This window comes from Micropterus salmoides, unplaced genomic scaffold (genome assembly GCF_014851395.1).
Source record: "Micropterus salmoides isolate LMB-PRFRI ecotype aquatic unplaced genomic scaffold, ASM1485139v1 Ms_hic_scaffold_9, whole genome shotgun sequence".
Taxonomy (NCBI): domain Eukaryota; kingdom Metazoa; phylum Chordata; class Actinopteri; order Centrarchiformes; family Centrarchidae; genus Micropterus; species Micropterus salmoides.
This window is the reverse complement of record NW_024044681.1, coordinates 29,668,241-29,730,688: the sequence shown is the minus strand read 5'-3', so window position 1 is coordinate 29,730,688 and position 62,448 is coordinate 29,668,241. Positions and strand designations below refer to the sequence as shown.

The following is a 62,448-nucleotide window of genomic DNA, read 5'->3' as shown; positions in this document are numbered from 1 at the left end:
AAGATAATCCATCCACCTCACAGGTGTGGCATATCAAGATGCTGATCAGACAGCATGGTTAATGCACAGGTGTGCCTTAGGCTGGCCACAATAAAAGGTCCCTCGAAAATGTGCAGTCCATCCCACAGCACAATGCCACAGATGTCGCAAGTTTTGAGGGAGCGTGCAATTGCAGGAATGTCCACCAGAGCTGTTGCCTGTGAATTGAATGTTCATTTCTCTACCATAAACCGTCTCAAAAGGCATTTCAGAGAATTTGGCAGTAGATCCAACCAGCCTCACAACCGCAGACCACGTGTAACCACACCAGCCCAGGACCTCCACATCCAGCATCTTCACCTCCAAGATCGTCTGAGACCAGCCATCCGGACAGCTGCTGCAACAATCTGTTTGCATAACCAAAGAATTTCTGCACAAACTGTCAGGAACCGTTTCAGGGAAGCTCATCTGCATGCTCGTCAACCTGACTGCAACTTGCACAGCCATTGAAGAGGAGTGGACCAACGTTCCACAGGCCACCATCAACAACCTGATCAACTCTATGCGAAGGAGATGTGTTGCACTGGCAAATGGTGGTCACACCAGATACTGACTGGTTTCCGGATCCCCCCGGATCCACCCGGCAGTGAGTGACATTTTATTGTGGCCAGCCTGAGGCACACCTGTGCAATACCCATGCTGTCTGATCAGCAGCTTGATATGCCACACCTGTGAGGTGGATGAAATAGGCCTTTTGTGGACAAAGAGAAAGTCTTAGATCTTTGAGTTTATCTCATGATGAATGGGGGCAAAAACAAAAGTGTTTACAATTTTGTTCAGTGTATATGGAAAATGGTGGAATAGTTTTGAAGAAAAATTTCCTTTGACTTTAAGAATGGCTTCAACTTATCTGTTAAGTATACACTAAGAATATTAAGACAGTAGCTTATAAACTGACATAGAAATATTGTAGGTGCATAACTTAAATTGAGCTACTATTTAAAATATAAATCATGTATTACATTCATGTGAAAACACAAGCAATGAAAACATTTTCACTGAATAGTTTTTCTTATATTATTTTACCTAATCAGGTATTTGTTGATATGTAGGACTGTGGTTGACTATTCTGTTGGTTTTGGTACACATGCAACATTTCAACTTAACCATATATTTATTTGCATGCAGACTTTAATCTGAACATGTATCTGTCGGACTTCAAACCTGAGCAGAGGTGTAATCAGCCGGAACAGCTGAAAACACCTGTGTGGGTGTGCAGAGCCTTTAATACATTAGAACGACTGAATATCTGAGAAGCTCCTGGTACACTGTTACACCTCTAATCGATCTGCCAAGGAATCCACTTTACCCTTTAATCTAATCCCTCACTGTCCTGAAAAGCTTTTAAATCGTGAGAGGAAGTCAAGGTAACAAAGGAGGGTGTAAAGTAAGAAACAGTGAGAGAAAAATATTCCAGGCTGGAAGGTGTGTGAATGTTCTGGGAAGAGGAGTGCAGATATCTGTCCACTACATGCCTCCATTTCAAAACCAGCAATGGATGTTTCCGCAGATTGATGTATGGCAGTACAGTCACATTTGGGAGTGCTTTAATCATTAGGCCAATAAATCTGCCCGACTGATATATCGGCCAACTTGATCTTATTGCAGATTTATCAGAAGTGCTTTATACGTCTGCTGTCAGCCTCAACTACACAGATTATACAGAAATACTAAAGAAACACTGTCTCCATTACATAGTTTGCCTAACAGAAAACACTGCTTGGTTTATTTTTTGACTACAAAATATCCTGCACTGTAAATATCTTTTGGATGGACACAATTTGAAAAAGAAAATTCCTGTTCTTAACGTCTCTCTTGTAGGATCATGTTGATCAAAGGGGCAATAATTCAAAATAAGTCCCCATTCAAGATTTGCAGGTATTTAAATACGTTCCTATCAATTCATAATGAATAAGACTGCAACAACCAGAAATGTGGTAATCATTTTGGTTATGTTATTTTACATGTAAACCCCTACACAGACTGTATTTTCTTTATATTAATATTCTTAAGTGTAGGATGGTTTCAAAACAAAACATGTTCATACCTTTCACATGAACACCTGAGAACAATTACCTTCTCGAAAATATGCTTTCCAGACTTAAAAGGCTTAACCATTTACAAATAGCTCAATAAAAAAAAAGAAACTAAATGTATTTTTGTTAAGTTTATTGATAACAGCAAGCTGAGTAGGAGCCTTTTACACTGACACATTGAAATATACTTTAGTACATTACAGCCGTTCTCTTTACATCTACACAAAGTCCTCAAATACCAATGCCTTTGCATAAACATGGAATTTCGAATTATTTTCCTTCAGTTATTATGAAGAAAACATGTCTTCAAACTCAGACTGCTTCTTGTTGATTTATCCGTCTTGAGGTTGATTTAAAAAGCAATGTGTTGGTTCCAACAATCGTCATGAAAATGTTATTACAAACTTAACATCTGAGATGCATTCATGTTTTAAAAGTGTTTTAAAATTGTTCAATACAAAAGTTCACCATCATACAGATCATAGGATGGTTTTTCCATCTCTTTACAAAGCCTGAAAATAATCTTGTTGCGACGTCCTTTAATATGAAGGCTTCAAATCTGTTCATTTATTGCTCTTTAAATAAATGTAAAAAAACAACAACAACAAAAAAAAAAAAACTTAAATCAAAAGTAACGTGGTGAACTGATATTAAGATTAATAAGCCTGTGGAATGGAATAGAGAATGATAGATGTATTTGCACCAGGTTTTAAAAATTAACACCCTAATAAATATAGAAAACATTACGTGGAATGCATAAATGATATCTAAGGAGTCTTTTAAATGGGATGCACAAGTATCAACTAAGCTTGCTGGTGAAGTATTTCCTTTAGGACATAGTTTGCATTTAAATTCCTCTTGTAATCCCATCAAAACCTTAAATTATTATCTGAGCTGTTGTTGAGGAGGACTACAGGTCCGCAGACGGATCAAAACAGTTTGATCATGCTCTCTCTGGACTTGCCGACTCCAACCCACTTCACTGAAATAAGAGAGAAAAAAAGAAAAGACAGACAAGATGTGACTGACACATTTGGCAAAGCGAAGAAGAGTTTGGCTGCAATCTCTCCATTAATATAATGTGGCTCTTTACAAACCTGGCACTTGCAGGAACTCCTCGATGAAGTGAATGTAATTTTGTGCCTGCGACGGCAGGTCCTCGAAGGTCCGGGCTTCCTCTGTGCTGCAGCACCAGCCGGGTAACGTCTCATACTCCACTGACACCCGCGTCAAAACGTCCATGTTCGCTACAACACAAGCACGACAACACTGAGTTACAATTTTGGATTTATTCCCGCACTCTCTTTCCATGTTTGGGCTCCGCCCATCGAAGCATTGAATCTTCGACTATTCGAGGTCAGCCCTAAAAACTGTATTACAGTCATCGGAAAAGGCAGCCGGGGTTTTGATTAAAGAGCAGCGGACCTTGAGACGATCCACCTGCCGGATCAACCAGACCAGGCACAAGGGCGGGTGCTCCAGGAAAGAGAGCATGGGATAGGAGTCATGCCGGCCCAGCTGTACCTGGCTAAGGTCCGGTCTGGACAAAATGTTTTTATGTAACAATGAAAACATATCGTCACTATCTATCACAGCTGTTGACATTCTGCTTGGTGTGTATGTGTATAAATTACTGTATAGATTGTTTTATTTTATATGCTACCCTATTCTAATATAATATTCTCATGTTCTATGTGTGTAGCATGAAAGGACTAAAATCTTACATTTCATTGTACGACCTTGTGTTGCACAACAATAAAAAAATGACCCTGACATGTTGAAATCAGTGTTGACATGCTGGCAGAGAGCAGCTGCAGCGTCATGAGGCAGAAAGAGAAAACTTGTTTTATCATCACCTGGTTCATTAGCTTAACAATTCAATTTTCTCCATTTGGCGGTACAAACAAAGAGAGAGAGAGAGAGAGAGAGAGAGAGAGAGAGAGAGAGAGAGAGAGAGAGAGAGAGAGAGAGAGAGAGAGAGAGAGAGAGAGAGAATATGCTGCAAAATAGATTTTCAAAAACCCAAGATGTTGCATTTCCTGATAGCAAAAGCTGACCCATGTAAAATAAGACATTAGCAAGCATTAAAGCAATGTTCATTCACCAGCAACCAAATTTTAGTTTGTAGCTTTGAGAATAAGCTCCTCTCCTGGGTTTATGGTAATTATGTTTGTGGCACTGAAACATGTGTGGACAGATGGATCCTCTTAAACATGAATGTTTTAAATAATAGATTAGGACATCAAGGTCAAATGTGACCAAACATTTACACGGCACTCATCTAGTACTGACAGATTCACAACAATATCATCCAAGTCTTTTATTCAGGTAAAATTGTTTTACTGGTTAACTGGTTCCAGCTTCTCAAATGTGTGAGGACTTGCTGTTTTACATCACTAAAAGGTGTCTCTCTAGGTTTTGGTAGGTGCAAGTCAGACACAAAAAGCAATTTGAAGATGTTACGCTGACTTTCCAGAAGGCTTGAGCAGATCTCTAAAACTTGTAAGTGGGAAAGACCTACCTGGGAAACTTGGTAGAGGTTGTCCATCAACCTTATAGGCCACGCCCACTTTAATCTCCTTCAGTGTGTCCAAAATGTCCAGCTTCGTCAGGGCAATTCTGCAAGAGAAGAAGTCACTCTGCTCAACTCTGATGACAGTGGACAGTCGAGTGCGTGATGAAGCTCATGTCTAAACTGAGTATTTACATCAGCAGGTAAGGATAATATTCTGAAAAGGTGTGATGGTTCCTTACGCAGAGAAGCCATTGACCATGTGAGCGTATCTGACCAAAATCAGGTCCAGCCATCCACAACGCCTCTTTCTGCCCGTCGTCACACCAAACTCTTTCCCTTTGGACTGTAACAGGTCCCCAGTCTCCTAAAATACAACAAACAGGAAACTGTCAACTGTGGAAGACAAAAAGGATTTAAAAGGGATATCGTGTTGATTTTGCCTGTTTTGACACTTTCATGTAGGGACAAACAGCTGAGCACCTGCCCCCTTTCCATTATTATCCTGATCAGATTCATACACTCACGCAGAGAAGCAGCACACTCCTCTTAAGTTAACCACTGAGCAGTCACAAAGTAAACTATCTAGCGCACATTGCTGGCAGACTTTGGTAACCTTTCACCTTTGAGTTAAAAGTGTCACCAATTCATTGTGTCTTTACTCACATTAACTTGCTCTGTTGGGAAAGCACCAACGCCCACCCGGGTGGTGTACGCTTTAACGACACCGTATACACGGCCAACATATGACGGAGGCACGCCGAGACCAGTGCAGACTCCTCCCACAGTGCAGTTGGAAGAAGTCACGAAAGGATAGGTCCCTGAACGGAGAAACATCTGTTAATCTGAGGCGGCATAACATCCATCCGTAATTCATAAGGCATTCCGTAAACTCTGTGTCGCTCACCAAAGTCGATATCCAGGAGAGCAGCATTGGCTCCCTCCACAAGGATTTTCTTACTGGGTCCAGTAAGGGCTTTGTGCATGAAGTACACCCCATCAGTCACTAGAGGACGCAGTCTCTCTGCATATGCCTGAAAAACAGTGACACCAACTCATTCTTAGTCCATCTCTAGATGTGCTGTTTGAAATCTTCAACTTGTGTATGAAAAAAGAAAACAGTGAACACTGTTCAGCAAAACATGCAACTCCAGCAGCCCTCAATTCAGGGCGTTTGAGAGGCAATAGACACCCGAATCATATGAAACTAGTAAATAAACGCTAATCTCGATTACGGGAATGATGTCAGATTTAACAACAACATTGTACATGGTCTGTTGTCAACATATCAATGCTGAGTCAAAACTATTGTGATATGTGATTCTGTCTGTATTTCCTGGCTCTAAAAGATAGCCTGTCCTCACCTTCAGCTGCTCCAGTTCACTGTCAATGTCGATGTTAAGGTTTGGATACATCGTCAGGAAATGTTCTGCCAACATACGAAACCTGAGAGAAGGACGGAGTCTGCTTACACATGTTCAGTAAGCGTCTGCATGCAAATATATCTCCACAACGTAATTCCACACATGATATGGAGGACAGACAGGCTATAATAATGCTTCCATGAAAGAAGAGTGCCAGCAGTTTCCACATGTGTAGCACGGCCAGGTGTTGCCACCTGGTGGCAAGAGAAGATACAGACGCTACAATTATTGAGGCAATGCTTTATGACACCTGCAGAATATAAATCTGCCCCTTGTGATGAACTACGGACGCCCTAATGTCTATAAAGTCCTCTTACAAATGCAGAAGATTGCTTTGTCAAAATACAATTCAAATGCTTTCAAAATGTATCCTGAACTCACACTTTTTTCTTGAGAAGTTAATTTATTACATTTTGGGATGGAAACAGAGCTGCCCCCTTATAAAAGAGTTGCTCGTCACAGTATTGCAAAACAAAAAAATGACATTAAATTCTCTGCACACTTTGAAAAGATTCACCATCCTGATCACTGCTTAATTCAAAATCTCTTCAATGTTGGAAATATTGAACCTGGCATGGTCACCTCAAAAGCTGATCTGAGGTTCCCAACAGCAGTCTTTGACACTTTATCTAATTTAAGATCACTTACCATATCGTAACAAAGAAAATAAGAAAATTTAAGAAATGAGACCGGGGGGGGGACAAACAAAACAACTCACTTGTCTTCAAAAACCTTGAAGTCTGATACAAGGTCACAGACTCGCAGACCGTTGCGAGCTGCTTTGGATGAATAGGCAGGGCCGATACCCTTCTTAGTGGTTCCCAAACTGGAGAACAAATAACAACACAGCATTAATAACTCGGACTGCACTAAATATAAAAAACCTTTTTACATTCAAAGCTTGTATTGGAGATTTTCGAATAAAGCTTCAAATATCCGTTGTCATATTTTATGACATCATCCCAAAAAAAGTAAATATCCTTGAACAAAATCCTCAATTCAAACAAAATGACTCAGATTAAATGAGTGAAGACTTTTTTATTAAATCATTAATTAATATAACTCAACATAACACATGAAGGCAGCAGGCTAATCGCAAAATCTGAATAGTGCAGTGCAGGCAACAATGTCACAAACTGCTAGAGCCGAAAACAGATTTTTGTTATTGTGGTTATATAAATGTAATTTATGGTGCCGTCAGACCGCACTGTTAATACATGTACATGTGAATTTTAGATGATTACATTTATCTTTTTTCAATAAAAAAAGACTTTTGGAATAACCAATGCTCTGGAGTTACTGGAAATGTTTGGATCTCCCTGGGATCTAAGTCTACAAATCTGTAATACTCATATTTATCTGCAGCTGTGCAGAAATACAGGCTTTTAACAGAATTAATAGACATGGAGAGAAAAAAAAAGAAAGAAAGGTTGATTTAAATTTGAATGTCTATGTTATGAATGAAGCTTCAAGCTATTTGGTACAGCCCTATTAATAACCATAATGAACTAGACTTACTTTTTCCCTTCTTGTTGCTGCCGCTGCTGCTCCTGGATCCCATCAACCGCTTGATGGAAGTTGAACACTAGAGGCAGATAAAAGTGACGAGTAAGAGGACATTTCTAATTCAAACGCTTGAAAGAGAAAAGGCTTACTCACCAATGTGAGCACGATCGGATATCTTTAATCTCTCCTCCCATCCCTGTAATCCTGCACACAACAAATCCCACATTACATTTGCACTACATCAAACATCTGTATATAGCAAAAAAAAAAATTTAAAAAAGTGTCAGCAGGACAATATATCATTTTCACAACAGTAGTGAAAGCACTTGTCTTACAAATAAGTGAGCCATGACAGTAAGCCACTAATCACATGACCCTGAAAGTGAAGCAGCTAGATGGAATTCAGCCATCATTCATTTTATTATAATTTAAGCCTGTTATTTTCCTACTGACGTGTCAAAATATCTTCCGTGAAAAAGGTCCATTTATGAATACCGACGCTGGTTTCTAAGGAAGACAATGTGCATATATCACTGCATCCTTCCTCTTTTGAAAACTTTACCTTTGCCTTTCTGCAGGTTCTTTTCTGCCTCCTCAAACAGACCTGGAAGGTGTATCACCACCCCGTTACCTGTAATGTAAAATGAAACCTCAAATGAAACAATCCTCATGAGAATTGACCTCACGCACTATTTCACAAGTCATTTCTGGTGACTAACAACCTGCTAATGTTTTACAAGGGGTTTTATTTATATAACATGATATTTTTACCAATCACTTGAACAAGTGTTCCTTTAATGTTTCCTCTTTTCTCATTTCATGGTTTCATAATACTGGGGGGAACAAAATAGCTACCAAAAAGAGGAAACGCAAAATCAAGAACACACGTCTGTAGGAACACTGGGTATATTTACATTACCAGTGGACAGACTTCAGTGTAATTTAACCTATAGTTGCCCTTTGTGTTACTTTGTCACTTAATAGTCCCTGTAGGTCTTCTGTGTGTGTTGACTGTTGTATCCGTGCATACTCTCAGTTTATTACCTACACCTCACTAAAACAACAGCACTGCAATAAATTAGAGCTTGACCGATTTATCGTTTTGTAGATATTATTGGCCGATATAAGCTACTCGCAGATAAATCGGCATCGGCGTTAACAACAGGCGATTTATGACTATTAAAAAGGAAAAGTAGCTCCTGGTCGCTCTCGCACTCAGTGTTCAGGTCAGGGACTCAGCGAGGTCCCTTTTGAAACTGAAGGGATTTTTTTTCTTCCTTCTGCAAAGTAACCTCAAGTTTGGGGGCCTAAACATGCTCGAAAACTCACCAAACGTTGCACATAATTCAGACACATGGAAAAATTGTATTGGTTTCCCGGGGGGGGGGGGGGGGGGGGGGGGGCAAAATGGCTCGCTTGCGCCCCCTACAGAGCAGCCCCCGGACAAAGTTTCACCCACGTGCATGAAATTTCTGTGGTATGTGTATCATGTCCAGACGCACAAAAAAAACTCTTGGAACCATTGCCAAAACCTAACAGGAAGTCGGCCATTTTACATTTAATGGTCATTTTTGCCGATTTACACAGTTTGTACTTTAACAAACTCCTCCTAGGGAATTAGTCCGATAAACTTCAAATTTTTGCTGTGCGATCTAAACCCATGGACGATTACAAGTTGTACTAACGGTTATTATCAGTCGATCAGTTTGCCCGTGGCGTGCTATCAAAAATCGATGATTCGCCATGAAACAGGAAGTTCTTGTATCTTCAGTCTACATGCTCACATCTGCACCAGATTTTACACATATAATAAGAGTCGCGCCCTGAACACATCCACGAGCCAATATTCACTCAAAGTCAAAGCGCCACCTGCTGGCAACAGGAAGTGTCACATTTTTTACGATGTAATGTACTACTCCTAGCAGGTTAGGAACTTCAAAACTGTCCCAGAAAACCCATAACGCACTGATGAAGCCATGTTGAAAAACTCGTGACTTTGCAGTTAATGGTGTGGCGGCAAAGTTAAACTCTTCGCCATGACGCAGGAAGTTGTTGTAACTTGACTGTACATACTCACATCTGTACCAGATTTTACACGTTTGAAAAGAGTCCTGCCCTAAACACATGTACAAGACAACATTCACCCATAGTCATAGCGCCACCTACTGGCAACAGGAAGAGATCTTCAACGAAGCAGCCCCCGCGGCACGTTTTACCCACATGTATGAAATTTTTGTGGTACATGTATCAGGTCCAGATGTATAAAAAAGCCACTTGGAGCGATGTACTAAACACAACAGGAAGTCGGCCATTTTTAATTTTATGGTTATTTTGGGATTTTTTTTTACACACATACTTAAACAAACTCCTCCTAGAGAATTAGTCCAACCGACGTCAGATTTTCCCTGTCTACTCTAAAGCCTTTGACGATTAAAAGTTGTTCAAAAGGTGAGTTTTCGTGAAACGTCGTGCCCGTGGCGTCCAAAATCAATGACTCACCATGAAAGAGGAAGTTGTTTCAACTTCAGTGTACATGATCACATCTGCACCAAACTTTATGTGCTTCATACCAGTCTTGCCCCGAACACATCTACATGTTCATTTATAGTCGTAGTGCTATGTAGTGCCATAAAGGGAACACAGGAAGTGATGATTAACATGTTTGTCCAGCACCCGAAGCGCATTGGAAATTCAAAGCCACATTGGCAGAGCTCCAGAATCTGCAACGCGGCTGCCTCACACCTCGACACGCTACACGTGCAAGGGCCCGCCCAACGCTGCTTGCAGCTTTAATTATTATTATTATTAGTAGTACATTGGTATTTTTTATAGTTTTGTTTCACTGGCCACCACCTACACTAATTACTTTAATGTTCATTTGTAGTAGTACGCCATAACTTAAAACAAATCAGATATCTTGGTATGCTCTCAACATAACAAATGTTAGGGATAATCTTTGTTTATGTTGTGTGTTTCATAAAATAAGGGGAAAAAAGAATCACAGCATATGGGATTTTAAATATTTTTAAAATTTATAAATATACATTTTTATATTTCAAATATTGAAACATCGGTTGGGCTCTACAATAAATCCTACCCTCTGGAAAGTGTTTGTGGACACAGTACTAGAAGAAAAATGACCATAAGGAGATGAATAAACACCACTCTAGATCAGTTTAAAAGTGAACAAATACAATTATAGTAATTACTATAAAAGCAGGGTCACATAACTGAAAAGGCTTCCCTGGTGTGGGTTTGATGTTCCCCCTTATAATGGTCATATACTGATGTTTTATTAGGCTCTTTATCTTCCTGCCAAGTCTTTCGATATAACACACAAGGGTTGTCTCCTACCGATGAAGGAGACAGCCTTCTTGTTGAGCACTCCACTGGGCAGCAGGTGGAAGTCATACTCCACAGAGTCCACAACCACGGTGTGTCCTGCATTGTTGCCTCCCTGCAAACAGTACAAACAGTCAACTTGCTTTCTGATGCAACACAACACTGAAGGAGTTCACAACAGAAAGCATCAACACTTGAGGACAGGTACAGTGTTTAGTCTGCTCTAACAGCTCAGCCAACAGGGTCCAATTATTTACTTCCTGCATTAACAGAGTTTGTAGTTGGTTATAAAATAATAAATACTAAATCTCTGCTAAATGTCATTGGGTTGACTGGAAAGAGAGAGGGGAACAGCTTGGTAACAACTGCGCCTTATAGTAACAATCTCTGGATATCAGTATGTGGAGGTCATTTGCTGTATTCAGAACACATTTTGCTACCACGCCAGCAGGTAAAAAGAGAAACAGCTTAGCAGTAGGCTACTTGTTAGCTTCAACTTAGCACTTCCACATCCGGGAGGTCAGACAAGGTTGTTGACGTCGGAACCAGGTCATGAATATTTAACGGCAGCTAAACGGTAACTACTCTCCCCAAACTCTTTCCCATTAACAACGTCACTTTGTGAAGCAGTCATTCCGAGTGTTAATTGTGAAGTTAAATCGGCAGCGTTAATATACCTGGCACCTGCATACAATATCCGCATCCATTGCGAGCAAGTCCACAACTTTTCCTTTGCCCTCGTCGCCCCACTGCGCTCCGAGCACCACGGTCACTTTGTTCTGAGGCTCCTTCGGGACACGGAGAAGACTCTCCTGCGAGACACTCTCCCGTGGCCGTTTAACGACCGGTTCCCCGTTCAGGGAGACGGTCTCTCGTCCGTTAACGTTAGCCATGGTGCTATCGGATGCCATGCTGTTGTCTGCAAACCGGAATATCGTTTTACCGCGTTTCTCCGCGTCACGGGAAGTGCTCGTCCGTCGCTTCACCGCTAGATGGCAGTGTTTCTGCTTAAATAATTTCTGCTTCTGAATATCAAAATACATCTATTTAGGCTCAGTTATCAGTTTATTCTCCCTATAAATCTGTCAGACTTACTATATTCGATTAACTGGCACACAGACGTTGTATCCAACTCGGTTTATTTAAATACCACGGCCGTTGAATTGACACCGCTATTCACGAAGAGTACACTAATACAGTGTGATTCACTCCTCTCCACTTCCGCCTTCGCTTTAATCCTCTGGACAGACTGCACAGCTCGTTTTGTGCACTTATTGAGGTTTGTGCTTCTAAATGGTCGGAATAACCATACAGTATGGTCCATACTGGACACGAACATACTTTGCATTTCTGGCTGTCTTTTGGCCTTTGACGGTTTATTATGATAGCAAAGATACTTAGATAAGGAGTTTCAAAAACGTTTTTCAGATGGTTTTACTCGTTAACTGATTGAAACACACGCCTTAATAATTAATTGATCGGAGGCAAAATCATCTCCATCAAATCCAATGCTTTAAACCTAATAAAAGGAGGCAACTGCCTTGGTTCAGCGTGTGTAAGCTGGTTAGCTGTTTATTTGATAACATGCACAATTTGAGCACATCGTCTTTTAAAATGTGTCAAAATGTAGAGTAACAGCGCCCTCACTGACTATAATCAGTTGAAGGTTTCAGGTCTGGTGCCATCTGACTGATTCAATGCTACAATGTGTGCATGAAGGTGGTCTTATTAAGAGCTAGGTGGCAGCAGAAGCAACATTTTAAATGTGTGTGTATAGCCTACTTGTAAGGGCCCTGTCATTCTAAAATTTGCATTTAATCAAAACACAACAAACAAAGAAACCTAGAGTGTATGAATGTGGCCAAGTTATATTCCAGCACATGACTGTTGGTTTTCTGGACCACAATCTGTCTGATCAAACAGTGTTTGTAGTAATTTGTGGTTTAATTAGTAAGCAAACAAAGCCATTTGCAGTTATTTGGATTTTTGTTGTCATTTTGTGGTAATATGATCATAATTTATTTGACAGGCTGTTCAAGGTGTGTGTGCACATGGACTGTATGGACTCACTCACTGTTATAAGGAACATCCCACCAATATTAATGGCTGGGTCTTATCTAGATAAATGTTGATGCATATAAACACACAAACTAGCTGCTGAGAATTTACAATATTTAGTTTTAATCATTAATCCTTAGTAAAATTTAAGAGTCCAATGAACAGTTTTTCAAAACAGTGACTTATTAATAGAACAGAATGCAAAAGTGAAAGTTTGGTGGCTGTTATGCATGCACACTTTATTGCCACATCATATATTATTATTAATTAATAAGTAATTTTACCATGTTGAAAAATTGTAATTTGTAAGCTTTGTTTATTTATGATCCATTTCATGTAAAAAATAAATTTAATTATTCTGAGTTTGGGTGCTCCAGTATGTCAAGTAGACCACGTCAACTTGTCTCCATTAAGGCTGAAACAGCAGTCGAGAATGGCGTCGGCACTTCCTGATCCCAGTCACTTTCATTTATACTGAGGACATTTCAAAATCTGTAGTGCTTCAGCATAACATGAGGTCAGTAACTATTTGTACTGAGGTAACTTCATCTTTGCTATTCCTTTAATGGTACTTTTAATTATTAGTATTTCATAATCATGTGTGCTTAGCATTCTGGCACCTGTGTCCTTGTTTTTGTTAATCCATTGTAAGATAATTATTACATGCTTAGTTTTCCCAGTCCCTTTAAAGCTACTTTGTGGTTTTGAATTACATAAATGAAACAGACTCGACTTTCTTTGGCAACACATTAATCTTGCACAGAATAAATGACAGACTCATCCACGCACAAAGTAGCACATTCAGACTTTATTCATTTTAAAAGATGTTTCAAAAACAATAAATGTAAAAGCCACAAAAGTCACAGTTGGTCCGTTGATGCACCAGCTGTAGACACATCCATGAAACCTTCTTCTTGCTTAAATCTGTACACGTTCAGAAGGACTAACACAGCAGTGGCCTACAGAACTGACAGGCAGATGTTACAATCACTGGCTGTCAATTCATAGGTCATCACCTTGTGCCCCATCGCTCTTCAGCTGCTTCAGAATAAAAACGACTGTGTATGTTTTATTAAACTGTGAGCTTTGTGATGAATCAGCAAGACTTAAAAGTCAGTTGAAGTAAAAAAAATAAAATAAAAACTTTGTTAAAGTAAGAATTCAGGCTTCATGTTGTGTCTGGCGGCTCTCTGCACGTAACAGCACCTCCACTGGAACAGACACAGCTTCCACATGGAGTTGCTGTTACATCCAGCAAGCACCAGAAGGCTCATCACTGACAGCAAACTGCAGCTTCTCCACTTGTTCTCCAAGCCAGGCATGCTACAGATGGACAAACCTGATGATGAGATCACACTTCCAGTTCCTTCAGAGGGGGGTTGGGTGCTGGTGTGGAAGTACATGAGATGAAAGTGAGAGAGACAGAGGAGAAAAGCAGCAAGAGAAAGCATCTAGGTCAACTCAGGATCTGGACTTGGAGGCAGCTGCTTTAGTACGCGAGGCGTTTCCACTTGCAAGTGACTTTGACCAGGCAATTTCCTCCTCCCCGTTTTATTGCCTGAAGTAGACGGCGTACGCTCTTCCAACAGCACGGCCAAAGGGCCAAGGCTTGTATAGATAACACAGATTTTATGGTAGCTGTCAACATGAGGGCGCTTTTCAATATGTGAATGTATGGGTGTGTCTGACCTATGTACCTGCAGGCCCCGATTTCCTGCTTACACTGACATTTGTCCTCCTAAGTACTAAAAGATTGTCAGTTTGAACTAACTAACTAACTAATTAATTCTGCAGTGTATGGTTTTCTTTTTTGTCCTGTCTTGTTCAGCCTGCAGAGTAACATCTTTGTAGACTTTGCCTTGTAGTAAAACTGCACATAAAAAACAGAACACTTAAGCAATTGAATGATTAGACCTGTTAGACCATCTGTTCTTGCACTTGGTCGTTTTTTATTCTGTTGAATTTAGCAATCAGACTGCATCCATCGCTCTCTGCCTCTTCAAAGAACATTAACGTTAATTACTAGAATTACACCTAGTTTGTCTTATTCAATAACCGTACCAAAAAACAAATAATAACATTACTGGCCTGACAAACAAATACATTTTTCAAATATTAGAAAAGACAAAAGCACCTAGTTAAGGTCTTCAGCGTATTAAACTAAGGAAGGCCGATTTAATGTAGTAAAATATTATGGTGAATATTTTATTTTCTGGTTTACACCTGCTTTTGTCTGGTATTCTTTACGGGGAAAAAATAATTGGAGTTGTCCTTGTCCATTGTTTTAATCCTGCAAATTTCACATAGAAGAGCTGTACTCACCTTTAGATGCAACAGGCCCTGGTGGCTTTCACAAGACGAGGCCAAAGGTTTGCAGAGCAGCAGGGTGTCATGACACAGGGAGCCGGACAGCAGAGCAGCAGAGTTGAAATACAGAAAAAGTAGAAGCAGAGCAGACAAGACAAGACAAAGACAGGCGAACACAGAGGGTGATACTGACGGTGAACTGCAACTAAAAGCAGCGCATTTTGATGTAAATGGCAGCAATGATGGCGAAGCAATGGCAGCGAGGCAGAGCGGCCAGTTTAAGAGATCAGGGTTTGGTTGGAGGTTAATTATTACACTTGCAGTCAATATTTAACAGGGCTAGCGCCCTGCCCCTCAGTCCAACATCCTGATTCCACACCGACTGACACAGAGGGTAGGGCATCTCTTTTGTGCCCTGCAAAAAATATGTATTCAGCGCCTCACATGGCCTGCAGAAGAAACCCTAACCCAACCACTGCAAAATGTCGTTTTTCTGAGTCTTGAAAAATTTAACTCAGTGTGACCAACCATGTTGTAATTCACAAGACGTTTGCATGAGGTTTATGTTGTAAAAGAAGCTCCCTTGAGGCCTTCTTATCTACCAACCAAAATGGTCTAGGCAAACTGAGTTGAAAGTGTAAACACTCCCTCCTACGCTTATTGTTTGTGTTTTAGTTGTAAACACAGCATGACACGAGCTACAGCATGACATGAGCTACAGCACGACGTCCTAAAGTATCAGCACGTGAGCCCAATCTATATTTACTGTGGCATCCATCTTTCTCACATACACACACTGATGCAGAATTTCTGGCATAAGCAGATATGAAACCCAGGGCTATGAAGCAACAGCAAGCAAAGGACTGTGTGAACAACAGCACAATAAAAGGCTGATTGAATGAAAGATTGGTGGAGAGGAGGATGGTGCAGAGTTGCCAACAGTTAGTAGCGTAACAAACAATAATCATAAACACACTGAGAGTAAAAGACCTTTATTCGAATTGAATACAGATATACTAAGCTATGGTAAATTACCCTGAATGATAAACATTTTAACTTTAGGGTAAGTGTAAACCTTGTGTAATGCCTTGTGACACAAACTACTAGTAGTAAACTGTTGAAAGCTAACATTAAAACATTAAAACATCTTTTAAGATTACTGGAGTGCCTATCTCCTACCAACAACCTGTAATACTTTAATCTTATGTACTCTGAATTTCTGGGTCCCCTCTGCCATGGATATTATTCTTATATCTTTCCTCTCTGATCTGCTGGAGTGCCTGGAAAATAAAAGAGATGCTGTCAGGTCAAAAGTTGTTTAAGTGATATTAACAGGTTCATAACGAAACTGAATGTGTATCAACATGAAAAGCCATTGTTCCACTGTTTTTCTGTCTTCATGTAGACATTTCCTCATGAGAATCACTGTTTTAAGTTCCGCACTATGTGACTGCAGCACTAACTACTTTAATGTAGTTGAAAATGTATAATGTGTTGTGAAATATAGACATTTTTCTTCTAAGTAGCAGCATTTACATGTTCGGCCTCCTCTCTTATTCATATACTTGGGCTATCTTATCAGAAGTTCAGGGGATTGGTATGCCTGAGTGCAGAGTCCAGTGTCTCTAAGACAGAATATGTGCCCAGCATTAATCCGCCACACAGATAAAGTTGTTTCTTGCTCCTTTGAATTGACGGTGCCTAAAGTCATAATAATTTATGCTGCAATTCAGATCCGATAACAACATCAATCTGCTGAGCATGAAATTATCTTGTGCGCAAGGTCACACGCAGTCCTTAAGTTTTAGCTGAGGTTGATCTCATTTCAGAAATGATTGACTGTATTAAGGTAGGTGTTGTTTTAATGGACATATTATTCAGATCAAGCTCAGTTTGCTTTGCTTATCTAATATTACAACAACCTCTAGCTTTACTCTGTTACTTCTTTCTTTAATTTTGTTTTGTCAGCTAATTATATTTGGTTACATGTGGACTGAGTTTTATTGAGAGGGTCCCTCACAAGCTCCTATTTGCCTCTATTCCACATTTCTTACTTTACTTTTTGCGCTTTCTATATTTATCTCATAGATTTTGTGGTCCAGTCGTGCTAAACTCAACTGAGAAGCTGAGATCAAAAGAGCATGCTACTTCAAAGCTTCAAACACATTTCCACTTCACACAGCCAGGCCTCAGATATCTGATGACAAATGTTTCTCACATGAAGAGCACACTTTTTGGTTGACTGGTTTGAATTTTCTAACATTATGTCAAGAGAAATCCAGTCGTGTAACAGATCATATTAAGTAATCCGTCTGCAGTTTCTTCATATTTTCATTTCCAGACATCTGGGCATTGTATTTGAAAACACATCTTTAAGGAAGCTGCAGTATAACAATAAGAGGACAGTGTTTAAAGACCCTGAAAACTTCTTTTCTCAATAAGCTTCTTACTATGAGTAATGGGATCCTATATGAACAAGTTATTTTTCTCAAGTTAGAACAGTTTTAATTATTTCACTTGAGAGATTTCTGTATTTCACTGTGTTCATCTTGCTGGTTTCAAGTGGGAGGAGCTCAGATGGAAAAAGGTGATGTCACATACCACGCACCAATCTGGGTTGAGCAATATTTGAATAAAAATCTGATGAGTGCTGCATTGTTTTATAGTTGTCTGATCAAACCACACCCACACATTCCTGATGAAGTAGATTAGTGTTTAACTAAGGGGGGGCTGGCCAATAGAGGGCGATAAACTGCTGCCCTCCTACAAAAAAAAAGAATTCATTATTATCATCAATTGTATTATTAAATTATACACATTTTCAAATGTCTGGCCTGCTTCTGAATATCATAGTCCAATCAGATGCAGAGTACCGCCGCTTTCATGCAATTTCAGTCTGGTTGAAAAGAGCCCAGATCACGCTGGTGTAAAGGCAGATTCTATGGGTTCAGGGTGGTGGTGGTGGGAGCTTGCACTAATGTATTTTTGTCATACATAACCTGGTGCCTTCACATGCTCCTTGAATGGTTCCATTTGCCGATTTGGTAAGTCGTTCTTCTGACTTTGGGGTGTTCATGAGCTTTTATGTTATGATGTGGAAATAACATGGAAGGGGCTTGAGACATACAGCCAAACAACAGCAATAAACAGCAGACATAAGAAAACAACGGAGGGAGAATGAAAAGGAGAAACAGTTAAGTAAAATAAATAAACACAGCACAGCAATGAGAAGGGAAATGATAACAATTATATTCAATAAATAAGTTACTGATATACATAAAGAATAATGCAGCTACCTGTTGACAACTATTGACAACCTAAATTTGTTTGTGTGTGTCTGTGAGTGTGTGGGTGTATGTGTGTGCATGCATCAAGCTGTGCCCCACAAACCCAAGGCTGGCCCAGACCCTGAAAGTGGGCCCTGCCCCCCCAGACAGCCACCCCCAAAGTAGCAGGCCAAAACCCAACCCGACAACACAGGCTAGGCGGAGCAAGTCTGCATGGGATAGGTGAAGACCTACTAGATATTTTGACAAATTCCAACCAGACTTCCAGGGAAGTGCTTATGTTAATGCTTTTAAAGCAAGTATGATGTTTAATACTGGAGCATATCAGAATTTTTTTTCCCTTACAGAATGTTTGTTCTATGGCCATCCATGAGTGGTCAAGTGGGCTTCGATTGATTCATTCAAAGATATATTGTAGTCTGTTGGCCATAAAGTAATGAAAGAAATTTGGTAGTTCTAAATCACCATAATGTGGAGGTTGATTTTTGCATTAAAAAAATTAGAGATGTTTGAGTCCAGTGACTTAAACCAGACAGCAGAGGGTTTGGTGGGTATTGTTGAAAACAGGTAATTGATTTTGGGCAGGATCATCATTTTTATGGTGGCAACTAGGCGTGTATGTTAGCCATGTCAGTTATGACAGCCTGAAGGAAATATTGACACCCAGATATTATTCCATCATGGTAGATATACTCTGGAAATCACACAGGTGATTTACTCCTGTTAATTGAGTAGACAGATGAGAATTTATCTAGAAGTGTGTTTGTCTCAGACAGAGAAGTTTAGGAGTTTAGGAGGAAAAGTAACACATCATCTGCATAAAGGCTTATCTTGTGTTGTACATTTTATATTTGAATTTCTTTAATAGTTTTATTTCGTCTGATAGCAGCTGCTAATGGTTAAAAAATAATAATAAAAATGGCACAAAGTGAGGGAGAGAGTGGGCAACTCTGCCTGGCTCAGTTGTTAATAAATTCAGTGACACCTGAAGAAAGTCCTGAGCCTTAAAACACATTGTTAATGTTGTGAAATGGTCGCAGTTTGGTTAGGTTTAGGCACCAAAAGTACTTGGTTAGGCTTTGCTTAAATACACCAGTGAGATACTTTGACTTAGTACATGTTTGCAGCGCCATCTCAGTCTGTCAGTGCTCAGCCTTGATGTAGACATGCACATAAAGATACTGTCCTTAAAACTAAAGCATGGTGTCTGTGAACTTACTGGTAGTGCTAGTTAGCTAAGTTTGTTGGCTTTAGCTTGCCGGCTAAAGTGCATATACATTGATGCCACAGCAGAATATAGTGTATGGATGATTACCATTACGTGCACAGGCTGGAGCATTAGCTTCAGCTGGGTAGCTGAAATGACTGGTGATCAGTGTATTTAGCCACCGTTGTTTAAAGTTAACCTGGCTAACCACCTTGTCTTTCGCACTCCAGTGGGAAAGTACATTTCTTTTTACATTCCATTTAAATTGTTTAACTAAGAATATTATTTACTGATGTATTCAGTTTTATTCTTGACTTTTCTGATAACCTTTTACTTTACTGACAATGACACAACAATTTATGTCATACATTTTAACAAGATGCTTTATAAAATATTCTTAATAAAATAACAGATCAGAAGCTGCACTTAGGTTGTTCAGTTCACACAGCAGATTATAGTGCATATTTAAGCCTGATAAACCATAACAAACATTTGTTCTGGGGCAACAGAGCTACAAACATCTGTACATTTCTTAAACTAATTATCACTGTTGCTTTCATATATATTAATAATATCATATTTTTTAATTTCATTTTAAGTCTAGTCATTTTAAATCTATGCACATGTAACCTGTACTTCTCCTTTGGAGTTATCTTAATCTTATTTGATCTGTTTGCAAATACAAGTACCCACAAAATGTCAGCACTGCCCACTCTTAAAACACAATACTTAAGATGTTAATAGAAGTATAAGCCCCTTGCAGAAACTTAGAAAACAGCTAACAAATTCAGAAAATCTGTCAAAAAGACCAAGTAGAAATAGAAATACAAGTATTTTTATTGTTTTGAACTCTATGCTAATATAACTTGGATGTTGACACTGACAGAATGGCAATTACAAAGACATTTCTGTAAGGAAAATAGAGTCTGTTGCTCTTGGAGATCATTAGAGGAACTTAATATGCATAAACCTGCAGCACAGAATAATCTCACTGTGAAATGTGGAATATATTAAATACTATACAAATTAAAAACCTCAGGCACTTTCCCCCTTCTGAATTTCCAGTGATAGTCAGTGAGGATCAGGCCTTCATCTCTGCTCATCTCAAATATATCCTTATTGCTCAAGTTGGACATGATCTCATTTCATATTCTTTTGCTCGAGTTTGGATTTCTCAATCCCGACACATACAAGCCATCATAAAATCTGGGAAGATTTGAGGCTTTGGGCTCGTGTGTGAGGACACCTCTACCCCATCGAGAACTGTCAAACTGGAATTTATAGTGTTTGATACAGAGGCTCAGTAATAAGCTCATAGAAGTAAAATAAGCTTTGGTACCGAGACATCCACTGTGAAATACTAAGGCTAGTCATTAGGCCTTAAAGATGTATTCTGACCTCTATCGCCCTCTATTGGTGAGCCCCACTGTACACAAGAAGGGCTCTTACAACTATTTCTAAAATCCTAAACAAAGCATTTGCCTGCTCAGCTCTAACACCCGAATGAGTTGTTCTCAAATGGAAGCGACCTCTCATTTCCCGTTCATCCCACTGTCAGAAATGTGATGCACAGGATGAGTGAAATGAATATTTCACTCATCCTGTGTATTTTTTTCTTCCTTGAATCTATAATATGTTACCCATGTATTCCTCCTCCTTTTTGGTAAGTCGTTTATTGTTGTTTGTTTTTGTTCAAAGTCTGAACACAGTTCAATAGAAAAACTCCATAAAGAAATTCAAACAATAGTTCTTTGGCATCATGGTCTAAAATGCTCAGAGCAATGTTGTCTGCTGTTGATCAGATGAAAATGTTTGGGGAGTTGTAGAGAAGAATTGGCAGTGATTTGAAATGTCACCATGTGGAAAGATTTTGTTCCAAAATAAAGCACATGCTGGGTAGTGAAAGTTGAAAGCCAGAAATGTCAACACCTTGTGAGACCTTCAGTGGGATTTATCAAAAACTGTGTCAACCCCCATATCACAAGTTCTCATGTCACACCCCTTACAAAGAGTATGGAATCAATGTAGGTTCTTTGCCCCCACATATCACTCAGTAACAAACACAAAATTGGACTGACTGAAGTTTATTTTCAACTGCAAATTGTCTCTGTACATTTCTTGGTCATAAATCTTTAATAATCAAGTTTCAAGAATCCTTGTCAGAAATGGCGATCGATATAAAGTATTGTATCAGAGATATTTTTTTAAAACCCAGTATTGGTCAGGCACTGGCATGAAATTCCCATCATAAATCTCCAAAATCACAAAGACGTTAAATTCCAACAATTATAAAACAGAACACCAGCAAATCATTAAACATTTGAGAAGCTAGAATTGGCATTTTTGTTTGATAAAATTACTTAAACAATTAATTTGTTTCCAAAATAAAGTTGTTCTCTAAAAACATAATTAAACAATTAAATTATAGTCAGACACCGCTTAGTTGAAATTGCACCATTTTATTCATCAGATACTTTAAACAATGTGGAACATAGAAAGAGCAATCACTGAAATGTAATGAACTACTAGTGTGACAGTAAAGCCTCATAACAGAAAAGCTAGTTAAGATCCTGTGCGCTGGATGGGATCTAAATACATTCAAACATTTCAGACAATGAATGGAAAGGGAAAAAAAATCTGAATATATATCTTTTTAAGCATCACAACAAACTGCTTTGTATTTAAAAAACAAACAAACAAAGGAGTCTGTTTATTTTGTTCTGAACGTTTGAGAGATTTGCGAGAAAAATGTGTGTACTACTAAATGCAGCTATTCAATTCTAAAACAGCGTAACTCAGTATGGGGCAAAACTACCCCTTACCAAAAGCACAATTCCGTTTAAGATTATCCTATCACTATAATAAAAGAGCAGTGTGTATCAATCTTTTCCTCCAATCCCCTCCAAAAAGATTCAGGCTACAAGTTGATGATGCTGTTAAACAATAGAGATTACTATATCCCACCAAGTTCTCAATGATTCTCACATCTCAGTTCAATATTAATTTCAATTAATACAAACTGCCCACAAACCAACATGTGCCCCCTGGTCAGGTATGTCTAATTTCAGACAACTATTATCAGGTCAACTCAGACAGGACCAGAAGGAAAGATAGAAACTTCACAGGAGGCTGGACAGAACCTCACAAATGACCCCTCTAACTCTGCTTTTCACATATCTTGTGCATATCCACAGAATGATGTGACATTTTTCAATGAGATGGTCTTTTTCATTAGTAGGCTGGTTTAATATCCTGGATATGATTTGTTTTCACCCTTCATGATCTCTCAGTGAGGGTCATAGTCATGATGTATGAGCTCCCTGGCTTAAAAAAAAAAAGAAAAATGTATTTGCAGATTCAACAGTAATACTGCTTGGAGGGGTCGGCCCTTTGCACAGGATATTTTTAAAAAGGCGGTGAGGCCAGAGGGTCAAGGGGGATCCGAGGGGAATCTGGGGGTGAAAGCAATAGAGAGGGCTGGGGTACAGGAGCAAAACTCAGGGGTCAACAAAAAATGTTGCAACACCTAAAGAGCACTCTGTTCTAGCTTTAATTAAATATAAAAAAAAACAACTGTACACTAAATACTAACTGCCACCAAGAGTCAAAAGTAAAACAATCATAAAAGACTAATAAATGACATTTATTTTCCATAAACTCATGACACTGAGATAAAACCCAGATACACATTCAGACATAAAAAGAAGAAGTTTGTTTAAAGACAAGATTTGACTGTAAGACTTCAGTCTCGATCCTAAAAGCAGCGAAAAGTGTTGCTCCGCACGATGTTACATTGATGTAGACTGACATGATTTATTGGTATATTTCTAATATTTTTAATGCCTGTGACGCATACGCTTTGAGCAAGTTTACGGATCATTGGTCAATCCAATCTCTGTAGTCCTCGAATTGGATGACTGAAGCAGCTTGGGTGAAAAAGGTGACAAAGATGCAAATTGCCTAGGGGGGAATAAGTACAGTAAATGATCACTAACGTTGCCACCCATCTTGCATTAACTCACAAAATGCTGTCATTATGGACATTGCTATATGAAAAGAAATGCAATTTGTCAGTTGCAGGGCATAGATATGTTTATAAATTGATTTCACAACCAGTACAGCTAAAATAAATTTCTTCATACAAGCCAATTAAGGTCGTCATAACACTCCTCAGAGATTTTTAAAGGCATGTGCCGTCAAAAACTGAACAAGCACCAAGGCAAAGACTCAGGCACAGGTCACCCTGTGACTCTGTCCTTGCAGATCCAGATCCCAAATCTGCTTCCCTGTATACTGCATGTGAAAACGATGCTGCCCATGTACCTAACGATGGTCCGACAGACCAAAACTTTGTAATCAAATGAATAATTGAAATGAAATGTAAATATTTCAGAGACAGTGTGCGGGACTTCAAATTAGCAAAGTAAATTTAGTCTTACTTTATTAGAAATATCATGGAACACGAAAAACTAAAATATTATGTACAGGCAGTTCATCTCATTGTGATTTCCAGTAAACGATTAATTATTCACAGTCCTTCTGTTTGCTTAAAATACAAAAGCGTTTTAGAATCAACAGCTACTTTCAAGTTACAGTACACAACAGTTTAGTCACATTTAAAATAAAGACTGAAAACACGTTGACAAAACATTTAACCAAACACATATGGATATGGACCTGATGTAAAAAGCCCTACCACGCTCAGATTAAGATTCCTCTCTGATTGGGGTGCATCCAGAGAAAAAGCTGTTCTGAAAACTCGTCAGGATTCTTTTCTTCTTCTTCAGGAAGCTGACTGTTGTTCTGTCTCCCTGCTGATCATCCTCCATCTCCTCCTCCTCCTCCTCCTCTTCCTCTGGCAGCACAGGTTTTCTGACCAACTTTAGGTCTGCAGTGGCATGTCCTATGTCTCCGATTTCTTTTAGCACCTAAAATAGTACATATTATTACACCGGTGTTAGTTCTGCATTACATCCTTTAAAGATCCAATGGGAACAAGCATAGGCACGATACTATATGCCACAATACATATTTACAATCCCAACAGTTTTAAGTGGTCAGGCTCTTGTTTGAGGTATTGTGGATTAGCAGCGTTTGCTTAAATGAACAGGAATAATCTTCATGCAGCATCTTCGGCATTGTGGAGGCCACCATACGGATGATTAACTTTTTGTACTGCTAAGTCTTCAGAAGGAGCCACCTTACCTTCTTAGTGGGTGTACAAGATGGCGGCTTAAAGAATGTGGTGTTGTCAGGGCTGAAAGATGTGGGATCTTGAAGAGACACAGAGTCTCTGGAAACACTTTCTGTGAGACTTGCATCCTGAAATAAGTACAAAGTCCAAAATTGAGAACAAGGCTTATTATTCTGCACTGTACTTCCATAAAATAATCTCATGTTTTCAATAAAGCATATAAAAGGTATTCTTATCAAAGATGTGTCCAGTGTGTAATATTTAAGAGGATCTATTGACAGAAATGTAATGTAATATACATAACTTTTCAGTGGTGTATAAAGACATTACATAATGAACAGTTATATTTTTATCATCTTAGAATGAGCCGTTTCTATCTACGTAACCACAGGCCCCCTTACATGGTCGACTAGTTTATTAGAAGTAACTAAAGAAGAGAAATTTGGAATAATCAGTGTTGCCCCTAGGATTTTTTTTCAGGTGGGGTGGTCGACCCCCCGAAGCTACCAGTGTCGCAGAGCGGGCGTGTTACAGATACGTGGTGTCGTCATAGACAAGGCACACTCTTCGTGCTTCATGGATTCCATAAGCAAGTGGTTTTAAAATGGGAATTTATTAACAAAAAAGGGGAACAAATTGCTCTGATGAGCCTATACTGTATTACATGAACATGCCATAAAGTTCAATGAGGTGTTCAAAACACATCCCGACAACCTGGAGATGTTTAAGATGTTTACAAATTTTAGTTGCATGAAACAGTGAAATTTGTTGGATCTTTTTTGCAATTACTGTAGTCTATTCAAAAATAATCCTACCTAAGACAGGCTATTGTGTTTCTCAAGAGGTGTGCAGGTGTAAAGAACCTATGTGCTAGAGTGTGTTAACGGTTAAATATGCCTACACCAGCAAGCCATTTGTTTCCCAAATTAAGACCAGACAACATCTGAAGGATTAGATGTTTCGAATAAAAGATTTCATCTGGTAACTTACCTCAGCAGGGACCTTGGTAGCCATATTTCGACATTTTTCCTGATCACACTGACAGTTCTCCCCACAGGTCATCTTTCCTTTGCGGCATCTGCACTGCTTGTTGATACAGCGCCCTTTACAAGCACACTAAAGAAAGAGAAACAACTGTGCATCAGGACATGTAACCCAACTATCCTGAAAAGTATTTGCAGCTCCTTTTTAACTCTCTGGACAAAAGGTTTACTTTGGATGGTTCCTCTGCTTTTCACTTATCTAGTGCATATTCCAGTGAATGATGTGACTTTTTATAATGAAATGAGATGGTCTTTTTCATTAGTAAGCTGATTTAATATGCTATTTATGATTGGTTTTTGCTCATTCTTCATGATCTTTCAGTGAGCACTGTGGACAATCAGGGTCTATGCTTACTGGTTTAATACACAAATTAGCAGTTTGAAGATGACACCAATCCTAATCCCAGTCTTACCCCTGTTGCTTTTGTTTTTTTTGTTCTGCGTCCCTTTTCAGGTTTCTCAGGCTGCCAGTCGTCCTCTTCGTCTTCATTCTCATCCTCACTGGGAGATATCAGCTCTTCAATGTTGATGGCCATATTCAGTGGTGCTTTAGCTGTGGTTAAGCGCTTCCCTTTAGGCTTTCGTTTGTAGAGAACACACGCAAAGGAAGATAAACACACTGGTTACATTTCTACAGGGTATTTATGAAGCCATAGTCCTGTAAGTCACTTGAAATATTAAATCTATATTAAAAAATAAATACATAGGGCCCTATTTACACCGGGCGCAAAGTAGCACATAGCACAGTGCAAGTGTCATTAGTTTCCAGCCTTCAGGCACATTGTTGATGAATGAACATTCTGATAATACTGGATGGGCTGCAGTTGGGTGAAATAGGGTCTCCGCATTAAGAGAGATGGTGTATGCATTTAGGCAGCGTAACTTCTTTGATTATTTAAATCTCTGGCACACTGACAGGATCGGCCAGGATCTAATGCTAATTAATAAGGGTGTGACGAGACACTTAGTTTATGAGACAAGACATGATATTGGCTTCACAAGATCGAGATATTTTAACATGATTTTTTAAGAAATCTTCAATGCCGTAATATATCAACACTTGGAGCATTAAACGGTCAATTTTCTGCATCTAGTCATTTTTTTTTTTGCACCTTTTATGATTAATGGGGTGGCCGTGACACAATTCAAAATGTAAAACTAACTGAATAATGCAGTGCAGCTAATAAGGCATTCTGAGTTATTTTGAGATTTAGGTTTTAGCAGGTATGTTTGTACTATTTGCACAGGCTGGCAGGACTTTACAGAAACATAATAATTAACTCAACATCAAATTATATCGTTATAAACGGTATTGTCATATCTCATATCTCTTTTGAAGTTATATTTGTATACCTCATATACCGATATACCGCCCAGCCCTATTGCCGACCAGCTTGGCAACATAGACTGGAGCAAGAATTTCAGAGTGGTGAGTTATTAATCTGTAACAAAAGTATCTTTCATCCATAAAGTTTTAACTTAGCTCTGTCTCTACATCCCAGTAACAAGTTTATCCATCGACTGCCTGGAAGGTAGCTAGTGTTTGGAAGGGAGAGGAGGTGTGTGCTGCAGCGCAGTGGTTTTCCACCTGTGTTTTTGAGGGCATGTCGGAGTAGCCGCTTGGCAAGCCTTATATGAGGCGCATTTAGCTTTCATGCCTGTCTCGTCACAAGGATGAAAGGGAAGCGGCTGGACAACAAACGAGCTGTTTTCAAGCAGTTCACAGCAGTGTTTTCTGTGGGAGATGGGAACTCAAGCAAGCATGTAAGGATCCTGGTAAGGATATGTTAACATTAGAATATAACTGGGTTGTCGAGGTAAGCACGCTTTACATAGTTGCTGTTCAATATCGATTGCACATCCCACCCATGTGTGGTGCCAGAGTTACACGGTAATTCTGTAAATCTGCAACAACTTACCTTTGGAGGAATGTACTCAAACGAGTCATCTGCACTCTTTTCATTGTTGGTCGTAGATGCAAGGATTTTCTTTCCACTTGCCAGGTGGACCAATGACAATTTCTGTGGAGGGAATAACAGAGCCAGTCACACAGCGGAAGTAAAGATAAAAGCACCACATTTTTACACATCTATTCACTTCCATGATCAATTGTTTTCATGCGGTCATGGTCAATGTCATTAAATTACAACTATTTAAAAATAAAATGAATTAGTCATCTAAACATTACAGTCAACTTTAAAAAAAAAAAAAATTCTATTCCTGGCCTTAAGTCCCTGCTCATCACTGTGGTACATGGTAAAAGTATTTGTACAGTGCCTGTCTAGTCTTTGCGACCACTCAAAGTGCTTTACACAACATCACATTCACACACATTCATACACTGAGGACAGAGACTAAGGTGTTAACTACACATCAGAACGTAATTAACATTCACACACCGATGGCACAGCGACTGGGAGCGATTTGGGGTTCAGTGTCTTGCACAAGGATACTTCGACATGTAGTCTGGGGGAGCAGGGGATCCAACCACAAACCTACTGGTTAGTGTACGACCTGCTCTACCCCGGAGCGAAATACAATACACTAGAGTATGGTATTCATAATTGAAAATTCAACTTAACATTTAAATCCAAAATAAAAACAGATGAAAGTTACCTGTCTGTACTGCTCATTCTCGTCCAACAGTTTCTGGTTCTGCTCACTTAACTCTTGTAGCTTTTCAAGGTCATTTTCCTAAAATGATATTACAGATGAGCACATGATTGTGATTAATCTGCATGATTTCTCCTAAAACGGGGAGAAATGCAGACTTAGAGGTTGATCAAACATTCTTCAGCTAGTGGAGACCGACCTGAACTTTGAGGCGCTGGAGAAGCTCCTTCTCCTTTGAATTCCCCTCATCTTTCGGCTTTGTTCCATCTGACTCTCCACATAAGGGCTTGTTCTGTAGCTGGTTAAGGAAGTAAAGGACCTGTACAAAAGAAAATATAATACAGAACATTATATAAATATACATGTCTCTAAAAAGAGCTGAATATTGGTATACGAGTGAAAGCACCTTCTCTTGATGCCTCTGCTCTAGTTCCACCAACTGCTGCTGGTGCTCCATGTCCATGGTTGACATCACATTTCTCTCGTCAGCCAGCATCTTCCTTAAATCTTGCGCATTTCCTTTCTCCTGTTTGATTTCGCTCTCCAGCTTGGCATTGGCTGTTTTAGCAGACACCAGCTAAATAAAAAAGGGAAAACAAACAGCAACACATTAATGTACTATTACTAATTTAACACATAGGTGTGGATATAAAATAAAATATTAGCATTTGCTCACCTCAGACATCAGGACTTTAAGCGCACACTTGGCCTCAACGATGCTTGTGATACCATCTATACGCTGTTTCAAACGACCCTCACTGTCTGCGACAACAACTTTTTGCTGAAGGTCAGCTATCTGGGCATTCCTGTTAACATAGAAATCACTCTGCAAATCTTAACAATTCCTGCAATGACGTTAAAAAAAAATCCTTTTAGTCTTAAAACTGATAGTCGTTTGAAAAATGTTTACAGCAGTGACCTGAAGGAAGCTGTTAAAAATCTCAGTGCATTTTTGTGCATCATTAACTGTTGTGTAGATAAGTAGCACAATGGCTCAGCTATTGACTGGAAGGTGATTCCACCAATGTGGGAGGCAGACTATGATGAATGCCAGTCAAGTGTTAAGATCAATGCTGAGCAGCTTTGTCAGACTCACCTGAGGGCCATCTCTGTCTCCAGGTTCTCCACCTGTTTGGTCAGAGGCGTTTCCAGCGCCCCCTGGCTCTCTAGCTCAGAGATGATCAGTGTCCGACGCTGCAGGGGAGGGTAACCAACACAGCAAAGGATCAATTCTTTGTAACATTTCTACCTTGCTGGTGCACCAGCTGTCTCACTTGTTCTCAATGTTGTGCTTAAGTGTGCATGTTTAACAGTAAAGAATTTACATCTCACCCTGATTTTGGCAGCAGGTCGATCCCCTGCCTCCATCTGCTGTTTGAGGTGGCTGATCTCCTGAGCCAAGACCTTTCTGTCCTCCAGCAGATCTTTGAGGTGTCGCCGGGCCTCCTCTGTGCTGACCATCACCTCCACTTCATTGAGAAGCCACGTCTGATCAAATGAATACAGTCACAGAGTTAAGACGGCAACATTCTCGTTATCTAATGTGGATCCCATTTCAGTACATTTACATATGAACAAACACTGTTGACTTTTGTTCAGGAACATCAGTGATCACATTCTCAGAATAGTCTGTACTCTTAAACACACATACATTTGACCCAATAAATCGGTGTGCCCATATTATCGGTCGATATGAGCTCATTGCAGAAAAACCTTTATCTGTGTTTATAACAGCTGAGAAATAATAATAAAATAAAAAAAATAAAAAACAGAAACAGGGAAGACTGATCCTTCAATCATGTTATGAGTGTTGTCTTTTCATAGTTTGTCCATCAGAGGGCAATCTGCAACTCCACAAAACAGCAGCTTTGAACAAAAGTACAGCTGACATAACTAGCTGTGCTTTTGTTCAAAGTACTATTTATAAGAAATACAAAAGTTTATTTTTAAACTGCATTGTGTCATGTTATCTTGGTGAGTTCTTATAACTACACATAACAAATTTTAGGGATAATGTTTGTTTATGTTATGTGTTTCTGAAAAGAATAATAAAGGAATATCAGCCAATATATCAGATTTTAAAATCCTCAAATATAAATAATATAAATATAAATGTGAAGCCGTATCTCCTTTTTGACAAGCATTTACAGGGTACAAAAATCATTAGAATAACTGTACATACTGTTGGATTAATTAATGGTTACCTAAAGCTATTGACCTATTGAATTGAAAAGCTGTACATCTTTAACATTAAACTGGACAACAATCCTGTGGCCTCATTCATCCTCCCCCCTACTGCTGATGTGAAGATAATCTACTTATAAAGGCTTTGAGCCTCAAAGTGTGCAAGAATTCAACTCATTATCAGATGCACAGCTAACTAGGCGCTACCTTTATATACAATTAACATTCGCTTTTAGCTGGTTCACAACAATTCACTACAAATCAAACAAACTCCATAAGTCTGCGTAACCATACCGGCTATTGATTACAATTCTTACTGGTGGATCTATGTAACCTAACCAGGTGGCGTCCCTAGTACGCAGCCTATTCTGTATCATCTAATGTAATTATTGGCTGAAATTCCATTGAGGTAATAATGTAATTTTTTAGTTATCACCCTCTGATTAGGCCCGTCACGATAACTACGTACTTTTGTTATACAATATATTTTCCCAGCAATAATTGTGACAAACAATGTTAGTCATTTTAAGACCATTTATGTGCATAAATCATAGCATCATGTTTTAGAAATAAAGTCGCCAACGGGTCAGTAATAATTTTACACACAAATACAGGTTGTTGTATGAATAAGTTTTACTACCTTAACTCTTGCAGAAGCTCCCTCCATTCCTCTGTTATGGGTATCTTTGCGCTTCTCTGCTACCTCACTCCTCTTCTGTAGGGCATCTTTCAACCGCTTGTTTGCAGCCGCAGCCTGTTGATTCACGATTAGCAGGAAAGATAATTTGTACATCACAGTTTTCATTTTCACTTAGAAAACTATTAAAATCATGATGATGTGACATTTGTTGGATTTGTAGGCCAGGTATCTCTGCAGCACTACAGTACTTCATTAGAATACTGTTGTGTCACATATTTCATTCCTTCATCAAAAAATTGCAGCTTCTTGGACATCGCACTTGGTCATATTGCACTTTGAGATTAATTGTAAGAAGAGATGCAACGAATGCTCGGAAGCCGAAATTAGCAAGAAAAAATTGTCTCTTAGCACATCTGTGTTTTTCACTTTTTCTGAGAAGGCCATTAAGCTAGCTGCACCTACATTTGGAGTGCAGACGTATTCAAGCCTTTATGGTAACTGAAACAGACCAGTGCGAGCTGATAGGCAGGTCACTGACTTTATCCTGTCATTTTCTCCATTTACAAAGACAAAGTGTTGCAGTATGAGAGTCCTACCTGAAGTGAGGCTATGAAGCCTTCATGAACGACATACAACACTATTTATCCAATTGGGTCGGACTTTAATGAATTTAGGGCAGGGATCCGTCCGGTTTTGAAAATAAGGTGTCTATACTGAATGTAAATTAATTGGATTATATTCACAGAAAGTATAAAACATATTACATGTGTCCATTAAAAGTAAATGGATACACAATTTACTGTACCAGACCCTCTCGGGCCTCAGACCCACCCACCATAGTCTCTCTAAATCCTGAGTAAATAGCACATTTTGACTATTTAATTTATGCAATGGTAAAAAACAGGCGATTTAATGAAAAAAAAAAAAAAAATAGTGAAAATCCTTGTTCGGTATACGGCAAAGTTTTTCATTATATTTGGTTTCAGCCAAGAATTTTCATTTTGGTGCATCCCTAATTGTAAGTGCAAATTAGTGACACAAATTTAAAATACAATATACGTTAAGAACTTGCTACATTATATATGTTGAAAACATTAAATCCAATGATTAGCTGGCAATGGTGCCAGAGCACAAATTCACAAACAATAAAAAATATAATTAATTATTATAGATTACATAAATGAAATTGCACCAAAAGCCTCACCTCCTCAGTTTTACGACGCAGAACATTGGCCTGTTTCTGGTAATCCCTCTCAAGTTTAATTAACTCATACTGGCGTTTACGATCCTGTAAAACAGAGAAAATAAACAGGGTTTATGGGGTTGATGAAGTCAGACAACCTCAATTAATGAGTATAAGGAAAAAAGGATTTAGTAGCAAGAGAAAACATCCTGCAGCGTCTTAAGAAGAACTTAATCTTCCTATACCTTCTCCTTCAGCTGCAGCACCTCCCTGTCCTTCTTGCTCTTCCAGTTTCTGAACTTCTCAGAGTCCTCCCTCATCTGCCTCATCAGCTGTGTACGCTGGGTCTTCATTGCCTGTGAGAACACAGTGTTACTGGGCTTAGATTTGGCATTTGTGGCTTACAAGTGTAACATTTAGGATTATAATATATTAGCAGTCTATTACTCGATGCCGATTCAGTTCACATGATTATGCCATGTGATAAAAGTAGAACAAGATTTTATATTTTTTGGTCTTTACAAAGAATTTCACCTCCCTGATAGATGATGATAGACACTCAAGTGAATGACTACATAGATCAAAGACTAATGTCACTGTTACTTGTTTCATATGTAGCAACAGAATAAATTAACAAGTACATTTTTAATATTATTGAGATGGCTTTGACACAGGAATGATCTACCTCATTCAATGATGCATCATTACGACAGTAACATTTGTTCATGTACATATAGCTTCAGCTGTTCGAATACAACTCTGAAAACCTCAGCAGGCTATTTCAATACATGTAAGATCTAAATACTGTATTTTTTATATGCATCTTTATGTAGTTTATAGCACAAAAACCTACATTTCCCAAATGTGACACACTTTGTCTTTTATAATAATTAGTCATAAGCAGTGTTGGGCAGTAGCATCGTTACTAGTTTAACTACATTTCTCAGTAGCTTGGTGGTACTACTTTGACATATAGTGGCAGAAACTTGTTTCCATGAGATGAGAGATCTCTCTCTTTCTCTCTCTCGCCCATTGCCATGAATGATTAGGTGGCAATGGTGCCAGAGCACAAATTCACAAACAATAAAAAATATATAATTAATTAATAATGTGATAATTAGCTTAAGTAGCTTAAGAGATAAGTAGCTTTATACAAACAACAGTGGTTCTCCGTTTGTTGCATGAGGAAATACATAGGAGAGTTTCTGTGTGTCTGATTTAGCTGTCTCTCGCACACACACGCAGATTTTTAGTCTTTCTTCAATTGCTACTGTGGAATGAAGTTAGTTCAATATAAACAGTGCGTGCGTGCGTCTTAGATGTAACTAAGCTACTTTTGCCACATTGCTGTAGCTTAGCTTGCTACATTTCACTGGGGGGGTAGCTTTGGTATAGTGAACCTTCATTTAATGTAGAGTAGCTAGTAGCTAACTCTCACTACATTTTCCAAGTAGCTTGCCCAACACTGGTCATGAGTGATGGGGCCACAAGATGGCATGACACCTATGTGAAATTCATATAAAATTATTTTCTTTTAGGCTAAAAAAGTAAAGCTCTAACTATGGTAACTAATAACTATGGTATGAAAACAGTCATACAGATTTACTGTACATGCGTACATAAAGCACCCCTCACAAGTTAGAAAATCACTAGTTACCTGTATCTCCTGATTGAGCTTGTCAACTTTCTGAACAGAGGACTCTTTGAGTTTCAGCAGTTTGGACTGCTCAAGGAGCTTCTTCTTCATGTCGCTGAGCTGGCCCTCAAGCTCCTGCAGTCTCTTCCTCCGCTGCTCACTGAGCCTAGAAGATAGTTTATCAGATGAAGGTGAAGGTGAAAAAGAAAGTGCAGAGTGAAGGTTTTTAAGATTACTTTACTGTCTTGTCTAAACTAATTACCTTTATTACTTAGCAAAAATATTACTATAGGCAAAACCAAACCACAGCACCCCCCCCAAAAAAATTGTTCATACTTAGCCTGGTTAGTGTCTTTCTTTGCAGACTGAAGTGCCAAAACGAGTTCCTCTTTCTCCTTCTGCAGCGAATCCACTGCAGACTCTAGAGTGTATACATTTTTCTGTATGACAAAATACCCAGAAGATTAAAACTTCACCATAATTTCTTAACAATATAATAAATATGGCTCATAATTGATCATAACATCACACAAAAAGACCATTTCATCGCTCACCGGAATCTAGTATCATTACATTACATTTATTCATTTAGCTGACGCTTTTATCCAAAGCGACTTACAATTGCTATACATGTCAGAGGTCACACGCCTCTGGAGCAATGAGGGCTTAAAGTGTCTTGATCAGGGACACGTTGGTGTCACAGTGGATTCAAACCCGGGGTCTCTCACACCAAAGGCGTATCTCATCCACTATCCCATCATCAGTATCAAAAAAGTGTTAACAACACCGCTCATGTTAACGATGGCACAATAAATTAATCAAAACAGATTTACCCTTTTCATATTAGAATTGATAAAGATCTACAAATTTATACAAAATCAAATAATATAACTGAAAGTTAAAGGATTTTAATATTATTGTCATAAATGGATATAAAATCCTCTTACTTGGTGCTCTGATTGCATCGGCTCCAACTGGGTGTCATTCTGGCACATTTTCCTCACAAAAGCTTCCTTCAGGCTCAACACTTTGTTCAGCTCAATCAATTCCTTGGAAAGTTGAGCCTGCCGCAGTGCATGATGGGCAGTAAAAGCCTCCGGGGACTCCTTACCACCAATGGCAGTGGCATCCTGTTTAATGTGCAAGAGGGGGGAATCATCTTCATTTACACTTGGTTCAGAAAAACAATAACTGCTGGGGAGAAAGATATTCTTTCTTCTTTGATATTAACAATCATCTAATGTAAACATTAACTAAATAGTAAACGTACCGATGGGGACTCATCTGCTGCATTTTTACTGCCATTCCCAGACAGATCATGCCCATCTTCTCCTACAGCCATAGCGTCGATAGAGGCAGCGATGCCTGCGCTCTCATTCTTAAAAATAAAAAAACAGAACAGTAAACAATAACATCTGTTACTACAAACGTTTTGATAAAAAAAAATAAAAAGAAAGATAAAAACATTTGTCACATTACTTTTATTTAAATTATCCAATCATGGCTTTAAAAAGTCACAACTAATGCCCAGTATAAATCTCAGCACTACTACTGTACACTGTTTGGTTGATTATAATGTAAGATGACTTGAGTACCTTGAGCTCCAAGATGATGTCCTGCAGGTTCCTCATCACCTCAATGTTCTCCTTCAACTCCTGATCCTCCAGTGTCTCCAACACTTTCTCAAGATCCACTGTACATCTGAAATACAGGTAAATAAAGAGTGAAGAGTGAGCCTTAGTATGTGTGGCAGTGGTCTACAAGAATTAGCTGAAATGATGAACAAAACTGCCACTAAAAACCAAACACAGCTTGTAACAAGAATAGATTAAATATTCTGTGTCCTCTTTAAGCTTTGTCAGACCCACCCTGAAGCCCTCCTGGCTTGACGCCTTTGTAAACTTACGCTGCATGGTGCCGCAGTTGTTCCAGTTTGCTCTGTAGTTTCTCATTTGCTTGTTCTGTCTATAAAATAAACACCACGTGATTAACATGTAGATCAGGTTGGGTTTTTTTTAACCAATTACATGTTTCATTATCATACAAATTTTATATTGGTCTTAGCCTTTTTCTACCCATGGGTACAACCTAACACTTCATTACTCCTGGTAACAGTTTTCCCACCAGATTTAAACAATGACTTTGGAGGAAGGATTAGTAAATGCTTTTAAGGTCTGGCTCACCATTATGATCTTCTCAAACATGAAGGCAGTCTGTCCAGCTGCCTCACTCAGCTCCCTGCTTAGTTTACTGTTCTCGAACTGCAGAGAGCGGTTTCTTTCCAACAGCTTAGTCACCTCCTCCGCTGACTCTGGCCTGTAACAGAGGGAATGACCCATGACCTTTTGTTATGGGCTATTTGTACCCTGGGAAGCATTAATCTGACATCCTGGTGGGACACCGGTTTATTGGGAGATTTTGTCTTACCCAGAGAGCGCCGGAGCTACTCCTCCACGGGCATGCAGCAGCATCACCTGCAGCTCCTGAACCTAAACAAGTGTATGAATCGAACATGTTACTGAAGTGGATTTAACTTAGCATTTTAGATAAGGCAATGGCATTTTAAAGAGGTGGTATTATGCTTTTTGGCTTTTTTTCCCTCTCCTTTATTGAGTTATATATCTTTTTTTGTGCATGTAACAGGTTTGCAAAGTGAAAAGCCCAAAGTCCAGCCCAAAGGGAGTTCCCATCTCCCACAGAAAGCTCTGCTCTGAACCGCTTGAAAACAGCTGGTTTGTAGTCCAGCCCTTCACTTCCTTTACTTGTGACATCACAATGAAAACACGTCATAAAGCTTGCCAAGCAGCTAGCCGGGTCAGGCACACCCTCAAACCAAGCTAGTCTGAGCGGAGGCCCTTTGGCTCGACTCGCCTTTGTTTGGTTTTCCGTTGTAGAAATGTTGTACCTGTACCTGCTTCCAGGTACTTTTTTCGTATCACCTCACCTTCATCGAGGTTCCAAGCCAGCTGAGGGATACTAAAATGTAACGTGAAAACAGACAGACTGCTGATTGGTCAGAGAGAATATTCACTATTCACTGCATCATCACTGCTGCACCAGACAGAGGCCAGCAACAGAAAGTTTTATATTTTACAGTTTTCGTATGGAATTTCATCACTAAATCTACTTCTGAGAAGTTTTGAGGTGAGAAATCAGCTGTGAAGATTTCCAATATTGACAGTTTTACGAGAAGTGATAGCGGAACAAAAATGTGCTTGGATATTTTCGGAGTTGAGGAGCTCTGCAAGTGGCTGCAGGGGAAGCCTGTGCCAACCCGCGGGAGGAGCGTGTGAGGCCGGCCAGCCGCCCGCTCACAGAGCCCTCTGCTCCCGCCGTCACACAGACCGCTGCAGCAACAACGGCAGAGGAAAACACAGCTGGAAGGTTTTCATACCGCTTATCTGTCTTTACATTCTGAGGAATGTTGAAACGTTTTAACTTAAAAAAGAGAAAGCTGTGTGGATCGCTAGTGTGTGTGTCGCACTGAACGTTAAGTCGCGGCAGTTGTGTGGTGTGTGCCATCGCTATGACGACCAGCTACGTACTATCTCTGGGTACTATCTGCAATGGAAAATGGAGCAGGGCCGAGAAGAGTCAAGTCTGTCAATTTGCGCTATGGTAGCATTTTTCGGCAAGGCAGCATAGATCATCAGAACACCGGCAACAGCTCAAAGTTTAGTCCTGATTGTAAGATGTGGACTTGTGAATAACTTCTACCATCTGCTAGGTTACGGTCTCAGTCTGAAGCGGCTTTGATTTGGATCACACTACCTTGTTTCTTACGACCCGCCCTTCTCTGCTTCTGATTAGCTAGTAGTCCTTACCTGGGAACTGCACATGTGCAACTCCCAACAAAGATTTTGTACAAGTAAGATGCATCACTCTGTAGCTCAAGAGCAGAGCGTACAACACACAGGGTGAAAAGAGGAGCTGCAGCAATGTGCAGTATGAGAAAAATTTGGTGTTTTTTCAAAATTAAACCATGTAAACCTGTTCTGGTACAACCCCTAAATAAGATTTTGAACCTGAAAATGAGCATAATACCACCTCTTTAAGATCTGATTGTGAGGTCCCCCCCCCTTCTGTACCTGTTGTTTCAAACGGTTCATTTCTGCAGCTCTGGGGTCAACATTGACTATGGGTTTGTTTTTAATCTTGCGAGCTCTGTCAGCATATCGTAGTGTGTTGATGGTCTCCTCCATATTTGAGTCTGCAGGACTCACGCATGCAATCATCAAAGTGTGGCTATTGCCTCCCAAAGAATCTGATGGAACAAACAGAACACAGTTCTCAACAGTGCATAGTAAAATGATTCTGCAGTCATTTACTATGTTACATCTGAGGCTGCCCTGATGACCATTATGTAGCTTCTGGACATCTAAATCAAAGCTTACCCTGTAGCAGGCGGGTCAGCTTGGAGTCTCTGTAAGGAACAAAGGTGTTTTTCTTGCTTTCATCCCCCAAGGCACTGATCACATTACCCAAAGACAAAAGGCCGCGATTGATGCTGATGCCTGAAAATGAATTGCATCAAAACAGGAATGCTGTTATTCAAAGGACATTTGTATAACATAAAAAAGACAAAACAGAAATGTTGCACTACAAAAATATCATTGTGAGAATCACAAATTAAAGTGTTGACAACGGTTAACCGAGCAAATCTAAAGAAAAACCATTCTGTTTACCTTCCTTTAACCGATCTCCCTCCGCTTTGGTTTTCTTTTGCCTTTCTGAACCAGCCAGATCCACAAGGTGCAATTTTGAAACAACTGAGTCGACTCTGCAACAAAAGATTACACAAATATCCAGCTTGTAGAAGTGTTTTCACAATGTTGCTTAGTGTGCCACAGAATGTGGACCTGCACATACACCCTAACCTAGCTCAGGGGCAATATCATATGGTATCTTCATACAGCAGCATAAATACTAAAATCAGTTACAACTAAACATTATTTGGTCTCTACAACCACTTTCCCCCCATTCCATTCTAACGGCCTAATGTTTTTCTGAGCAGCTGAAAATGTGTTATTATTTACATATCGTATTTTTGATAGAACAGTTCCGACTCATTTACTGTAGTTTATCCTTTTACAAGACATCCAAGTGTTCCTGTTGGCTTAGATAACTTTTTTTTAAAGTTCCAGTATACAAATCTGATAATATAACTATAGCCCAGTCTTTCCCAAAATGGGTCGCAGACCTGTCTTTATTGGGTGGCCAGTTGATAGAGTAAAATGCATATCAATGCTATGCTTAATTTGTAAATTGGGAAGTCCTGGAACACAGAGAGCCTGCTGTTGCAGTGGGAAGGGGTAAAAAAAAAAAAACTCACTGAACGCATTAAAAATCCACAGTGCCTGGAGCAGAATGGACGATTCAGAAGCGATGGCTGTTAAATCTAAACTATCATCACAAACAAAGCATTATTTATTTACATTTATTAATAAGTTCATTCATAGTTGTCACTTGAAATCAGCAGGGGAACCTACGCAGAAACTGCTGTTTACAGTTCTGTCTCTCTCTACCTTCACTTCCCTGTGGTGTCCCATCTGTCTGTGGAATCACTGCTAAAACAAGGTGGAAATGGACTCGGGGCTGGAAGTTTTATTTACGACCAAAAAAAGCAAAAGGGCGATCAGACTGAGCACGTTACACTCACAAATTGCGTTCTAACACCCTAAATCTATACTAATTACAACCACTTTTAGCCAAAACGATAAGAGAAAACACCACAACACTCACTTGTCCGTCCCTCTGCGCTGCTCCAGGGTGATGGTGAAGATAGCATGTGAGCGTGAAGAAGCGGCGTTCATCGCTGTGGAACCCACAGTGCGAGCTGAATTCCCAAGCTCCAGGCAACCCACCATCTCATAAGCAGAGAACACCTGCCTCTCAGTCAAACCCACAATCTGGAAAAGAGGATGTTTTTAATAAAAACACAAGCTGGCATGCCATTTTATATTTAAACATAATTTAAAAAAGGTCTCACCAAGGTACAGATTTAGACACAGATGCAGTTTAGTGAGGTGTATCGTTCTATCTACTTTAAGCTTCCAAGATACGCCACAATATGTCAGTCACCCACCTTAATGCCATCTTTAGGGTCTTCCCGAATGCTGAGGGCAGGTTTGTCTTTAGATGCACACAGCAAGTCCAATATATCCTCATTATAGATCTACAATCAAAAAGAAAAAGGTTTAACTGGATACTTAAAAAGGTTACTGAGCAATTAAACAACCTTGCTGGATGCCAAGGAGCACAATACATTTCTAAAAAGAATCTACAGAGTGCATGTCCACCAACCTCCAGGTAAGATACTGTCAGACAGAATTCACAGTCTGTCCTTTTCTCCCTTTCCTCAAAGATCCTTCTAATAACCCGTGGAATAACTCCGACTGAAGGATCATTTTCTTGAGCTGATGTGTATGTTCCTCCCATGGAGAAGGTCTTTCCTGACCCTGTCTGTCCGTATGCAAGAACTGTAGCATGGTAGCCTACAAAAAAAGGACAGTTTAATGAGGATGTATAATTATTCAAAAGATAAGACAAAAAGAGAACAAATATTTTATAATTATTTAACATCTTAGCTTTTTAATTAGAGTTTTCCAATGTATCTTATCTGATTTTCATTTATGTGCAGCAGATGAGGAGCAACTCACTGAGGAGTTTTCTAAGCCAAACAGTTCTTAATGTTACAGAACCTGCACTGCCACATCCGAGGGAGAGGGTAAAAACATACTTACAGAACGGAATAAATAATTGTGTTAACTGAATTCAACAAATCATAATTTCAAAAGATACAGACACCTTTGAAAAGTCCACACAATAAGGAGGACACAGCCGTATTGAAGACTTCTTCTTGTTCAGCAGTGGGATCGAATACATAATCATAGGTGAACGCTTTCTCTGTGCCAACGATCACCTGGAAACATAGATAAACGTCAAATTTTTTTTTTTTTACATTTTTACACATACTGCGTAGTGTAGAGTTATATGAGATTTAAAAAACACATCATGCCAACATGGATATAATGGACTGGTAGTGGTACAAAACACTACTATAACAGACAATAAATATTTCCCTAAACTGTTGTTGAGCACAGACCTGTGGCTCCCCAGGCACAAAAGTGAGACAGCACTGACATCCCTCGCTGATTTCTTTAGGTACCAACGGGCGACATCGTAAGGCAACCCGCACAGGGATCACCTTATCATCATTTGTCATGTTGGAAGACTTCAATATATACCTGGTAATAAAAGATAAAGAAGAGGTAATCATAATGACAATCAAACCGCAACATCACTATATATGGTTAATACTAAACTTGCTACAATATGACAGAATGGTTGGCTGTCATGTGCATTAGTGTGGTTTATGTGCATTACCTGAACATCAATTGAGTGTAATATCTCATCACCCCTCAAAAGGTGCTCAGAAGTTACAATGTGCTATTCCAACTACCTCGACGCGCAACTTAAGTGTCTACTACTGTGGATAACTGTCACCACATTTCATAACGCAGACACTTTGTAGTTGGTTTACTAAAACTATCGCACAGCAGTGCCGTCATTTCTATTTCAATCATCATGTGTGTCCAAGGAGGAGGTCCATTATTCACCATCCAGGCAGCAGCTCCACAGTGTGTCTGAGGATCACATCATACCGTCACATACAACAGTCCGTTCAGACTGATCAAAACTAAGATATCGTTTTTATAGAAATGTACTTTTAGGCTGGATTATCTATCTTACTGTAATCGATCGGTCTCCAGGAGACAGTTAGCTGTAACGTTAACTGAGCACTGCAAAGCAAGCTAACGTTAACTTACCAACTTTATGGTTAGCGGTCTAACGTTAAGGGCAATCGTTATTGGATTGAAAACAATCCCGGTGGGAAAACGAATCGTCTGCAACTCAGCTCTGACGGATAATAATTAAGTTAAAGTTGGCGTCGGGTTACCGTTAGCTAACTAAAGTTAACTTAACGTTACAGTTATTAGCAAAACGTTGACGTTAACGTTACCTTTTCACGTTTCCTCCAGTGCCAACGTTTCAATATCACGACAACTGGATTCGCAGGTTCTGGTTGATAAAAGACAGCACTAACATAGGATACTTGCAATAAAAACGTTACTTGTTGTGGCTAACTCGGCTAACTTTTGTCCTTTACCCGAGTTCTTACACCAACATTATCCATGAGATCAATGTTGTTTCTGCCCGCCACTTTCAAACACGCAGCTCCTCCTCCTCCTTCTTCTTCTACTTATAATTTTATGGCAGAGTCAACGCAACTCTGCAGCGCCACTGACCTCTACAGGACAAAAGTGTTTGTGCAATGTCAACAAAATAAAAACGATATAATAATAATAATACATGCTTTCACCATAGCCATTTTTTATCTACACACATGAAACACAAATGCAGCTCCCAATTTAGTTATCTAATTATTTCCCTCCCTCATCTCAGCGAATTAACGTGCGTCCTATTCACAGTGATCATCAAAACTTTGAGATTCAAAAACTGAAAGGGGTCCCATTAATTCTGTTGTTGACACAACTGATCTGGTCTGTAAATGAGCCTGCATTCAAATGCTTGTCTAATAAAAATAAGCTGGGTACATATCTCATGGTGTATTAATGTTTCTTTCATGAACCGAATGGCATTGCTTTGCATGGCTGTGAGAGTGATCACATTTCAGTCTACTCTGGTGTTAATCAAATGAATAATGCAATACATTTGCGTGTTGATTTTTTTGTTTCCAAAAGACCCACATTCAGGGTTCACCTACTTACCAAAATGTTATGTCAGCTTGAAAGCAGGAGGTGAATCTCTGTTGAAACCTGACAGAGTTCATCCCCCTTATGGCAATGAGGCCAGTTAGAAAATATCCTGCAAATTCCTCCATGAGGAATATTACAAAACAAGGGTGTGAGGCAAAGAGAGGAGAGTGAGCAGCCTACATGGAAAAAGCGGAGTGACTCTTCTGTTCTGGCTGGAAGAGAAAGGTCATTACACTGGGAGCCAGAGAGGAAAACAGCTGACTCCAGATAAAATGATGACAAGGTTTCTGTGAGGAAGAGAGAGCTAAGTAGGCAATACAGTGCCAGAAGTGAGAGCATGGACTCGTGCTGCATTTGTGTGTGTGATAAGCTGCATTAATATTTTCAGAAATTCCTCCAAAAGATGATTTTCACATTACTGTACATACATGTCACCAAAATGGTTCCCCTGCATTCAAATTTTGTACTACCAATACACCAGAGGATTTAGTAAATGTACAGGAGAGCTCTCAGAGCAACATTGTAAGTTGGCCCCATGCAATCCGTGACCTTTATCAACCTTGTCACCACTGGGGACTGCAACACCATTGATAGAGCTTATGCTCACCAACACTGGCACAGCATCCACCCCTCCTGTGACAGATGCTGTTGACCCCACGTACAAACAATGAAGTCACATTTTCGCTGTATCAATGAATTAGCCATGGGAGCATGTCCACTAAACAGGTATTTAACAGACATGTCCTACATCAAGTTGCAAAATGTTGTGGTAAAATGTCTTCTGATGCTGGTTGTATAACCATCATATTGATGATTTATCATCCATCACAGAGCAGTTGAAACCATGAAGATAATGGTACACAATAGGGGGGATTCAGAGTGTCTTAAACTCCAGTGGGTGGAGAGATTGGCCACCAGTAAGTTATTGTTTTGATATCCAGAAATCTCAGCAGGGGCCTGGAGAAGTAATCATTGGGTCATTGATATTGATCAAACCCATGCTGATACTATAGTCATTTTACCACAGAGAAGTAAAAACATCACTTGTGTTCCTTTTAGTCCCATTCAAATAGATTTTTATTTAGCCATGGGTATACATCTAATGTTGTTTCGTATATTCTGACTTTTTGAAGCACTTTTCACAGCAAGTTTCAGAACTTTACAGTTTACTTGAATTAGTCAGCTATTGTCCACGTAGTATCTCAGTCCTGCCGCTGCAGGAAATTCCAGCACAAGGCCTAATAACAACATGCCAGATTGTCTCTGCACCCAAGAATAAAACCGACAGGTAATGAATGGAACAAACCAGTCTATGCTCAGCATATACAGTACATTCACTAAATGGTGATTGTGCATGTGTGGATTTTTCTTAAATAGGAAGATTACAATGCCAACAATAGCACCCAGCTCAGCCTATTTTGCTTGCTCAAAGCCACTTTGACCTTGAACAGCAGTGCCACTCTTAAATTGTAGCTGGAATGGGAGGAAATTCGGCCTGCCTCCCCCTTTCCTGTTGTAGTTTCAAAAGATAATCTGCATGGGGTGGATTGCATTGCAGTGACATCACCCATGCCTAAAATCCAATGGTTGCACAAATGGGGTTTTGAAGAGCATACACTTTCTGCTTAGCTGCACTAAGCCATGTGTACGTACCAGCTTCATCCTCTACTAAGCTACACGTTCTATAATGGCGTTTCCTTTTAACTGTGGAAAATGTAATATATGATCTAAAGAATTGCAATCTGAGTAGCTAAAATAATAATTAAGTCTGCTGAGAGTATCCGTTAATTAGTGAGAATTTGGGTATTTTGCTGCTTATCACTCCATCTCCAACTCCATCACAGCCGATTAATCCATAGACCTCATGACTTTACAGTGCTGAATGTAACAACAAAGCCATCGCATCTAATCATACTACCACGACTGAGGACGTTTCGCACATTACTGTTTGTTGACTTATATTCGAAAGTAGAAGGACTTTATGACATTCAGCCTTGGCAGTTTCTGCTCTCGTAAAATAAATGGATGGGATATTTTACAGGCACTATTTGAGTCTACGCAGTGAAACAATGTTCTTTTTTTAACAGTTGAAATAATCTCAAAATAACCTTCCCAGATAAGGAAAGTCATTTGAGTGTTGACCTCAAGGCTACAACATTTACATGAATATTGCTGGGCAGGAAAATGGGAGTGACGTAGCATGCGATGATTTTCAAGGGCTTTGCTGTCATTTGCATTTGTCATTTCTTTAGAAATGTTATGATGAACACCTGCCTCAAAACCAAAAATAGTCATAGAACAAGTAAGGTTACCACATCAGTTTCTGTTGGACCTACGTGTTTCTAGATGAATTTTCCAAGAGTGTTAAACAGAAAATATGGCAGAGGGAAGTCATTCATTCAGGAGACTGATGGTTACACTCAAGATCTTGCTTAAAAGTATTTCAGCCAAATATGTACTTTAGTCTCCCCAAAGAGGCCTGTTACCTGGCAAATGCTCAGTCAATATCCACAAGAGCCAACAGTAATTAGTTTAAATTAGTTTTAAAACAGACTTGAAGCCTTATGCTGAGTCGGTCATGGAGCACTTTATGGGAGGGTGTCTGTGGGTTACTGCTTACAGTTCTGGCCCAGATGATAAACTCAAATGTCAGTACCTGACAGCAAATGGGGGTAAAGACAAAGCAAATGGACGCTGAATGCACATTAACCTATATGTTTAATGTACTCTAAGCACAAGCAATTTTTGGCACTGCAATATTGCAGATGTTTATTACCACTAGCCCTGTCATGAGAGTCACCACACATAAAGCCAATAGCACTGAGGATATTAGGCTACTCTAAACTAACATATTCTCCCTGTTGTCTTCTGTCAGCCAGGCTTTAAATGCTGAGCAACAGGGAGCTCCTTCCTCTGAGATGGTTTACTCTTAGAGGTTTGAAATTGGATGATTGTGTAGCGTAATCTGTTATTTTAAAAAGACACTAGACTGACTCCAGTAGTCAGCCTTACACATACTGCTTCAAGATATGTAGCCGATCAAATAAGTATTGTGAACCTAAAGAAAAGCTAGTTTATGTTTTATTTAGCTTCCAGAGATCAAGATCTCCTGCCCCCATGTCACCACCCAGGCGATGTTTCACTCTGTCAGGCCTACGGTGTTTTCATTTTCAAGCACACTCCGCCCAGCATTATGACTCAGGGTATGGTCATCATCAGCTGATCCAACAATGTGTATTCATCACTGACATTTAGACACTGGTCTTTGTTCTCTTTACTGATAGGCCAAAATGTATTTCTCACTTAATAGGTCAGGGGCTGAATGGGGGTGGAGTTGGATAATGATTCAGGGGGCCCAGAACCAGACAGGAGACATTTATAACAGAATTACACTTATTATCATTATTTATATGTATTTTCCTGATTAAGGGTCCCAGATGAGCATTTGATGTGTAGGCTACAACATAAAGGCCATTTGCAGTAAATCCAAAATGACAATTGACTTTAACAGTTACAATTTAAAAGTACTCCGTGTAACCTGTATATTGACCCCTTGAGACATATAGAAGAGGATAAATCACCTCACTGAAATACAAAGACACTGGTAAATCAAGCCTCTTAACAGCACTCATAAGATAATCTAAAGGACAGACCACTCTAGTCACATGCCTTTTATAGCTTAGGGATACCGTTACTTTTTCATGCACGTACGCATACACGGTTATGAACGCCGTGAGCGCGCAAGCTTCCACAGCACCGTACATACCCCACAGAAGTTACGCATAATGTGTAGCAAGTGGGCGCAACACGTTTTCTGAATCCGGTTCCGGAGTGCCGACGACACCGATGCCTGTGCCCACAGACTGATCACAGGGCTTTTACCCGAACAGCACTGAATGGTAGCAGCTGAGAGACGGGTGCGGAGCGAGGGTTGCCAAACCCGGAGGATTTCTCACGGCTCACGGACTAGAATGCTCTTCTATGTGTATCCCCATAAACGGATGACAACCTCCAAACAAACGTATACTGAAAACTTTCAGCTCTACATTTGACGCGGGGGTGTTATTGAGATTTTTTTTAAACCCAGGTCCAACAACAGACATCATGCAGGTGCAAACTGTGGGCTAACGTTCCTGAAATGACTTGCTCGGCGCTGACGCGTTGCATTGTGCCATGCCAACCCTGCATTGTCAGATGCCATTTTACTCTGCGTTATCCCAGCGTCTGGAATTCCAACATAACTGGGCCTGTTGTGTAATTAGAAGTTCGTGAGGCTGTAGCAAACAAGCTGGTGCAATGAGAAGCTACGCTGTCCAAGACATGGTGCGCAATTTGTGCTGAAGCGTATGGGTCCTGCGTACTCAAGCTCCCGGCTTCCACTTGGAGAGGTGTGCTGCGGGGCTACAGTGCACTGGCTGTCGGCTTCACATCTGGACCGCTTGGCTACTGTCATCTGCGGCCTGTTCGGACTGTGCACTCCCTGAACTTGTATGTTTACAGGGAACTGACTGAGATCACATCGGATGGTGTCGTGTTAGGTGAATATTTGTCTGGAACTTGACGTTACCGGTGATCCACTAGAACACCGTGGTCCAAAGCTGGACTGGCTAAATAATTACTCATGGAAAAAACGCTTATCCAGCTATGGAATTTGCGTAGCGAAGTCACGCATTTTTAAAGGCAGCGCTAGGGTGACATTGCAGTCTTCTCACCACATCGGTTATTTCGTCGTCCGACAAAAAAATAAAAGAGTGAAAGTGGAGTATTGTCCGTCATACGTATCAACGCAGTGGGATTTCTACGTCTGGTCGGCGTTCCCCCCCACCCTTCCCGCGGTGACGGTTATGGGTCGGAAGCGGTGTGTCGGTGCAGATTGTTCCAAGATGGCGGCCGGGTGCTGCGGGGTGAAGAAGCAGAAACTGTCGGGATCGCCCGGGTCGGGGGGTCCCGGCGGGGTGGGGGCGGGAAGCGGGATGGCAGGAACCGGACATTGTGGCTCGGAGTTGGGGATTGGCTCCTCCGCGACCGTTGCAGCAGCGGCGAACGTTAGCAGAGCCAACGGCCTGGGGGGACCCGGGGGTAACGTTAGCGGCAGCAGTAGTAGTAGTGGTAGCAGCGGCACAAACGCTCTGTCCCCAGCCCCGGCCGGTTACACTTCATCCGGCCTCTCCCCGAATCTCAGCTCGGGACCTGGTTCGGGAAGTGGAGGCAGAAAAATGGTCGTCTCAGCGGAGATGTGCTGCTTCTGTTTTGACGTGCTTTATTGCCATCTGTACGGATACCAACCTCCGAGAACACCCAGGTTTACAAATGATCCCTAGTGAGTATTTTTGTCTTTTGTTGTTTTGCTGCATGTCAAAGCTCATTGGTAGACACTCTCACCAAATGTCTGTTGGGGCACACTTAATGGGTTTACCTCTGGATTCTGCTTCAGTGTTAAGGGCACAAACTGTCACATCGAAACCCTATTTTAATTTAACGCGAAAAGCTCGCGATCACAGCTTAATTTGGGCAAGATGAAATTTGGGCCTTGTCGATGAGACTATCTGCAGTGGCCTGCAACTACACTAATCTAACACTAACGTTACAATGAATGATTTGGTGTGATGTTATCAAGCTAACTTATGTTACCTATTACTGAATGATGGAAAGTTACTCTTAGTATTTTTAGATTCCCCGTCGCTGCTCGCCGAAAGAAACATTTTTTCGTTAACGTTACTGTCTGACCAACTCGAATAACAGTGGCTAGCGTTAGCTATAAGCCTGTATGCTACTAGCTAATATTAGCAAGCCACTAACACTTATAACGTTAAGCGTCGTTTTTAGGTTTAACGCAGCAGTTCTGCAAGCAAGGATGTACTGTATGAACGGCTTAAATACAAAACGTGAAACGTTGGTACTTTTAATGAAATTGCCCTCAATGAACTCTGGATTACCACATACTACGCTTAGCTTTGTTAGCTATAAGCTACATTAGCGTAGCAACGAAGCACTAATGAGCTTGAAGTCATTACCTTAATGGTAAATGTATTAAAAAGTCTACACGGCGTCACGGGCAGAAAATCGGTCACATTACTCGCTCGTTTTACAGCAGGTTTTGTTTGGTTAAGTGTAACGATACTATCGAACTAAGGGTTTAGCTAAGTTTAGCATCAACCAACAAAGAAAATGTGGTTCTAGCTAAGTACTAAGCAGTCCTAAGCATTCTTTATGGCCGAATGTAACTAAAATAGCGCTGTCTGTGTTAAACACATGGAACTAACGAACACACATTGTTTAACCATTTGAAGCATTCACGGAAAACGTCACTTTTTGTGTTATGACCGTATTAACTATAAGATTGACAAATTTTATTTTTATTTTGTGCCTGTAACCGCACTCCTGCGCCCTCCACTGAAACATTTTGACCCCACCTTATACAAGCTTTGTAATATGATAGCAAGTGCGGGCGTTTTACTTACATTTCTAGGCTATACAGGGATTGTTTACAATTGAAGCAATAGTTGACTTATTCCATTGTACCGGCCGGGAATTTGTGAAGAAACTTTGGAGTGCACTATTGATGAGGAACACACGCATTTAAAATAGTAAAAAAAAAAAAGAAATAGTCAAAGGAATTGCAGTATTGGTTTTAAATGTATTTCTCTGCTGACCAGTTACACCATGGTGTATGTGTGTTTACATCAACAGTTCATATTGCTGGTAACCATGATCTGTTATGGGAAACAATCCCTCCTACACATTGTATATGTATACAGTACACACATAGCCTTTATCTTCTTACTCTGCTCATTCACATCAATAGGTTTTTATGCATTTATAGTTGAAACTCTCCCGAATAATGAATCTGTTGAAATATTGCTTTTGACATGTTGACCTTCAGCATCATGTTGGAGCCTTTAATTGTACAAGTTTATTCACAAACTGTATCACACTAAAATCACAAAATCACCACAGCAGACTCCAAGCAAAATACTTAACACATTCAAATATGAGAACCAATCAGAACTCACAGTGGTGTGGCAAACACTGAACAATGAATTGGCATTTCCCTGACAGTGTGGGGACAGCTCACTGTATCATGCATTTGGTGTTACCTAGACTAACCAAATACATGTGTCAACTCTCTCACTCACAATTAATTTCAGATGTTTGTGATTCCATACAAGGTCTATAAATTTGCACTCAATATGCACAAATATGTGAGCCACCACAGAACATTTTCTCAGTCCTTTCTGAGAGTATTCTCCCAGGGTTGCCTCAAACTAGCCTGGCAAGCCAGATTAGTGTTGCCATTGACAAAACAAAATCATCTGGCGTATGGTGTCATTGTGTTAATATAAAAATGCTCCGTCCCAATGTCCATGCTTGGCATTAAACCTTCATAAATATTAACTGATGTAATCAAGAGAAGTGTCTCATTGTGAGAGGTTGTGAGGTCTTAAAATTCCTAATTTGGAAAAGGGACAGGTTTTATAAAATCCCATGTCACTAGTTTTTGTTACAAGTAAAGTGTGAGCCTTTCATATGTAGCCTAGTTTAATAAAACTGAGTGCTTGTTGTGGACCTTTTGAATAATATAGTAAAAGTTGACTGATTTGAGCTTTCAATATTTAAACTTCCCAACCTCCTTTCATTAAGATGAGCACTCAAGCTGTCTGTCAGCCATAAACGGTAAACACTGGGATCTTAACTTAACCATATGAAACCAAGGTCTGAACCCAACCATTCAATCATGATTAGGAATGTGGTAGGCTAATTGCCACCGATGTGAATCCCGCAGGTATGAGAAACTCTGTCTGTGGTGTCCTCGCTATGTCCTTCACTTGGGGGCGTTGTCAGATTGAATTATTGAAATGCTCCAAACAACTACAGTATTTGACATAGACACAGTGGTCTGCAGAGTTAGCCAGTAAACAATGCAGGGTCCCAGATTGTGAACATCTTGTGATCATTTTTTTTAAAGCCAGTGGTACAAAAATTAAAGAAATAGGAACCCATGCTTATTGCGAATGTGCCCTTTTATGTTTTTCAGAAGTCATAATGTCGTAACCTTGAGACAGTGTGTGTTTTTATTGTCCGACTGTCCAGCTTACATGTTGTCAGCATTTAGTAAAAACAGCAAGTCTTCTCCTCCAAATGGAGGGTCACATGCTGAGAGCGGTGCACAAAGGTATCTGCTTCATTGACCACCAACACTGACTGACTGGACCACTCAGACCAGCGAGCGCTGCTGCAGGTACGTTAGCATAACTAGTCAGATAATTTAGCTAGGTAACGTTAGTTGAATGTAATGGTTGTATAACGTGATACGGTCACTTTAATTGGTCGGGTAATATTCATTGAAATCTGTGTAATGTTTGATAGTGAAGGTAGTATAAGCTACTTGAATGTTTTAGATATACTAAGCTAAAGCAACAACTGAAATGTCAGTTTTGTCGGAGTACAATTCAATAGTCATAACTAGCTAGCAAATATGTTATCTTGTTAATACATCTTACCCATTGTGCTACCAAATGGTGAACACTAGGAATTTTTTCTTTTCTTCATCAACCTTTGCCCATGTTGTTCCCTCATTTAAGGACAACACCAGAAGACACCAGCCTTTCCTCACTGGCAGAGAATGGGGGGGGGGTGATCCAGGAAAGGTAAAATGAAGCCAAAGGACAGTTACCGTGCTGTGGTTTTCTGAGGAACTGCTGGGTCTGTAAAACATCTACAGTAGTGGCCATTAGACACCATTTTGTTTTTCATCAGATTGCCGTAGCTGTAATGTTTTGTTCCTTTGTAATTTTTTTGTTTTTAATTACTGGTACTTCATTAAATCTGAACTTTGAATTTTGGTTTTGCTCCAGCTGTTTAATATGTGAAGAAGCTAAAAATAAAATTTAAGATTTGTTCAAAGAGTAACTGTCTCATGTTTCTTTTTCTAAAATTTTGGGACTTTTAACTTCAAATAGTAAAGGAATTCTAGCTGAAGACCTTCTCCATTAAACAAAAAAATATTTTGTACAAACCAGTGTTAAAGTTGAAGTACCAGTATTGGTTCTGGTATTGAAAATTTCTTCACAGGGGAAACATAGAGCTCATTTTTCTCCTTCCTCCTTTCTCTTTACACAGCTTAATTTACACACATTCAGTTTTTTGAGTAAACTGAGAGAGCTCCAACTAGAGAAAACAAATGCTCCATGAATTGAATATTTAATATGTGCTCTTAAAATTGGACTGGTGCTCATTAAGGTAAATATAGCCCTGCTATATGTGTCTTGGCATGTGAGAACAATACCTTTTGATGGGTAACTGACAATAAATTGGATTTAAATGAGATCTTCCATCAAATCAGTACCACTGTTGGCTGCCGTATAGCTTAATTCAAGCACAAGTCGTTATGTGGCCAGTGTAGGCTGCTATATTGAATTAATACTGAAGTGTATTTGTTCCAACATACATGCAGGAAAAAAAGACTGAAAGGTGTCCAGTGTAGAAACGATCTTGGTACGTGGAAATCATGACTTGTTTTGCACAATTTTAGTTCTGTTCCACTGCGATGTCATGCAGTAATGTTACAACATTTGAGTATTCTCCGAAGTCCTTGATTCAATGAACATTACTTATTTAAATCCAAATGAGATAACTTTTGTACTGCTACAATCATTACTGAAGCTTGTGTTGAGTCCTATTATGCAGTATTTAATTGGGTGAGTCATTGTCATTACCACATTTTGTTTATGATTTGATCATGCAAGAAATTCTTCATGCGATCAATTAGTCTTTCCCTAATTTACAAGATAACAAGAAGCAGTTCCACCACAAAAAAAGATGGAAAATGCCTTTTATGAATTTGTTTCAAAAAAAGATGAGGTTATCCGTTCATGGCCCAGTACTATGAACTTTCGTTCATAGCACTGGGCCATGTGCCTGCCGTCTTGGATGAAAACTGATCCATCATGGTGTAGACAGTACTGACAATTTTACTTAACGTGAATAACAACTGTGGAATACTAAAGCAGAATTAACTGAGGTGTGCCGCCAACCAGCATTTATACAGAAATGTACATCTGGTGTGCACATCATTAGAGTTCAACTGCTTTAACTTGGTCTCTTGTCCTTTCTTGTTTTTCAGCCCGCTGTTTGTCACATGGAAAATAGGTCTCTTGTTCTTTCTTGTTTTTCAGCCCGCTGTTTGTCACATGGAAAATAGGCAGAGACAAGCGGTTGAGGGGTTGTATAGGTACATTTTCTGCCATGAATCTGCACTCAGGACTCAGGGAATACACCCTTACCAGGTAAGCAACAAGCAACAAGTTATTTTCTGTGTTGCAAAGATGTAGACCAAATGCTGTTGCAGAGCATGATTGTGGAAAAATAATGACACTGTAGTAAATGGTAAAAAAAAAAAAAAAAACTGTGACACAAAATAAATGTATTTATCTTTACTATAACTAATGTATGGACTGTTAAAGACATTAAAAAATGTTTATATTCAAAAATGTAAAATGTGATAATAAAGAGTCCTTATTTAGTTATATTTGGCAGTCTTCTAGCCTTTCCAGATAAACACAGTGATGTGGGTTTACCCCCATGTTTGGTGGTTGATCTGAATGAATTATTGAGCTGGTGGGTTAAACACTGGTTGGGCACTACTTGGCTTTGGTGGACAAGTGTTAACAATTAGAAATCTGAATTCAGTGTTTATGTTACTGATATGTAATTGTCATGTAACACATTACATGACCTGTCTAACACATGAGCGAGACCCCAAGGGCTGGTGTATGTGGAGAACTGAAATTGGAACTTTTATTTTGCATGTCACTTGTTTTTAAAAAATCGATGCATGAAAAGACAGAGTTTTTCAAAGTAAACAGGGGCCTCTGTAAATACCTGGAATTTCTTCACTAGTGTTTCTTGACCTGAGGGCAGAGACACAGCAGAGCTGTGGATTACCTGTTAAACACATACAGCTTCTTAGTGGTATTAGTAGTAAAAACTGTGCTGCGACCACACTGGCCTCTGTATGTCCATAGGTCATCTACATTAAAGGCACTGCTGACCCTTCATCACTTGACTGTGATAATTATTTTCAGAATCACTTCTAGTAATGGGACAGCTGGGATTGGCTCCAGCCCCCCGCGACCCTGTGCAGGATAAGCAGTTGACGATGCATGGATGGATGGATGGACTTATGGTATTTCCTTTTGTGCTTTTATGTGTGCAGTGCCCTTAAAGACAGCCGCTTCCCCCCTATGACAAGGGATGAGCTGCCTCGCCTCTTCTGCTCAGTGTCTCTTCTCACCAACTTTGAAGACGTCGGTGATTACCTTGACTGGGAGGTAAGAGACATGCGCTGTCTTACTTTGGATACTTACGTTAGTACACTTGTATGTAGTACACTGTGTACACCAAGTACTTACTTGCATAGTGTGTAAATTTCGACTGGATAGTGGTATCTCACATCAAACACAGCCGTTATAACATTTGACCGCTTCTTTTTCCTTTTAATGGCGAATTGTAACCAAGGGGGTCATTATCGCCAACAGTTGACCGTGACTTTCACCTGCCAAAATATCTGGCGGCTTGTTTGCTCACTTGACTTCAATGTTATTAAAAGTTGATAAAAATTTGCATACTTTTACTTGTGTGTGTGTGTGTGTGTGTGTGTGCAATTGCAACTGCTGCAGCTTCTTCGGGCACCACGTTCACAAGTTTGAAAATAGGTTGGTGGTCCCTCCTCTTTCCACTATGTTGCCAAGATGGCGACTGTTGAGTGTAAGAATTGTCCAGCATTATACTCTGAACCTTTTGACAGTTACGAATGAACGCACTTACGCACTCAAAATACAGGTGCTGGTCATATAATTAGAATATCATCAAAAAGTTGATTTATTTCAGTAATTCCATTCAAAAACTGTAACTTGTATAATGTATACATTCATTCCACACAGACTGATATATTTCAAGTGTTCGTTCCTTTTAATTTTGATGATTATAACTGACAACTAATGAAAACCCCAAAATCAGTATCTCAGAAAATTAGAATATTGTGAAAAGGTTCAATATTGAAGACACCTGGTGCCACACTCTAATAGGCTAATTAACTCAAAACACCTGCAAAGGCCTTTAAATGGTCTCTCAGTCTAGTTCTATAGGCTACACAATCATGGGGAAGACTGCTGACTTGACAGCTGTCCAAAAGACGACCATTGACACCTTGCACAAGGAGGGCAAGACACAAAAGGTCATTGCTAAAGAGGCTGGCTGTTCACAGAGCTCTGTGTCCAAGCACATTAATAGAGAGGCGAAGGGAAGGAAAAGATGTGGTTGAAAAAAGTGTACAAGCAATAGGGATAACCGCACCCTGGAGAGGATTGTGAAACAAAACCCATTCAAAAATGTGGGGGAGATTCACAAAGAGTGGACTGCAGCTGGAGTCAGTGCTTCAAGAACCACCACGCACAGACGTATGCAAGACATGGGTTTCAGCTGTCGCATTCCTTGTGTCAAGCCACTCTTGAACAAGACACAGCGTCAGAAGCGTCTCGCCTGGGCTAAAGACAAAAAGGACTGGACTGCTGCTGAGTGGTCCAAAGTTATGTTCTCTGATGAAAGTAAATTTTGCATTTCCTTTGGAAATCAAGGTCCCAGAGTCTGGAGGAAGAGAGGAGAGGAACAGAATCCACGTTGCTTGAAGTCCAGTGTAAAGCTTCCACAGTCAGTGATGGTTTGCCATGTCATCTGCTGGTGTTGGTCCACTGTGTTTTCTGAGGTCCAAGGTCAACGCAGCCGTCTACCAGGAAGTTTTAGAGCACTTCATGCTTCCTGCTGCTGACCAACTTTATGGAGATGCAGATTTCATTTTCCAACAGGACTTGGCACCTGCACACAGTGCCAAAGCTACCAGTACCTGGTTTAAGGACCATGGTATCCCTGTTCTTAATTGGCCTGCAAACTCGCCTGACCATAACCCTATAGAAAATCTATGGGCTATTGTGAAGAGGAAGATGCAATACGCATCAGAGCAACCTGGGCTCTCATAACACCTGAGCAGTGCCACAGACTGATCGACTCCATGCCACGCCGCATGCTCATACTTTTCATGTTCATACTTTTCAGTTGGCCAACATTTCTAAAAATCCTTTTTTTTTTGTATTGGTATTGTAAGTAATATTCTAATTTTGGAGATACTGAATTTGGGATTTTCATTAGTTGTCAGTTTTAATCATCACAATTAAATGAAATAAACATTTGAAATATATCAGTCTGTGTGTAATGAATGAATATAATATCCAAGTTTCACTTTTTGAATGGAATTACTGAAATAAATCAACTTTTTGATGATATTCTAATAATATGACCAGCACCTGTAGCAAGTATGGAAGCGTGAACTGAGACACAGCAATGGTTTGCTAAAACATTTGCACTGAGAATAGTGGTACGTCACAGCTTAAATGCTCATTTATAGGTGTCTCCCTCGTTCTGCTATTAATACACACCAGCTCCTGCTCTGTTTTTGGGGTTGTTAATTACTTCTAACAAGACTAAAACTATGATGGAGATTGAAGTCCTTCCCACGCTGTAACCTGTTTGAACAAGTGCAAAAACATTTCAACATTTCTTCATATTGAACAGCTTGTTCTTTTTACAACTTTAAGTTTGGTGGATAGAGAAATATATGGGGTGAAAATTACACTTTCTCTTTGTCGTGCCTGTTTTGAATTCCAGGTGGGTGTTCACGGTATTAGGATAGAGTTTTTCAATGAAAAAGGATCAAAGCGCACCGCCACCTACCTACCGGAGGTTGCAAAGGAGCAAGGTGAGATTATTATTATTATTTTTTTTAGTTCCTCTAACAGTCCAGCTTTTCACTAGATGTTGCTAGATGTGGATATTCAGGAATGTGTAAAGAGAATTAACTCTCATTTTATTAAGGTTGGGACCACATTCAAACCATAGATTCCTTACTACGAAAGGGAGGTTACAAAGCTCCCATCACAAATGACTTCAGGAAGACCATTAAGTTAACCAGGTGAGATTACACTTACTGTATTAAATTACCTACAGACATGCTGATATATGAATATGTCACTGATGTACTCTTTGTTTGCCACATACTTTCATTTGGATCCATGCCCAAACATAAGACAAAATACTTACATGTTACCAGATGGGTCCAAAGTCTCCAGTTAATGTACATTACTATGTTAGAGTTTTGCCAGCCAAGCAGAATTAGCAGAGCTCAACCTTTTTTTCTTTTTTAGAGTATAAAGCTTACACCAATTCAGATATGGGATCTAGATCAGGGTTGTCCTCCTTTTGAGATACAGTATATCCTCTGCCACTCAAGTTATTCAAAGGAGAACTCCCAACAATTTTAAGTTTACAGGTCTTGAAGAGTGCAACAGGATATGTGAAAAAAGAGTTGTATAAAGAAATCTGAGGAATTTCCTCAAGTGATGTCACTTGAGTCAGCGTCTGCTGGGGATGAAGACTACAAGTTTGAAACTGAAAAAAATCTGGAGGCGTGGAGTTAGAAAGAAGTGAACTTACCAGACCTCTGAAGCCCACCCCTCATCTCTGCTGAGGCTAGCGGCTACATCAGCTGCTAGAAGCATAACTGATCCACATCTCCAAGTGAACTGTTGGCGGCCAAGTTGCATTCTTGGTAGGGCTGTGCGATATGACGATATCTATCGTTTGACGATAGAAAAATGTTCGTATACAATTATGCTCTATCGCTTATCATTGTGTCGCAAATTCCACACTTTGCCATAATATTTTGGTGAAGGACCGGTGATGTTAGCTTTACGTTGGAATTTGACATCTACCATACAACATAAAACAAATATCCAACTTGAAACTAACTTCACCACGGTCTGTTCACATGCCGGTGCTGCGGAGAAGAAATTGCATTAAATATAATGGACGAGCCACACAACACTATCCAGCAGTTTATCTGGATATAATTCAATTCAAATTAGCTTTATTGGCATGAATGTAATAACAACATTGCCAAAGCATCATATATACACAACATGAGAACAATCAGCCCCATACAGACATACATACATAGATATATATTGTTGTTATGATATGAAATGACCTATATCGGGATATGAATTTTTGCCATATCGCACAGCCTTAATTGGTGGTAATGTAGGACCCCATTTTTGACCTGAAAGAAGAATGCATGGAATACAATAGACCATATTTTTTGTGTCTGTCCTTTGTGTGACAATGTGCAGTGCTAAATCAATGGAGTACTTTTCCAAGAAAAAATTATAAATATTTGTTGTTCTGACTGAGATTTGTTGTTCAATAGTAGATTTCTGAGAAGTCTAGAAATTGATTCATCTGTGTTCAACAGATTGTACACGGTCACAGTAGATGCCGTCTTGTGTTTCGGTGCAGACTGTGGCTGGTCATGTCAATTTTGTTTATATAGCCCAATATCACAAACCATAATTTGCTTTAAGGGATTTTACAGTCTGTACAGCATACCACCCTCTGATCATAACTTTCCTAACATGACCTGAGGATCCGCTAGCCTTTACCAAAACATCTTTTTTCCTTCTAAGGTACCGTAGCGAGAAGATGACAATGGGTTATGCAGAGTACATCGCTCACCGCCAGCACCATCACTACCAGAATGGCATTGGGCACCCTCTACCACCCTACAACCATTATTCCTGACAGCGAGCCGCATGACCAATCATTGGACCTCTCCGCGGACCTTTTCCCAGGAGAGCCTGCCCCCTCCTGGTCTAGCTATTTCTACTACTGTACCATTTTATGATGATAGTTTCCGTTGCCATGCTGGCCGTCTCCTAGACGTTGACATGGCAACGGGTGGCAACGAAGCATCATTTGATTATGGCAAGAAATCCATGTTTCTTTTTCTTTGCCCGTGGTTACGTTTTTGCAGCATATGTATATCTATATTATAACCCCCTTCATTCATATTTTTTGAAAATTAAAACAAATACTTTTATTAATCTTACGTATTTTCAGCAAACCTAATCAGGTGTTTGATTCTGTGGATGGAAGGAAGTCTCTTAAGGTGGGTTAGCCTCGTGCTTATATTGTTTAGGCTTTGCTACATTTTACATTTACTAAGAAAGTCTTTCTTTTTTCCTCTTATTTATCTTACTATCCAGACATGTATACCATGTAGCAAGGCAACTGCAGTTCTCAAAGGCTGTATCGTCTCTATTCCAATTCCGCTCTCTCAAAAAAAGATTGACTGTTGAGGTTGTTTTAGCCTTGTAAACTCTTGTAGTGTTGTAGTTGGAACTATATATTGGGACTTGTATACTCCAAAGTATAGATAATAGGATTGTGACGTTTGACCAGGCTATGCTGGTAGTGTTATTGTTTAAGCTCACAATCGTGTGTATTTCTGTGTGGGATATAGTTGTTGGTTTGCCACCAGGAAAAAAAACAGCAGAGTCAAGTAGAAATTGGACTTTAACTAAAGATTCCCTACAGTGATTTTTTTGTTTTTTGGAAACCAGCCCCTAAGTATTTGGAGTGTTTTTGTGGTGGAACCTGGAAACCTTGTTTGGCTAAAACTAACAGCTGTGTTTCATCTTTTTGTTACATTTTTTTAAAAGATAATTGTGGAGGAAGCCATTTTGTCTGAGGATGATCATGACCGATTTGTTAATTATCGATGTAAAATGGGCTACAAGTGGGTCTGACTTCCCCACATTGGAGAGTGGGAGCAGATGTAACTATAGGTCCCTAGAGGGATACAAGAGTGTGCACGAACAATGCTTTCATTTAAATTTACTGTGTCTGTTGGTTTCTGAGTTTACTGGCAGGGAATCACTTGACAGGGACACGCTATAACTACTTAAAGCCATATTCTCTTTTTATTCCACACTTTGTAAGAGTAGACTCTTGTTTTACAAGTCAAACAAGGTGGTTTCAGTCATTAGTAGGATGTTTTCTATATTGCCTGCCCATGTCATTGTGGAAACTTTGTCTTGCCTTTTCATATCCTAGCTAACCATTGTCACTAATCAAAGTATGATGTATTAAAATTGTCATTTTGAATGAAGACGCACCACCTTGACGCACAAAGGAAGTGATCTAATTAACATGTTTGTGTCAGTTAGAAGTGCATGCCATTAGGCTATTTAGATTCAGTTGCAGTTATGCATCTAGTTGATTAGTTGTTGAAACCGCACTTCTGCACTGTTCTCCTGTAATAGTCTGCTGTTCTGTGAGATCCCGTTGATCTGTGTCCACAGCACAGGAAATGTTTAGATTTGTGGTCTGTTTTGTCAGCTGTTTGGCACTAGGATAGCACATACACAGTTGAATTAGATAGAGTTGTATCTCTGCATGGGGCTGGACGGCTTGCAGTTACGGTCTACAAATAACCAGGACTTTGTATGGACTAAAGAAGCCATTTGCCATCCAAATATTACTTGTTGTGAGTCACATCCACACAGTAGGCTAGTTGGATTTACTTTACAGAATGTTTGAACTGTGATCCACTTGCTTTGGGTTCAGTCTTAGTTTTGCTAACTGGAATTTTTGAGAGGTTCTTGTTACTGGACCAACATCTTTCTTCGTAACAGCCTTTACTAACTGACAGGTTATTTTTCTTTATGCAAAACGTCAAGGGCTTTTGGCACTCCATCCACAGTAACCCGAAATGACCCAGATTTAAGTTGTGTTGCCTTAAATGAATGATTTAATAAATGATGGAGCAGTAGATGATGCCCTGAGTGTTCCTCTGTCCCATGGTTTGCTCTTTCCCAGTTCCATCTTCACACCACAGTGTAGGAAAGGGTCTCAGATGATGTTTCCTCACTTGAATGTTATGGCTTTCTTTGAAATGTGGGGGCTCTTGTATGCCTGCAGTCTCCTGTTTGCTCACGTCTTACCCAGCTGCTGGTCCTCAATTCTTTCATTTTAGAAAGCCCCGTATAGACACATTCTCTTAAAATAATGTTGGGCACTGTGGTGTTGTTAGCCTAAATGTTTAAACCATGGGAAGACAATTTCATGCCTCGAGTAAAATGTACGCTTTTATGATAAATACACTACAACAAAAGCTTCAAAGAGGAACTGTCAGGCATGTATTTTCTGGTCCATTTAATACAGCACAACCTGAATTTTCCTTGCTGCAAACCAAATTGACCATGCTCTTTTACTATATATCTTTGTATACACATGCAATGTATTTTGTTGCATGTATGATAGTATGAGACCTATGGTTTTATCCATGATATGCTTGATCTATGGCTTAGACACTCTTATTAACCATTAAGAGATTTAAAAGACAAATATGGTGCTATCGGACCTCATATTGGGGTGGTCACAGCTCGTGACTGGTCATGCGGACTCATTGATCATATCATACTTAAAGATGCTACATGTAAGATTTTCTCTTTAGTATATTGCTGTAAAATGAGTTCTGACAGCACATTTTAATATTGAAGGATGTGACTGTCACTGATACAAACAGTAGCTCCAAGAACCTGTGCTTTCATCAAGTCCAACGGGGGAGATTTTGGGATCAATTCCCTATGGGAAAAACAGACCGATATTCTTACACATAATGAAGAGTCGTCCTTGCAGCAAACCGCATAGGGGCTATGGAATGTACTGTTAATGGCTGTTATTACAATTTAACAATGATATATTGAGAGAAAATCCTACATGTTACCTTTTACTATCCTTGATATATGCAGATCTGTTCAACAGGTGTTTTTTTTTTTTTTCCTACCAGTGCAAGTCAACACCCCTGCAGGTTTGAAAGGACAAGAAGTCACATGTAGCCTCCTTCCCCTTGATTACTCCCCCACTCTATGGCCCGACCTCATGGCCTAGTTTGTCAAGGTATGATGTGTGTCGTTTGGTAGATGTGGCAGTAGTAGTGGTCGTTGCCTCTCCTGGAAGATTGGATGCTGCTATTTCAGAGCACATCCTCTGTTTTCCTTTAGCTGCTGAATCGTTTGACCTCCGCTGAAAAGGCAAGGTTTGATTTATTGACTAGTAAAAAGGTCATCATGTTGAGACTTTCACAGCCTCTCAAACTATGTTGAAGGTAAGCATCTCCTATAATGGGATGCAGAGTTAATGTTTTTACGTAGAACACGCAGAAAATAGTCCTGCTTCTGTACTGATTAACTGTTTAAAGCATTGATACCTCATGGGATATGATGGAACGACGTGTAGTTTGTTGTAGCAGATTGTGTTTCAGTTCCATACCAGGGTTAGAGTTCAGCCTCAGCATTCCTTGTGTCGTTCTCAAATTTCGCGGAATGCTCAAGCTCATGTTACCTTCGTATGTTTGACTGAACCAAAGATGCCAGCGGCCATGCCCAAATGCTGCTCTTCAGGCCTGGCTTCCTGTCCTTCCAAAAGACACCCCTGCAATTGACAAAATGTTCTTTGTCTTCTTTTTTTGTGTGCGCGATTTCTCAACTGTCTTGACTTATTAAGCA

General features: G+C 39.7%; 3 protein-coding genes across 5 annotated transcripts; 1 reads left to right on the top strand and 2 right to left on the bottom strand.

Moving 5' to 3' along the window:
* Positions 1-2,193: 2,193 nt before the first annotated feature.
* Positions 2,194-11,810, bottom strand: adssl (adenylosuccinate synthase, like). Its single transcript, XM_038708831.1, has 13 exons — positions 11,537-11,810; positions 10,872-10,974; positions 8,080-8,148; positions 7,671-7,721; positions 7,530-7,596; positions 6,730-6,837; positions 5,952-6,033; positions 5,495-5,621; positions 5,254-5,408; positions 4,830-4,954; positions 4,597-4,694; positions 3,173-3,322; positions 2,194-3,057 (listed from the first exon to the last, which is right to left on the bottom strand). The coding sequence occupies exons 1-13, from the start codon at positions 11,768-11,770 to the stop codon at positions 3,005-3,007; spliced, it is 1,422 nt and encodes a 473-aa protein (XP_038564759.1). The 5' UTR covers positions 11,771-11,810; the 3' UTR covers positions 2,194-3,004.
* Positions 11,811-22,157: 10,347 nt separating this feature from the next.
* Positions 22,158-42,432, bottom strand: kif4 (kinesin family member 4). 3 transcript variants are annotated; one of them, XM_038708923.1, is made up of 32 exons: positions 41,598-41,620; positions 41,317-41,458; positions 41,019-41,133; positions 40,515-40,705; positions 40,297-40,386; positions 39,954-40,120; positions 38,897-38,991; positions 38,606-38,725; positions 38,300-38,475; positions 36,639-36,700; positions 36,395-36,527; positions 36,118-36,176; positions 35,807-35,912; positions 35,482-35,589; positions 35,159-35,341; positions 34,548-34,651; positions 34,233-34,377; positions 32,821-32,931; positions 32,597-32,680; positions 31,393-31,506; positions 29,901-30,056; positions 29,665-29,762; positions 29,245-29,374; positions 28,975-29,145; positions 28,768-28,887; positions 28,572-28,649; positions 27,875-27,976; positions 26,369-26,533; positions 25,903-26,028; positions 24,924-25,040; positions 24,415-24,646; positions 22,158-23,678 (listed from the first exon to the last, which is right to left on the bottom strand). In XM_038708923.1, the coding sequence occupies exons 1-31, from the start codon at positions 41,603-41,605 to the stop codon at positions 24,425-24,427; spliced, it is 3,798 nt and encodes a 1,265-aa protein (XP_038564851.1). In that variant the 5' UTR covers positions 41,606-41,620; the 3' UTR covers positions 22,158-23,678; positions 24,415-24,424. The 3 variants fall into 3 exon arrangements, with proteins under 3 accessions (XP_038564851.1, XP_038564852.1, XP_038564850.1); XM_038708924.1 differs by lacking the exon at positions 41,598-41,620 and adding an exon at positions 42,235-42,432 and having other exon boundaries at positions 22,162-24,646; XM_038708922.1 differs by having other exon boundaries at positions 22,162-24,646.
* Positions 42,433-46,805: 4,373 nt separating this feature from the next.
* LOC119895257 (AMME syndrome candidate gene 1 protein-like) lies at positions 46,806-59,213 on the top strand. The gene is made up of 6 exons (XM_038708240.1): positions 46,806-48,311; positions 53,167-53,277; positions 54,207-54,321; positions 56,711-56,801; positions 56,918-57,014; positions 58,564-59,213. Exons 1-6 carry the CDS (start codon positions 47,836-47,838, stop codon positions 58,676-58,678), a joined length of 1,005 nt encoding a protein of 334 aa, XP_038564168.1. The 5' UTR covers positions 46,806-47,835; the 3' UTR covers positions 58,679-59,213.
* The last annotated feature ends 3,235 nt before the right edge of the window (positions 59,214-62,448 follow it).

Excerpts from the sequence above, each read along its gene's own strand:
- adssl (XM_038708831.1), bottom strand. The coding sequence starts at position 11,770 with ATGGCATCCGATAGCACCATGGCTAACGTTAACGGACGAGAGACCGTC. Across the intron at positions 8,149-10,871 it reads GAAGGCTGTCTCCTTCATCG|GTAACGGGGTGGTGATACAC; the intron begins GTAGGAGACAAC and ends TTTACATTACAG. Across the intron at positions 6,838-7,529 it reads CAGCAACAAGAAGGGAAAAA|TTTGGGAACCACTAAGAAGG; the intron begins GTAAGTCTAGTT and ends TTTGTTCTCCAG.
- kif4 (XM_038708923.1), bottom strand. Across the intron at positions 38,992-39,953 it reads CAGCGCAGAGGGACGGACAA|AGTCGACTCAGTTGTTTCAA; the intron begins GTGAGTGTTGTG and ends CTTTTGTTGCAG. Across the intron at positions 30,057-31,392 it reads GAGCTTCTGCAAGAGTTAAG|ACGTGGCTTCTCAATGAAGT; the intron begins GTAGTAAAACTT and ends TCATTTGATCAG.
- LOC119895257 (XM_038708240.1), top strand. The coding sequence starts at position 47,836 with ATGGGTCGGAAGCGGTGTGTCGGTGCAGATTGTTCCAAGATGGCGGCC. Across the intron at positions 54,322-56,710 it reads GTGATTACCTTGACTGGGAG|GTGGGTGTTCACGGTATTAG; the intron begins GTAAGAGACATG and ends TTTGAATTCCAG. Across the intron at positions 57,015-58,563 it reads AAGACCATTAAGTTAACCAG|GTACCGTAGCGAGAAGATGA; the intron begins GTGAGATTACAC and ends TTTCCTTCTAAG.